This window comes from Lissotriton helveticus, chromosome 4_1 (assembly GCF_964261635.1).
Source record: "Lissotriton helveticus chromosome 4_1, aLisHel1.1, whole genome shotgun sequence".
Classification (NCBI taxonomy): domain Eukaryota; kingdom Metazoa; phylum Chordata; class Amphibia; order Caudata; family Salamandridae; genus Lissotriton; species Lissotriton helveticus.
In genome coordinates this window covers 1,360,165,090-1,360,219,075 of record NC_136063.1, presented here as the reverse complement: position 1 = coordinate 1,360,219,075, position 53,986 = coordinate 1,360,165,090, and the positions used below count along the sequence as shown (strand labels likewise).

Sequence of the window (53,986 nt, the reverse complement as noted above, 5' to 3'; positions counted from 1 at the left end):
TTGTTGTCTGCTTTTCTTGCCACTACAATGGGTACTAATAATTCAGTTGCTTCCACAGGTTCTATTACATCCAGCTTGCACTTTTGTTCTAACTATTCTCTCACTATGTTCTGTACACTCAAGGGAGGACTATGAAGACTACGTACTTTAGCTGACACTGGATCCGCTTTCTCTTTCAATTTTATCTTGTGCACGTTTGTTTAAGGCATCCTAACTTTTCTGTGTATACTTCAAAATATTATTTCTCAAAATCAGATCTCACCTCTACATCATTGTTAATATTTTGAGTCTGTATTTGAGGTTCAGCATTGGGATGCAGATAAACTCCTATGTCTTTTTGTGCTGGGCATCCTAAAATGTAATCGCCTTTACATGAAACATAAACTTTTCATACTGTAAATCTGTTTTTGTACTCAATCTTTCCTACAAAGTATCATATCATCTTTATTGCCTGACCACCATACCTTCCCCAGTGTGTCCATTTTGTGTAGCTTTTTCTGTTTCTTGACCGTTTAGTAAATACCTCCTCTGAAATTATTGTTAGCCTAGAGCATGCATGAATCAAACATGACCTTAACTCGAGGTCTTCTGTTCATACACATCTTGGCGTTGCTAGACTCTCCATCGGTTATATGCAGTACAATTTCTTCACACACCTCATATGCACCTTGTTTCTCATGGTTCTTGCTACCAGAGCTACTTCTACAGGACACCATAAAATGTCCTCTCCTTCTACACCTATTTCATATGGCTGTCATTGCTAGACATTCCTTATTGTTCATCATGTGGCCAACCTTCCCACATCTGTAGCATTGCCCTTTGAAGGAGTTGCCACTCCTCCTGTCCTTTGTCATAGGAGTACACTCATCTATTTGTTCTTTTTTAATATCTCCAACTATTTGTACATTTTCCTTACTATTGGTTTCTTGTTTGATTTCTTTCACACATCTCATCATGTGCTTTACTTGTTTTGCAACAATGAACACATCTCCCAAGTAGCCAAGGTTCCTCCCATATCCTTCAATTTTACAATTCAATAGAATTTGGTTCCTGATGCATTCATCATTTGTTGCTTCAAACGTACATGAGGCTGCCAATTTACGCAACTCAAACACAAATTCGTCTACTGTTTCTCCTTCCTTTTTGTGAGCACTTCTCAAAATTATGACACTCCATGATTGTACTGATACTAGGAAGGAAATGATTATCTAATTTCTTTCAGCTTATTTTGTATGCATTTAACCCCCTGGATTCCTCCGATCAGGCAGATCCTCTAAGATTTCATTGTCCCTCTACTCCTAAAAAATATTGTAGAATTGCTATCGTCTTCTCTAAATCTAAATATGGCCCACAATATCTGGATTCATTTTGAAAGACTTTTTTCCATTTGTTCCACTTCAATGGTGGTTTCCCAGAGGGCGTTAAAAAGAACGGGGGAGGAGTAACACATTGAATAGTCATTTCTTCTATCTGATGTCACATAAAATATCCCCCACCCCACTTTCTCCAACTCTCTACCCTCACAACCAAAGTAGGGCCTAGGTCTCGTAGTATATGGCAAGGCAAAATGTATTCACACACTGAGCTCCTGTCCTCTTTTTATCACTGCCAACATCAGTGTGGTTTTCCTCAACTGCCTCCAGGTGGCTTTGGCTCTGTTTAGACAGGAAAAGACTACGAATTCCGGAATCAATGAGATGAGTACACCTTGCAGGCCTAGGACATTACACGGCATCCGCCGGGCAGCAGGTGGCGCATTACAGAAAATCTTCCCACAACTCCTTGCAGATACTCCTCCCACAGAGCTCCTGCAGAACCCCACAAAACAAGGATGCTGCTTGCAACCAGAAAGGCAGACTTAAGGAAGGTGAGCGATCCTACTGGAGTGAGACACTAATTCAATTTCTAGGGTGGTAAATTATCCTTATTGTGCTGTGAGTGAGGTGAGTTATTGGTGGTGAGCATGCATCCCTCACAACGGTTCATGGCTGCTTGTGCATGGTGTAAATCTTGCTCACATCAGTTTGTTGCCACTTATGTGGCAAATTCTCATGCTCAGCGTGACATAAAATAGCCATCTCTCTTTCTAATTGTTTCTGCACTAAACAGAGGTTGAAATCACCATGCCCCTCTGGCGCACTGTTTCGTTCCAAAGTCAATAACCAAAGCGGTCAACAGGAGTCATGTAAGGATGACAGTTAAGTCACCTCAGTGATTGCCACCAGTAGCCAGTTATTTGCTGCTCAGGCTCACAGCCTGCGACCATCTACAAAAGTACTCACTGTATTCCAGAGTCAGCTTGACACAATGATCCTGGACTCAGTTGTGTAATCAAATGTAGCATGGTGGAAATATGAGGTATGGCTGGCAAGCCTTACCATGTAATATTAACACAATACCCAAAAATGAACCTCGGATTCGCACTAGTAATCCTTAACTCAGTCCTGGTAGATAGACAAAAAGCAGTAAGGCTTACTTAGAAGAACAATTGTTAAACATTTCAGAGCACCAACATGGACGATAAGGAATTGACACAACTCAATAGAAATCTGACACCAGTTTATAAAAATAGAGCTTATTTATATGTAAGTATAGACAGCAAAATGAAACCAATACAAGGCGTATAACCGGAGTTATTGATTTTAAAGTGTTCGAAAAATCTGTGCTTTGCAGAGCTGTCAAACTTTACTATTGCGGACAATGGAGAATACACTAAGGGCCTGATTATGAATTTGGCAGTGCGGTGTTGGGTCCGCCGATCAGATATGAGTTACTTTCTGTCTGGTGACTTTTTTGGGCTTTCCCACAGTGGTGTCTCTAAAAATGGTCTCCGCAATGGGAACACCCAAAACAGTTCCTGCAGGCATGGACTGAAAAGTCCATGCCGTGCAGGAACTGGGGTGCATGGACACAAGAGGGCACATGTTGTGCCCCCCTGTATGCACCCCAGGGTGCAGAGGCATAAGGGGGCCCTTTGCTTCCTCTTCACCAGGGTTTTCATGGAGTAGGAACCGCCATGAAAACCATGGCAGAGAGGAAAATCTTAATATGCTTGTCCGGGCTGCTGTGGTCCCGCCAAGCTTATTGATGCCTCCTGACCGCCGCAACACCGCCAGAGAAGGCAGTTCCCTTGCGGCTGCGCTGGAGTAATGGGGGTCCGACCACCATAAACACAATAGAGAGACAGCCATCGTCTCGCCCCCAGACCGCCATACTCGTAATTGAGCTCTGAGTGAGTCGGTCACTTGCAGGATGAGTTCAATGGAACCCCCTTGGAGTTAAAGTCTTCGAGATTCCCCAGCCCAAGTCTCAATAGACAGAACAATTTTACTGTGAGTTGGCTGTCCTTGGTGCTGATCGTGGAGCCACAGTAGCTGTTAAAAACACACTTGTGACACTTGGTCACTTGCAGGTTGAGTTCAGGTGAGCCCCTTGGAGGTTAAACTTGGCGGGCCCCATGACCAGGAAACACCAGGCAGAACGTGTCTACCCACCAGGGGTGTCTGGGGTGCAGAGGTGTACATGGCTGTCCATGGTTCTGAACGGGAGCTGGAGGGGCTGACTTTGCCAGGCATGCCAACGCAGACAGGTTTGGGAGGCAAATACTCAACAACTGTACCACAGAAGTTGAGGATCGACAATGCAGGATGCTTCCCTACTCTTGCAGGGTTGAGTAAAGCAATCAGAAATCAGCCAGACAACTAACAAATCTTGGCCACGGCAAATGTAGTGATGAAGCAAATCTTCCAGAAATCCTGGAAACGATGTACAGTGCTGAGACTTGGTGAAGTTCAGAACTATGCTTCCCAGAAGGCATCTGGCCATTCACTTTCAGGCTGGTCCTTGAAGGAGCCTGGTGGACCGTCCTTCTCAGTCTTTGGGAGTGTGGTTTGTGCCTGCTAACTGCAGGGGACTAGTACCACTTGTACTAGGGTGTCCTGGTGAAGTCTTTTGGTTGTAGAGGGGTTGTCCTTCCTTTTGGAACTGGTCTCTGGTCCGGGTCGAGTCGCAGTCCAGCAGGTGCAGGAGAGTGCCACAGGTGCAGAGCTACATGCTCTCTCTTTGTGGGGGCTTGCCTTGTGCAGACACAGGTCTCTTTGTCTTTCTTCTTTCTGGAATTCTAGTGCCATGGTTGCCCCTTAAATCCTAGATTTAGAGGTTTGAGGGTCAGTAGTCAATGAGCTACTGATCCTGCGGCTAATCTGCCCCTGAGGTGACCACATCCAGGGGGGTGTATGTCACCAAACTACCCAGAACCAACTATTTTCTGGACTTTTCAAGATGGCACGAGCCATCCTTGGCTGTCCAGACCAGCTAACCCACCCTTGAGGTGTGGCTAGCCTTTGGAGGACGTACACCTCCTGAATATCTAATTTCCCACCTGCTAGCAAACACGAGTGCCTGGGCGAAGGGGTGGGGGTCTTTGTCTCCACTGGGTGACAAGTCACTTGCATATCAGAGGCGGTGGGGCCTGAAGAACAGGGTTTTCTTAGAACCCAGCGGTGCCAGGGACACACCCGAAGTCTTCGAGTCCACCTGTCTTGGAATACAGAGACACGGAATACTTCTAGGTGGCGTCAGAGATCAAATTTATTAGCTGCAGCTAGTAACAGTAATCCCAGCAATACAACACGGTGTACAACTCAGGAAACTGCTCAATTTTCGTAGAGCAAGACATCACCTTTTATCCTTCTTTTGCTCATTACAAATGCACACCCACTGCGACAAATACTGACAAATGAAATACATTTTCCCACACATTATTACATCATAAAAAGCTCACTTTACATTGTACCAACCCACAAGTTAATTATTAGGAATGTCCCAAATTCGATTTCCACAAGCCGGACAAACCCATAATTGAAAGCACTACCCATGTAATGAAAAGACATAAGGAAAGAAACCAATTCAGATGCTGAATAGGATAAGATATGTGCAAGCGAACTAAAAGTTAACGATATGAACAACGAAGCCCATGCAACTTTGTTCGTTCGGTTACCTCCACGGGCCTACGTGACGGCAACACAAAATGGCATCACGAACAACGCAAACAAAATGTAGTCTGGTTCGCAAATCACGGAACCTCAGACCCTCCTTTTGCCATTACTTGGCAATAACCTAAACTCACGTCAATCTGAATCCAGGTCTATATCTATTCTCAGCAGGTCATCAAGGTGTTGCTGTAGCATCATCTTATTATCCTTCACTTCTCTCGGGACGGGTCTTCTCACACAGTTCGTAGCACAAAGACTACAAATGGTGGGACCACACTGGATGCACAAACAACACGAGAAAAGGATAGCTAAAACCATACCAAGGAACATCAGAATCTTCCATCCCCATCTAGACAACAGTCTTCAAATCCATCCAGTCAATGACCAGTTCCCTTCGTCTACATGTATAGACTCTGCGGACTTATGTAACTTCAAGATGGCTTGGTACACTGTCGGGGCATTATCTGGTATGAAAACACAGCAACTAGACCCGATCAATTTACATACCCCACCTCTATCTGCAAGTATGATATCTAAAACCATACGGTTTTGTAACGTCATAAGACGATCCGCCTGAAGCTCAGCTGTAATGTTGCTAAGAGCACCTGCAGTTTAATTTATAGTGGCCTCAACCACTCTCGTGAGCTGACGAATATTCCTACTATTGGTCGTAGGACCCCAAAAGGGCACGAAACCCTTGAAGAAGTCTCGAGCTTCTTGTGCGACAGTATCTTTCGCATCGATAACACCTCTACCATATCTTGTCTTGTGGTAATTGAAAATAGCAGTGTATGTAAGGGGAAGCAAAAATGCCACATAACATATACCTGAAAAGTCAGATGGCAACCATGTATATGCTCTGTCGTGACAAACAAAATACGTGCCTTTAGCTGGCACGAACAGTGGAGATTTCTGGGACGCATAGACATAGGTGTGAACACACACATTCTTACCAAGCTGAGCTCTCGGATTCTGACCATTACCTTGCAGACAAAAATGACCTCGGTGGGGTACAATCCAAATAGGGGAAGACCTTTTTCGTCTCTCCTTCTCTGTCAGACTAATGCTATATTCAGTCTTGTTCCAACCAATATATGCTCGTACCTCATCCTTAGGGATAGCATTATACGCATCAATATCTCTGATCATATCTACTATTCCCTGTATCAAGGCATTATTATTTGCATTATATTTGACGGAACGTACAGGAGATGTTTCATTCACATAAATAAACATCGTTTGGAGCGCCCACACTGACCCGTTAGGCGAAAAAGGCAAAACCAAATATGGCATTCCCTTATCTGTCGTATGCGGCATAAGACCACATACCCAGCAATTCGTTGTATTTACTACTAGCTGATGCTGATGCAACAACTGTATAAACGAATTGTTAACAAATTCTAATCTTCGTGTCTGTTCATGTTCAGGCAAGGTATGAAACTCATGTGGAGAAACAGTAGAAAAAGAAAGAGTAGGTTGGGATGTAGATGCATACGTCTGTTGTGTAACATAGACAATCCAACCCACACAAGCCACTGTAATATTCAAAAGCATCAAGAAACACAATATCAAAAAACATTTGCTACGAAGTAATGTACACATTTTCTTTTTAGCATCAATTCTCTCAACACTCTTATCAGATCCAAAAGACTCCATCCTCTAACGTGCTGCTCACGGATATTACCTTCTTCACTTAAGAGTGCGTCAAGATCGTACTAACGAGCATGAACCACAGGCCTTTCGTCAATTCGCGGCTCACCCCTTAAGGCTGTACCGCAACCCTGCAGCTGAGTCTGGATGGTGACTCGAAAAAGAAAAAGAAAAATAGTCTCTTTATCTGAAAAGGTGTAACTCACAACAAAAAAATTCAAGTTTTATTTGTCCATTTATTTGTCCTTTCTCGGTCTTAGATTGTAACGCTCTTTGCCAGGCACAGTTTGCTCTTGAAAAGGTGTTTCCGGATCCGTTGTATCAAGTCTTAGATGAGGTGGCACAGCAGCTTGCAGGATTTCATCATCCGCACGTTCTGACTGAGTCCATTCCAAATGTGCATCACTAAAAGATACGAATCTAGGAATTATTTCACATTCAGAATTAGCTATACCTCCCTTTACCCACTTATCATACAGTAAGGGCAACGGAATCTTCTTACAATGGGTGGCATGCACCCAGTTCTTTTTACCAACTACTCTAACTGCAGTCCGAGTCACTAGCAAGACTAAATGCGGTCCAGTCCACCTTGGCTCCAAGTTCCTAGTTCATTGGAAGTTCCTTGTGAGGATGTATTCTCCAGGTTGAATTGTGTGGCCTGGATCCGCAGTTGCTGTCGGTAAACTGTCATAGACCTGTTGGTGGAGAACACGTAATTTAGCAGTCAAGTCATGTAAGTAATCCACCAACATAGGGTACTCGATATCGTTGTACTTTTTAGGCCTTGGGACACCCCAAACATTGGCCGGACGACCAAACACAATTTCATATGGGCTAAGTCCCACACGAGAATGTACTGTCGTCCTCGTTGACAAAAGGGCCAATGGCAAGGCATCTGGCCATGTAAGACCAGAGCTCGCTTGTATATTAGCTAACTTCAACTTCAAAGTGCCATTGTAGCACTCGACAAGTACAGCTGACTGGGGGTGATTCGCAGCATGGAATTTCTGATTGATACCCAAACCCGTACACACTTTCTTCATGATCTGGCCCACAAATTCACTCCCATTGTCGCTCCATACAATTCTCGGCAAACCGTACCTGGGGAAGTACTCTTTGAGCAAAACCTTGGCTGTAGACAAGGCAGTATTATCCTTTAGGGGGTAAGCCTCTATCCATCTGGAAAATGCGCAAACAACCACAAGGACATACTTCAAATTATTGCATCTCTCCATGTGAATGTAATCTAGCTGTATCACTTCAAACGGATACTTTGGAGGAGCAAAATGACCAGCTGGAGTTGGAGTTCCCTTTCCAGGATTATACATCAGACAAATTATACAATGCTTCACCACATTCTCAGCACATTTAGGAATTCCATCATTCTGCCATACTGGAGCCAACAACTTACATATCCCTTTCGAACGTATGTGAGCCATTCCATGAGCCATAGTAACCACTGGGAGCACATACGCATCAGGCAACAACCATCGCTGGTGCTCCGAGAACTCAACCCAACAACCTGTCGAATCCAACATACCCATACTTTCTCTCCACGTACTCACTTCTTTCTCAGTAGCTGCAGCCTGAATCAACGTCACACTTTCTATTGTGTCTTCACACATTCCACTTGCCATAACCCATCTTGCAGGGCCCGCAACATACATTCGACTCGCCATGTCTCTCGCAGTTTCTTTCACAACTTCATCTGCAAACGCATTTCCTCGACCCACATCATCCACAAACTTTCTATGCGCACTACACTTCACAATTGCAATCTGCTTTGGCAAAGTAAGTGATTCAAGAAGTTCATTCACCAATTGCCCATGCTGAATTTTCGTACCATGGGAAGTAAGAAATCCTCTCTCTCTCCACAAGCGTCCAAAACTATGGGCAACACCAAACGCATACTGGCTATCAGTATAAACATTCACTTGCTTTCCTTCTGACAACACACACGCTCGAGTCAATACTATTAGCTCTGCTGCTTGCGCTGAATTCTGTGCAATACGTGCTGTTTCAACAACTGTATGTAAAGTTGTGACGGCATATGCTGCAGTCGTTTCTCCATTCGAAAGCTTAAATCATGAACCATCTACCCATAGGATACCATCAACATTCGAAAGAGGAGTGTCTTTTAAATCAACTCTAGCCTTTGTTTCTTCCTCTGTCCGAAGAAAACAATCATGCTGTTCCTGAACATCTGTCTCTATAGAAATCGGCAACAACGTAGCTGGATTCAACACATTGCATCTTTTGATGTGCACATGGCTAGCCAAAAGCGTTAACTCATAATAACCTGACAAACGTGCACTAGTAAAGTGCTGTGTCTTAGTCCTATTCAATAAGGTATCCACTGCATGTAGGACCATCACAATCAACGTATTATCCAATACCAAACCAGCAGACTGTCGGATAGAAACAGCCACTGCCGCTGTAGCTCACAAACAACTCGGCAACGCTCTAGCTACCGGATCTAACGTCGCTGAAAAATACGCACATGGACGCTGCTTGTCTCCAAATTTTTGTGTCAACACTGACAACGCACAACCTTCCCTCTCGTGTACGTACAGTGTAAAAGGTTTACTGTAGTCCGGGGTACCCAATACTGGAGCAGAACACAATTCATCACGTAATTCAGAAAAACTTTTCTGACATTCATCAGACCAAGGGAGAGGATGCGGAGTATCTTTAAGAGTCAATGCCAACAGAGGTTTTGCTAGCAGAGAAAAATTCGGGATCCATTGTCTACAATACAAAGTAATACCTAAAAAGGCACGCACTTCTCTCTGCGTGGATGGCACATTCATTTGGGCAGTCGCTTGAATTCGTTCTGGGGTCAATCGTCGTCCCTCCTTCGACAAGAGATGACCTAAGTAGGTCACTTCTTGGTGGCAATACTGTAACTTTGAAGGCGACACTTTATGATGAAGGTCAGACAAATGTCGTAACAAAGAAAGAGTAGCTTCTTTACAAATCTCTTCATCATCAGCAGCAACCAGCAGATCATCAACATATTAGATAAGAGTAGCACCAGAAGGCAACACAAAATTATCAAGCTGAGTTTTCAATGCCTGACTATAGATTGAGGGACTTTCACAATAACCTTGAGGAGCACGCTTAAACCGGAAGCTTCGGCCTCCTAAAGAGAAGCCAAAAATATCTCTACTTTCCTCAGCAATTGGAATACTAAAGAAAGCGCTCTTCAAGTCGATAACCGAAAACCAGGCAGCTGAAGCAGGGATCAGAGTCAACAAAGCAGTAATGTCCGGGACAACAGGAAACTGTGGCACAACAATCTTATTCACTTCTCGAAGATCGATCACGAACCGATACACAGGTGGCTGAGAAGCATCAGTACGCTTAAGGACAGGCAAAACAGGACTGTTACACACATTACCTCTCGTTTCTTCAACTACACCCTTCTCAACCAAATCATAGATAATCGCCAAAAGAGCTCTCTCGCCATCACTCGAGATTTTATATTGCGGAATACGAGGTAGCCTAGCATTCGACTTGAGAGTAACAACGTAGGGTGGAATCTGCAAGAGACCAACATCATTGGGACCTGTAGCCCAAAGTGTATGAGGAAGAGAACGCAATTCCAGTGGAAGACAATCTTTGGACAAATACATCGGAGAAATCACTTTGTTACCCATCGTAAGATGTACTCCCGAAGGAGAGCAATGTAATGTCGCATGCAATCTTTTCAGCAAGTCCAAACCCAACAGATTCTCATCACAACCAGTCGTTAAAATAAGAGGAGCTTCCAATTCACAAGGACCAATAGAAAGCGGCAAAGGACTAGAAACCGGATTACGAACTGGGGCGCCAGAAAATCATACTGAAACATTGGTCAAGCCAGACAAAGGTGCGCCAGGAAGTTTAGAGTGCATAATAGAACTCTTTGTCGCACCAGTATCCAAAAGAAAAGGTTTTGTCACACCTAATGTAACCACTTCAACATAAGGTCCACTCTGGTCTACTGGAACTGACACTACTCCCTCTCTTTGCCCATGGCTGTCCTAACTATCATTATAACCAGCACTCTCACTCTCGACACAATAGTCACCAACGTAGTACTGAGCAGACTGAACATTCAGAACATTCTGTCTGTCAAAACAATTTGCAGAATTCTGAGGGGGAAAGGAACGCTCATTCCGGGGAAACACACCACGTCCCCTACCCCTAGGAGCTTGTTGGAAACCTCCACGACCTCTCTGATCAGATACACCATTCGCACGCTGTAACAAAACCGGACAACTATGCTTAAAGTGACCTTCTTCTCTGCAATAAGCACACTGATTAGGTCCTGGCAAAAATCGCGGAGCAAAATACTCAGGCTTCTGTAGCAATCTCTGAAACTGTGGAGGTTGCTGAAACTGAGGCTGATTCGTACAAGGCGGATACGCTTGCTGCAAAAGAACTTTCGTCTTTAGGTCTCTAGTCTTCCTCTCTACCTTATCCTTCTCATCTTTATCCCTATTCTCATAATATTGTGCAGTAGCCAATATCTTAGCCGACGAAGAAACAGCCCATGAACTCTCAGAATCCTTTAATTTATTACAAAGTTCGGGAAGCAAATTAAAGACAAATTTGTCCACGAACAACCTTTGACCACCTTCAGTGCTCATATCCTGACCACTATGATCGAAAAACGTTTCTTCAAACCTAATGAAGAAATCAGACACACTTTCGTCTTTCTTTTGTTTGCATGCTGCTAACTTATCCCAATTCACTCGTAAAGGAGGCATCATAGTTTTCATCAAATTAATAATTCTACCAGGTAATTCTGCAACTAAAGGTTCAGGTTTGGCACCTCCTACCTGCCGACAATCTGCAGCAACAATATTAGCCCACGTATCTCCTAATTCTTGCGCATGATTCTCATGACGAATCTTCGCCCACAAAGGTTGAGGGACTACATTATCCATCAACATATCTATGTCAGCTAAATTCATAATACACGCATCTACTGTCTGAGACAACTCTTTGTAATAACCAGTAGGATTTTTATGGGGGTCAGGTAAGGTCTGCTTAAGAGCCAAGACCTCTGCTCTTTTCCAAGGGACATGTACCCATACTTGCTGAAAATGACCCGGTACACCCTGAATACCCTGATTAACATTAGCAACAACTTCCTCTCTCCATACAGGGGGAACTTCTCTCATAGGATACTGCTTCACTTTCCTCCTAACAAAGGAATCAGGTTCGTACAATGTCTGAGGCGGTAGCCTAGACCTGTAAACAAGTATCGTCTCTACGGCATCTGTAACATCGGACTCCACTATCGTCCCTTTAGCAAATTCTGACTGGACATCAAGCACTTCCTGCGGAATCGGACCCAACTCATTATTTTCCCATTCCTGCGAATAAAAGTACACATCACATCAAACACATACCTTTGCTTCGGCGGTTCCCACTGAAAGAAAACATCCATAATCGCTTGTAAATTATACCTCAAAGCATTTAAAACCCGTCTACGAGCCAAAAGATCCAACACTGCCCGTTCTTCGGGACTAGGAAACTGACTACGACTCTGTCTACATTCCGAAACAGGGGTCATATTCAATGACCCAAAGAGTGGAGACAAAAGATTAGCAACAGTCTCAGTCATTCATTTTCGAACAGAAGGAGAAGAAGTAGCCATAAGAACAGGAGAAAGAGTATTTTGCTGCAAAAGAGGCGTAGGGACAAGAGTAGCAGGAGTCAGAGATACAGAAGTAGAAGACAAAGTAGTTTGAGGCAAAGCTGATGACAAAGATGGCGGCCCTAGGGAAGGCTGCACCATAGGAGGGAGAACCATCTGTGAAGCAACGGGTGGCTGAACAATAGCAGGAGGCTGAGCAACAAGGGGTGCAACAACCGGGGGTAATGGAGGTGCAGTAGCACCCTGTACATAAGGAGGTGGTAATCTCAGTAAATGAGAGATCAAAGGATCTTTTTCAGGGTCCTCATTCACTTTTGAAAGGGAAGGCGGCAAGGCCGGATAACATTTATCGATAGCCATGCAATGCTGTCTATCTAAGACTTCACTCGCACGCTCTTCTCCATCTTCCTTAAACTGCCTAGCAGCTTGTAGTACTGACATATTCTTATCTTTCCTATCTCTCTTTGCTTGCTTAATTTCTCGCTGTTTGGCTTCCTTACACCAAAGGCGGAAAGAGTCAAACATCGCCGTCCGGTCTTTCTTCCTAAATAGCGCAACTTCCAGATTATCTAAAATACTTAATTCGAAACTACCATGTTGGGGCCATCGTAAAACACCATCTTTCTTTGTATAGCAAACCCACACTTCATTATAAGTGATAGGACCCACTCCGTGTTTTGAATAGAGCTCATAAGTCGGAGTTCCAACCGGAGGTATCGGACACGAATCCTCCAATTGGGAATCCTTGTTGCAACCACAACTAAACAATTTTCCAAATCTGCTAAGACCAGGGATCTTATAGCTCACTAATCTAGCTACAAACGTATCAACTATCGATACACTCGTAAATATACGAGCCCCTCGGCTTCGACTATTGCAATAACCGAATCAAAACCAAGGACCAAAACAAAGATCGTGGGAGCTACCCACTTATACTTAACCAAAGTATCTGTCACGCCACCAGAAGACCGTCTATCGTCTCGCTTTACAAAGGATCAATCAAGGGTCCAAGACAGGGCGACAGTCAGGGCAGCAGTCCTTCGTAGCCGTCGGAAAGCGGGAAGCCTCGCAGCAAAATCTTTCAGTCCACGTCGACATACAGGGGTCGATGAAGTGGTTGGCCTTCCTCCAGAATTTCCTCATGGGGCTCCTCACGATCCTTGGGCTTGGACCGGTACCGCTGAAGTCGCCCCACCGTTGGGCGCCAACTGAAGAACCGGGTTTTCTTAGAACACAGCAGTGCCAGGGACACACCCGAAGTCTTCGAGTTCACCTGTCTTGAAATACAGAGACACGGAATACTTCTAGTTGGCGTCAGAGATCAAGTTTATTAGCTGCAGCTAGTAACAGTAATCCCAGCAATACAACACGGTGTACAACTCAGGAAACTGCTCAATTTTCGTAGAGCAAGACATCACCTTTTATCCTTCTCTTGCTCATTACAAATGCACACCCACTGCGACAAATACTGACGAATGAAATACATTTTCCCACACATTATTACATCATAAAAAGCTCACTTTACATTGTACCAACCCACAAGTTAATTATTAGGAATGTCCCAAATTCGATTTCCACAAGCCGGACAAACCCATAATTGAAAGCACTACCCATGTAATGAAAAGACATAAGGAAAGAAACCAATTCAGATGCTGAATAGGATAAGATATGTGCAAGCAAACTAAAAGTTAACGATATCCTGAACATTGATTGGCCATCTCAGACAACGATCAGCCAGGGAAATTGGCCTCGCAAAGGGTCAGTTTTAGGTGACGGGGTCAGCGTCTTTGCAGTTCACTCACAAGTCAGAAAAGGCCTAGTTAATACATACATGAACAACGAAGCCCAGGCAACTTTGTTCGTTTGGTTACCTCCACGGGCCTACGTGAGGGCAACACAAAACGCCATCACGAACAACGCAAACAAAATGGAGTCTGGTTCGCAAATCACGGAACCTCAGGCCTTTGAGGCTCATCCTCTTTATGTGTCATTTACTAGCCATCCTGGGAGGGTGGAGGTGAGACCTCCTTCCTGCCCATGCCCTTTGTCTCCATCCTCTGAGAGTTATAGCACTTCCCAGCAGGAGGGAAGACTTGGCCACAACCAACTCAGAAAGCCCGCCAAAGTACAGGGAGACTGAGACAACTTGGAGGCAAGCTATAAGGATGCCACCCAGGTAAATGCCAGCTCAGCCTCGGCACTAGGATCGAGTCAGGGCTGAAAAATCACAGCGTTTGATATCAAACACGACCAAATTAGGTTGTACCTTAATGGAGCTGGCTAACTGTGTGTCATCCTGTAGCCAGTCCATGTTAACCTACGGACCACCGTTCACATACAGTGATCTCTAATGGATGGATCACTATAGGATATATATGCTTGCACACACATGTCCACACCATTAATGGGCTATAGGAGGCCTACCTTAGGGGTGGTTGACTTACATTAAGGCAGTAAGGTGACCCTGTCACACATGGTATGTATCTCGAGCAGGAGAGCTGCTCATGCAGGCTGCATTGGCAGGCAGGCTGACTTCTTTTACTCAGGTCACTGAGGGTGGCACAAATAGTGCTGCAGTCCTGGTGACCCCTTTAACACCCTTTAACCTGGACCTATTCCATCCTCCTTACTAGTGTCCAATGCAAAACATATCCTGTTCTTGACGCCAGTGTCCAATGCAAGATAAAAGGATTACGCAACAAGCAGACCAGAGAGTGAAGAGTAGCATTAGGTTTATTCCCTACACCTCAGCAACAGCATACCAACTGCCAGTTAAGGCTCACATAGGCACTTCACTCTACTATCTAAACCTTTGTGACAACAAGGTTCCACTGTTCTAGTCTCTTCCACAATGTTCAGGAATCTTCTACAGTGCACGTGACATAGGTGACAGACATGTACCAAAATGGATTGTCACATTAACCTCATACACAAAAGTATTCAAATTGATGTTAGTGATTGCTCCATTGTCAATTGTATGGGGGTGAACAACAAAGTCATTTACATAGATAAAAACATGCAGATCTTTATACATGTTGCCTTGCGTCAAAAAATAGTAAATCTGGGCCAATGTTCACAGCAGTCACAGTACTGGAAGTTGCTTCATGCCCTGATCAGCTGTTGGTCAAATATCAAGTCATGCATTATGAGAGAAAGCATTGGGAGAAATGAACAAATACATGGTGAGAATTTAAGTTGAAAATAAAATCCTCAGCACCAGCCAATCTGAATCATCGTCTATTTTCTAGTGTGGTGTGTTTAAGGTCACTCAGTATTTCTTATGCCTTGGTGGTTTTAAATACAGTTTATCCTATTAGATCTATGATTAGGTTAAAGACCAGATAGAAACAGGTCAAACTAAAATTATATTAGGACTTATACCCAGAAAACAAAGTGTAGAATGGAGGCAAATCCGATGTGGGGCTCTGCCAGTTGTTTTGAGTTGTGCTGTAATTTAAATAATGTTTCCCCCAATCGAGGATTTTTGAATTGCGTTTAGAGCATCTCCCTTTTTACTGTTGACTGCTGGGGCGTACCTTTGGACCCAGAGCAGGTCAATAACAATGACACCAAAGATGTATGACCTGTGCCGGAACACATTCCTTTTACCACTCTTTATGCTGAAAATGTCTGGCATATACACATTTATTGTTATGTTATCTACTCCTCCCTTTAGAGTAGAAGTGTCTAGGAAATCGGTACTAACAGGGTGCTGAACAGGGAAGAGCCAGGAAGTTGATCTGAAGGCCCATATTGCCAACTCAGAACTCACCTGTCACTCCATAAGCAGCTCAATGGCTTTGGGCCTTATTATGAGTGCAGTGTTTCTGGGACTGCCGTAGTTGCGGTGGCTGTCCGACCACCACCACCCATCCGCTGTATACCGAGTGTGGATGTGGGACCACCACAGGTTCGCGCCCTCCACTGGGATCAAGGATCCCACTGCGGCAGGTGTCTGCAAAAGGTCAGAATATGCTTGTGGGGCTGAATCTGGCACACCCGAGCACATTACGACCTGCACATCCACTGCTGTTTTCATGTTGGGGACCCTGCCATGAAAAGATGTCAGACATGCCAGTAGGGGGCCCTAACAGCGCTCTCAGGTGAATCCGGGCCTGGGGATGCATGCGGGGGCACATGTTGTGCCCACCTGGAATTCCACCTTTGTTCCAGCACGGTTTGGCATGCACAACATGGTGCAAGGCACACCATGCAGGAACATTCTGCAGGCACTCTCACAGTGGCGGTACGCTGTTGAGGCTCTCCTATGATCCTAACACACCCGCCGCTGTGAGACCGCCGCCACACCGCCTGCTCTGGATTAAAGTCATAATCCAGCGGGCTGGCTAATCATGGGTTTGGCAATCTTCTTGGGAACGCCGCAGTGGCTGTCCCATTGAAAGATCGCCAAGCCTGTAATAAGGCCCTAAGTCTACATTTGAGTCAACCCTGACAAGTCTGCTCTGTAGATAAAGTCCAGCACAGACATCATCTGCCTTCTATTTGTGATGCATTAGTCGGAACTTCCCGTCCGATTTCGTAAGAACGATACCCCCTGATGAATAAAACATCAATTTCTTGAAATGAACCTCCACAAATTGTCCTTCCAACTTATCTTCTTCAGTCAGCTTCATACTCACTACTATTCTTTATTGTGCACAGCTTCCAAATTAATTGCCTACTTTGAGACCCATTTTCTAAATTCATATACAGATTGAAAAATATTCCAACCCTCTTTAACTATCTATGTTTGGCATATGGGGCAGCCGGTGCTTCCTGCATGATGATGTAAGTTAATATGGAAAATCCATTTCACATTTTTTCACCATACTGTTTTGTCCCTCCTCACTCCCTTGTCTGACTCTTAACCATTCTTCTCTTGGCCTTGAAACCTAGTTTTGCTCCTACCTTTCCCTTCTTCAATCAATCAAATATAGCTTTATTCGATTGTTAAAAGCAATCATAAAAGCATACATGGTTAAACAGTTATTACATTTCAATTCATTAAAATTCATTTTACAATATCACAGTGTCATGACAAAAACATAAATGAGCATATAGATCATAATTCATTAGTATCAAAATTCCATTAGAAGCATCCATTCTCTAGTTAAGATACTCTATGCAATCATGGTTTTTCTACAATATATCACTCTTTTCAAAAACACTGTAATTATTGCACCACATTGTTGATTGTCCAGGTATTGAGTAGTTAACATAGCCAGACGACATTGACGCAGGCCCATTTCTCTCAATAAGGGTAGTAAAATACTGCACCTAAGAAATCTGTAAAATTGACAAAATAAAAGAACGTGCATGGTACTTTGGGGCGACAAATCGTCACAGGGACAGGGCTGTAAATCATGCGACCAGTCATTTACAGTTGGGAAATTTACCAGTCTATGAAAAATTCCAAATCTAAATCGAGATAATAAAAATCTGTCGTAATTGCCAGGAACATATACCAGGTAGGGTTGAATATTAAAAGTTGTTAATAACAATTGATGTTGCAGGACAGTAGGTTTTACAACCTCAGATGTTATTCTTAAGGAGTTGAGAAAAGACAAACCCTCCCTCCTTAGGTCCTTTCTTGAAATGGCTGAGATAGTGAGAGGATTTAGGAAGAAGTCCGGTTTTCCAATATCCGTAAAAAAACTTGCACACATAGCTCAGCCATGGTATCCGCATTGCTCCTTCCAATTTCAGAATATCTGACAAGATATCTCTATTCAGCTTGGGTTCTTCTTTGGTCCACAGCCTGTGCCATAAAAGCACAGGCTCAATCAAATCAGATATAAAAGGGAGTCCTAGTTCTGCATGACAGTTATAGTTAGAAGTGCTCTTAGGTACTGCGAGGATAAATTTCAGAAAGGAGTTTTCAACTACCTGGATGGGGGTAGGGTCTACGAAACCCCATACCCCGCTCCCATAGGTGGCACCAGATACACATTTGGCTTTATAGATCTTAATTAGCTCAACAGGCGGTCTAGTACCTAATTTTTTAGCAAAAGTCTTCAGGGCAGCAGTTGAACGAACCATCGCAAGTTTTTTAGCTGCTACTGCCTGACCCCAAGACTGATTCTGGGAGAACAATATACCTCAGTAGAATTGTTTAGCAGCCTCAAGCTTCTGTCCTGCAATAAAAATGGCCCTTTTGGTCTTACAATCCGTGCCACAGCGCATGATGAATGTTTTCGATGTGTTTACCCTTTGGCCCAGGTCTTTCATAAAAAGAGCAAAACTATCCACCACGCGCTGAAGTCCCAATTGAGTACAAGACATTAACACAGCATCGTCTGCGTACAAAAGTGCCGGGATTGGTCGGCCAGCTACATATGGGGGGTGTAAAGTGTTTCTGCACAGTGCTCCCTCCAGACCGTTTATATACAAATGAAAAAGAAATGGAGCCAGGACACAACCCTGCCTGACACCACTTCTAATTGGGATTTTGTCCGTGCGTTCCCCCTTCAGGCCATAACGGACGTGGGCTGATGCGTCACTATATCAGCGTTTAAGAAAATAAATAATGTTTTCATCAATCCCTAGTTGTCCTAGCAAAAACCACAATTTAGAATGAACCACACAGTTAAATGCGGCCGAGAGGTCAACAAAGGCCAGGAACAAATTCCCCCGTTTTGCCTTTGTGTACTTCCCGACCAACATTAGAAGGCTTAAGCCCTGTTCCACTGTTCCTAAGCCAGAACGAAAACCATATTGCAGATCAGTTAAAATAGAGTTGTCATCATCCCAGACCAGGAGACGGTCCAAAATTATCCGTCCAGCTATTTTCGTAAAAGAATCCAGGAGCGAAATGGGTCTGTAACAACCTGGATCATGTCTATCCCCCTTCTTGAAGATGGGCACGATTATGGACTACACCCAGGAGGGCAAAAAATCTGTGATGCAACTTGCATTAATCACCTGGACCAGAAGGGGACCCCACAGAGGAATAATTGCTTTAAAAATATCTATGGGGACGCCGTCCGGACCAGGAGCCTTACCACCCTGGATGGCGTGCAGTGGTTTTTTCAACCTCTTCTAGGGTAAACATCAAGTTTCTTGAAGCAGAATAAAAGATAGGAGTACAAGTGGGAGATGAAAATACCTCTCCCTCATATTCGTTGGCAAAATGCCCAATACAATCTGCTTCTGGGATTGCTATCTCTAGTTTAGGGCCAACCTCTTCCCTTAAGAAGGGTGTTCTAATAATCTTCCAGAAGCCTGCACTGTCGTTCTTCTCAGAAGCTAAATGCAAGGCTTCCCAAGCTTCTACTTTCAACGTATTCTTTCTAACTTTTAAAGTAAGTTTATATTCTTTCTTGAGTCTCCTAACCTCCGTAACGCTCCTTGGTTTCTTACGCAGTTCTTCCTTTAGGAGCGCATAGGCTCTAGTACAGTTAGTGCTAAACCAACCTCCCTTTTCTCTATTATTTTTATACTGTCTCGTGAGGGAGGTCCTAATTTCGTTGGAGATGGTTAAGAAGGATGCAAGGAGGATTTCAGGCGTAGAATCTTCCCCCAAACAAATCGCTAACTCAGACGTGCATTTACCAATTACTATGTTGAGTATTTTAGTTTGATCAACCATAGCCCATCGTAGCGAATAGCCATTTATGCTACCGATAGACAAATTTTCACCCACTCTATCGCTTTCGGAATTATGTCGTGAAAGGGACTTCGTTGGAATCAGGATAGCCATACAGAGCGGGAAATGGTCACTTAATGCAATGTCTGAGACCTTAAAAGAGTGAATTCTACCAGCGTGCTTATTGGTTACGAAAGAGTAGTCAATAGTAGAAGTACAACCCCTCCCATTAAATGTTGAAGGTAGGAGGGATAATAGCATACAAACTTCATTTACAAATCCCAAGTCGAGTTTCCCAAGTAGTTCATTAAACTGTTCACCCAAGGGTGTGTGATTAAAATGTGATTGACACAAGCCCTCTTCCCATGTTATTCCACATCTATTATCTTCGGCCATACCACATAGAGTGCAATTAAAATCTCCCACAAGAAGAATCATCAAATTAGACCTGAAGCTTTTACCCTGTAAGGACAGAGCTTTAAACAGATTATTAAGGACGTTTGAAACTTCGCCCAGAGGAATATTATTATATAAATTGACCAGGGCAATTGGTGTATCAGAATCCAGTACAAGTATCAGAAACTGAAAATAAATATCTTTAACAGGCTCTATTAACCTTAATATATTCAACTTATTTGACAGATAAACGCTCAACCCCCCTTAGCTCTCCCATGCGTAATCTCGACAGCCGGAGTGTGGAAAGTCTTATACCCATTAAGGTGGACCGGTTCCCTGCTCCAGGTTTCCTGGAGACAAATCAGATTTTGCGTCTGGATGAAGTCCTGCCAAAGTGGGTTACCAATTTTAGATTTAATACCAGCAATATTCCAGGAGGTAACATTGCATAAAGCGGGTACAGGTGTGGGTGGAACAGGAACAGCGGGCCTATTACCTATTATTAATATCTCAAGCCCATTTGGGCTTACTACCTCTAGCCCACCTTCCAGAACCTCCATCCCACCATTATTATCCTCAATCCCTATCGTAAGAACCTCCGTCCCACCATCATTATCCTCAATCCCTATCATAATTATTATTGTGCACAGCTCCCAAATTAATTGCCTACTTTGAGACCCGTTTTCTAAATTCAGATACAAATTGAAAAATATTCCAACCCTCTTTAACTATCTATGTTTGGCACATGGGGCAGCCGGTGCTTCCTGCACGATGATGTAAGTTAATATGGAAAATCCATTTCAAATGTTTTCACCATACTGTTTTGTCCCTCCTCACTCCCTTGTCTGCCTCTCAACCATTCTTCTCTTGGCCTTGAAACCTAGTTTTGCTCCTACCTTTTTCCTTCTTATCTGTTCCAGTCCTGCCATGTCTGTCACCTGTACCTCATTTCAGGGTATCTCCACGCCTCTGGATGTCATACACCATTCATGTCCGCAGTAGGAAGGGGTAGTCGTCATTCCTCCGTGTATGGCTTTTTCATCCTTCCCCGCTACAAGATATTGCCACAAATGTCCTAGTCAAGGAATGCCCTCTAATCATGCTCTCTCTCTGATTTTCTATAATTACCCCATCCGTAGCCCCTCTTGCATGAGGCAGTGAGTCCTATGTGCTACTGAATTTCTGTTACCCTTCTCTGGTTTTCCATACAAGGTCGTCCTCCCAGCACCCCTTCTTTCCTGTCCCCTTATACAGTCTTCCTCTTTTTCGTCCCCTTGCCATGTTCCCCTCTCTTTCTCCCCCCACTGTTAGATCACAGATGTTCTATTTCCTCCCATGTGCCATTTGGCCAGTATTAAACAATGCTCTTCCTCCAAAACCAAGGCCTTTCTTCCCCTTTCATGAAGCTTTCCTCACTCCCACTTTAGTGCTGAATTTGTAAAAGAATAAGTGCTGATGCCCAAAGTGCTGGCCAAAGCTACAAAATGTCAGAAGTGCCGAACACCAAGGCTGCATAGCCTTAATGCCACCTCATGCTTCTTTAATCCACCACCAGACATCCCCTTCAGCTCACTCTTGTAGCTTCTCTTTCACTTTTGCTATCTTTGTTTGTAACCGTTTCTTCCGTCCTTCTCTTCCCCCTTCTTTCCTCCTTTTCTGTTTTTCTTTCTCTTGCCTTGCATCAAATTGTGATGAGTTAAAACAAGTGCTGGTCCCCCAAAATAAGTGGTGGTTGGCTTCACCTGCAACCACTGGCACAAATTAAGTACTGGTACATTAACCCTCCAAGTCATGCGTATCATAAAAAGAAACTGAGGGCCAACAGTCTATGAGTTTCCAGAGTGTTCTTTCTCTATGTCCACCAAATACCACAGAGAGAATGGGGTTCAAAGGGAGGAAGCAAGAGAGAGAGAGAGATTAGAAGACCAGAGGCTGCTGATGAGAACCCTACACTGCCTGCCGAGACATTCCTCCTAAGGCCTACACTTAATTTGCCCTTGGTGCAGGGGTGGTGGTGCAATAAAAGTAGCAAAAACATATCTGTGCTGTATTGTGCAATAACAAAATCCAATGACATTGGAATATTGACTGCGGTATTATGGTTGAAAAACAATTTTTCCTCGTGGTGCATTCGTCTCCCTTAGGCCCAGGCGATTGTGTCGGGGCTCGATTAGTCCTGCACAGAGAGGTTAACTGCTGCAGAAGAATTTGTGCTCTCACATAACATGGCATGTCCTGCTTTTCAGAAGCCCCTCAGGCTGGTAACCTAGGACTGCCCTAGAATCCAGCAGACAGAGATGGAGCACAAGTCTAGCTACAGCAGCACGTTGAATTCTAGAACTTGTAGTGACTTTCCTTTAGAGATGCAGGCCTACAAGTCTCAGGATGCAAAGTGCTGTTGGTTACTAAGCCTGGGATATTTGAGGTGCTACACATGACACGGGACCTTGGGAAGCTGTGCAGACACACTGTGTAACACTCTCCAGGCCGCTGGACAAGGAAGCACCTTACTTGTTTGACTGCAGCAGCGAGACACCTACCATTAAATCCATGGCATTTATTCTCCCATTACTCTGATCTGCCTTCAGTGAAACATACTCTCTTTACACCACTGTGTCTAGGAATTTGTACAGAAAAATTGATCTCGATCGAGCCTCTAGCCTGAAAGTATAACTTACAACTCTTGCTAATTACATCTGTGCATCTTCTCAAATTACACGTCTGAGGCATTTGCTAAACTTTCCTTACCTTGCACTGCCAGGATCACGGCTGGACTGACTACCGGGCAGTTTGGAATGCTGCCGAGCTGGGGGCTGATTTCACTGCGGTGGGGGCTAATTTCGTTGATGGAGACCTGCGAGTGCTTTGAAATAAACAAAGCAAAACGAATTTCGTTCAGCACACGCAGGTCCCCATCAGGCCCGGACTGGCCGTTGTGGGCACCGGGCAATCCCCCGGTCGGCCGCTAGGGTGGGGGCCGGTTTTGGGCCCTGGGGGCCGTTTTTGTTGCAGAGCCGTTTTTTGGGCCCTGTAACAAAATCGGCTGAAAAGCCGACCTGGCAAAGCGCTCGCCCCCCTCCCGCCCGGGGGGCGGGGGGGCCGGCCGAGCACTTTGCCAGGGCCTGTTTTGGTTCGCAGTCCGGACCTGGTCCCCATCAACAAAATCAGCCCCCAGCTGAGCAGCATTCCAAAATACCCGGTACCCAGTCCGGCCCTGGCCAGGATACACCATGCTGGAGCAGCTGACAGTTTTTGTACAGTGCTGCCAGGGCAGAGAAGCATGTGCACTGCACACCAATGTCAGACAGGACCTGCAGTTGGTGGTGGGTGCAGGCCAGGATGTGTAAAAGGAAGAAAACATTATGTGTGGCTTGCTTCAGCTGATTTAACTTTCAGGTCACTGCATGCGAGCAAGTAAAGTATACTATGCACTGTAGTCATCATTCCTGGACCTGGGTAGTCGAAAGTCTGGAGAGATACAAGGCAGACATCCGAGATCAGGACACAGGCACATTTATTTTTGTGTCGAGCCTAGACAGCGCGCATGCGCTGTGTGCAAGATCTGCTGTAATCAATAAAACAACTCTTTTCCCGCCCACTGCTTACCATTGGTTCACTCCAGCGTGGCTCCTCTTTGCTACTTCCTGTCTTGTTCCGGCAGCCGATACCTCACTTCCTTTAAAGGCTGAAGAGCACTGGTAAAGTACAGTTTACTTACGCTTGCCTTTGTATCTTCTGCTTTTAAGAACTTTTTTTTAATTGATGTTTTCGGCCTGTCGCTGCTTGTTATAAATGTTGCTTTCTGCCCATTTTTCTTCACCCTTCCGCTTTACATTATGAGCCCTCATCACACCCTCCGAGTCCAATGGAAGGCCACCTCCATCTGCAACTAGGTTTCCCGTTCAAGAAACCCCCTCTCCGAGCACAATGGAAGGCTGTCTTCATCTGCAATTATGTTTCCCGTTCAAGAATGCGCTTCAACTGTATTTGAAACCCTGCATGGCTCTGTTACCCAGGCTTTGATTTCGGTCTGAAAATGTAGCGGTTATATTTTGCTTGCAGCGCTTCCTCACCTGGGCCCCAAACTGAAGAAACGTCCATGCTCCATTCGAAACACCACATGGCTCTGTAACTCATGCATTGATTTCAGTCCGAAACTCTAGGGTGTATGTTTTGCTTGAAGCTCCTCCCCACCTGGTTCCAAAACCGAAGAGATGTCTGTGCACCTTTGACATTTTCATAGCCACAATTTTGTTTATTTGTAATTACTTTTCAACTTTGGTCTCTTTATCTTATGAAGTTAGTGTGTGTCTGTTTATGTGCTTAAGTATGAATGTTACTTGCATTTGCACACGTAGTATATTTCATAGTGTTTGTGTTTTCATGCTTGTATCTTGTACATGTATGTTTGCTTCCAATATTGTTTAGGGGCACTTGTGTGTGTATTTCTGTGTTTTTATCATTGGCTCATGAGTTACCAGGGAACAGTAGTTAATTTGTAAAGAAAGGGGAGTGGACTTGGATGTGGCACTACGGCCAGAGCTGCCCACTTTACAACTGGACAACCCAGTGGTGTAGCATAGGACCCCGCAGTGCGGGGGGCCCAAGCTTCAGGGGCCCCCGCAGCACAGTACCCTGACCTGAGAGCTCCTGATTAAGACTGCAGAAAAGCCCCTCCATGTACCTTGCAGGGGGGCCCCCTCAACTTTCATTATGCCACCGGGGCAACCCATCATCATGGGATTCTGGACAAATCACATATTCCCCATGCATCTAAAACATGCATATGACTTTATGTAATGTAGCTTATTAGTCCAAGATGGTGGCCATGTGAAATAGTCTTGTTTTACTCCTTTACCTCTGTCTATGGCAGCAGCCATCGCTCTCATCTCACAGCCTGCTGTGCTTCTCTTCCTTCTTTGTTCCTCCATCTTGGAGACCAGTTACGGTAAAGTGTGAGCATTGGTGGTCATTATTTTTTTTTGTTTATGTGGGTATGGGTTGAACATTTCAAGTGACTTTATGGCTTCATCAGGGATCTGGAAATTCTGCAGCCGGTTTCAGGGAGTACATGTTGGCGGGGATACTGGGTGGATAAGAAGTGGGACCCTGCAGAGGATGTGCAAAGCCTCCTGTATTATATGCACAGTGGTTTGCATAGCACTGGATTGCCACGCGAAGGGCTTCCGGCAAGTCGTTGCGATGTCGGAAGTTTGTGCATGTAGCATCTGTTATACAGCCTTTAGTGTTGGCAGTCTGTTATGACCTGTCCTCCAAAGATAATTCCTACAGTAGTCACTGAGTTGCCCCATGGCAGTGATGTAATTTAGTAGGCCAAAATATAAGAAGGTTTCTCAGACCCTTTTGAACTGGTCATGTAAGACCATTTATGGACCATACAAGTGGGCTTTGAGTAAAAATAAGGTAACATAGGCAGTCTTGATGGGTGAGCTGGTGCTTATGTGCCATTGCTTCTCTAATATTAACTGTGTTCTTATTAGGTGTTGCATGTAATCAAAACTTTTCTGGCAGCCACCTTTCCATAGGAACTACAAATGGATAAACTGAGCACTGTAAAATCCGAAGGGGCAGCTGGCGCATAGTGCCCACACCGCCATTCACTCCCACCCGCCTGTACATATACACACTTCCTTCCCAATGAAACTCTGGAGACATGATTATGGGAAAGAACCGCTGCAGGTTTATTTCATACAACACACGTATGACGTTTTAGGTGGGTCATCTTACGGGCGATCCAAAGCAGGCAGCCCCTCGCTGTCCCGCATGCCTAAGGAGCCATCTTGCACGGCGAGTCGATGCTCAGATGGTGCAGCACATTAGCAACTTCGTTATATTCCTGCCCCCCCCCCCTGTTGGGGCGGAGCGGTCTGGCACACCCCCGGTCGGTTCAGGCCCCCCGACCGCCCGAAGGTCTAACGGGGCGCCGTCGCGGTTTCCAGGAACCTCCTTCGGCTCCTGGTCCTTGGCTCAGGCACCCTTACTGTGCCAGGCAGAGGTACCCTTACTGTACCCTTCTGCCGCAGAGGTACCCTTACTGTACCCGTCTGCTTCCAGATCGCCCTGTAACTCCGCCTGCAACACAAAGAAGAACATTACAACATTCCATTACTTTGCGCCGCCGCTCAAGCTGCTGGGTCAGGGTTCAGGGTGGGAACAGCGCTTGAGCCGCGGGACGAGAGGCCGAGCCTTGGCCACCTTGGTGGATATAGTGAGTTCGCCCCTCCCACCTGAAGGCCCTCCCCTGGCCTGTGATTGGTGAACACGGGGCGCCCTATCAGTGTCGGCTGGAGTTTCTGCGGGTGGGATGAAAGCGCTGTCCCGCCCATGTTCCCCTGCGGGTCACGCGGTCCGCGGGCATAGTGCCCACACCGCCATTCACTCCCGCCCGCCTGTACATATACACACTTCCTCCCCAATGAAACTCTGGAGACATGATTATGGGAAAGAACCGCTGCAGGTTTATTCCATACAACACACATATGACGTTTTAGGTGGGTCATCTTACGGGCGATCCAAAGCAGGCAGCCCCTCGCTGTCCCGCATGCCTAAGGAGCCATCTTGCACGGCGAGTCGATGCTCAGACGGTGCAGCACATTACCAACTTCGTTATATTCCCGCCCGCCCCCCCCCTGTCGGGGCGGAGCGGTGTGGTACACCCCCGGTCGGTTCAGGCCCCCCAACCGCCCGAAGGACTAACGGGGCGCCGTCGCGGTTTCCAGGAACCTCCTTCGGCTCCTGGTCCTTGGCTCAGGCACCCTTACTGTGCCAGGCAGAGGTACCCTTACTGTACCCTTCTGCCGCAGAGGTACCCTTACTGTACCCGTCTGCTTCCAGATCGCCCTGTAACTCCGCCACAGCTCTGGAGGAGGCCCCCGTCGATGACAGAGCCCCCCACCCACCTAGCCACTTCCAGTCGCTTTTCCGTGCCTCTTGTACTTCCGGGAGGAAATGTCAACTCCCAAACTGGCCAAGTGTTCCCTGTCTTGGACATAGCACCCTTCGATTTTCCTCTCGTATTGGTACTTGCCTAAAGAAACCCAATTCCCTCTCCCCAAGAATCATCATGGGTCTGTTGACCTCCTTTAGGGAATGGTCTACTGCTACAGTGTCCCATTAGCTTAGTCTATTACCTAATGGATCCAAAGCTCATTGCATTGGTGGTGACCCCTTCCAAACGCTGCATGCCCTTGGATATGTGACATGGGCAGGTCTCAATTCTAGCAGGGCTATTTACCATCACCATTCCTTCCGCTTACATCAGTCGGCTCGGTGACCTTGCATAGGGATTGCTGCTGCCGGAGTTAACTGTACTGCACCGCAGGTGCTCAGTATCGTACATTACCCTCAGTCTAAACAGGACCACCTTGCACCTTTGCGTGTTCGGGTGGATTTCGACCAGTCATTCCTTAAACCTACCCCAACGATTGGGGCCCATTAATCCCAGGGATTGTCGTAATCCGGTTTCGAAACTCGCCTTCCTGGTTAATATCCAGAAATAATATCCCTGAGTTATTTCTTCCACACACTGGAATCCTTCGAATGTCGCATTGTGGACTGTGAAGGAATGGGACTCAAGAACCTTGTGACCTCCGCTGTCCCATGTAACACAACCTGCATCACATGCATACTGCTTTGATTACCCACTTCCACCATGTCTTGTCCCTGTGTAATGTGCATGTTACCTGACAGCGTCCTGCCATCCTGCCTTGGGATGCGTGGCGTCGCAAACCGATGTTATCCCTATGAAATAGCAGTGGGCAACCTGAACTGAAGTACTTTCCATTGAGAGGGTGACCTGGCATGTGCTTGGCATGTTTAGCATTTTAACATGTACATATTGGGGAAATTATTATTGGCCTAACAGATCGCAAACCGTTGTTATCACTATGACATAGCAGTGTTGGAATAGAGCACCGTATGTTTGCTTTTGTAGGAGCTAAGGAGTTACCTATCTCCGAAATATACATCGATATTTTCATTGCATATGTGGAGAGATTATTTGCACAGGGTTTCAGCTCGCTGTCGAATTCTGGGCACCTTCCCTGCACATCAGTTTACTATTTCGCATTACTACATAATGTGCGCAACCCTTGAATTTAATTTATGAAACACGTGGAGGTAAAGCTACTTCTGTAGTTTGTCGAGGGGCCAAAGTCACACAGATTTTTTTGTAATTTACTCTTGTTTAAGGAGCGTTACAAAAGTTACCCATACTACTCCTACAAAACCTTGTTAAACCTACCTATTGTTTATTTGTTATACTCTGTTTTCTTATCACTGGCCATTTTGCAATTTTTCTTCCAGGGATAAAATCTCTATAACATATCAAACAAATCAATAAAGCCCTCATGTGGCTGTAATGTGCCAGTAAACAGAATTGTTAGTAGTCCCCTGGATGTCACGCAATGGAGAGCTCATGACAGACACCTTGTGAGTCTAACACAGCAACAATCGGACCTCGCTTCGCCAGCCTAAATTGGAGGCGCCACACCATGCCACGTGCACCTCTTACCTCTTTTTCACAGCGGGAGCTGAGGGTAAGAAGCGCCAGTGGGCTGTTCGATGGGCTGCTTCCGAGCCCAGGTTGCATCATTCATACGGGCTGGTTAGGGCATGGCAAGCTCAGCACTTGGTTGCCATGTTTACTTCCCGAAGTAGTAGAGAGGTACTTCTTTACCTGCTGCCGCTGGGCTTGCTAAATGTGGTACTTGGTCGGATTATCAAGGTGGGTCTGCACCTGGTAATGATTGTAGTCCAACATGGTGATAGTCTGGAACTTGTGTGGTTTGCTACGCAGGCTGGCAGGCGACTATCTTACTCCGCTGTTCCTCACTGGAGATCAGTGCATTAAACTCTAACAACAAGTAAACTTTGTCGCCACAGCACATCGTATAATGCCTAGGCTAATTAGTTACGCGTGTGTAATGAAACGGATCATACAACAGCCTCCTGTCCTTGTTACCGTAGTCTCTCAACCCCTGTAAAGCGAAGATTTAAAGTTTCAAACGCGTGGCTGCGCGCCATCGGCAGCCACCTCAAGAAAACGAGTTTTAAAGCGCAAGCATGCCACCTCAAAATGTCTGCCCTCCTGTGCCGGCGCATAAAGGTCCTGGCACCAGCTTTAGCCGCAGCGGTGGTTTGCAATTTACATAAGACAAACACAGAAGAGGGCGCGTGATCTAGGACCGACACCACGGCGTAACTTTTAATCTTAGAGACCAAGGCTATTACCCGATTGGCGTCAAACACGTTGACGCACACAACGGGCACAGAGCGGCCATGCCAATGTCAAAGACTCATTCATTGGCGGGGGCGGCACCGTAGAGCCCCAACTCCCCGCTCTGTGGACCAGGTAACTGCGCCATCCGTTTGCTAACGATATGAATTTGACACGGTGACCATCTCAGCAAATGACCACAGCAAGCAATCAAGCCAGCAACTCCAGGGATGTGTTTCTTAAACCACCCTTCAACTCCAAAAACCGTTGTGCGTGCCTCTTGGTCGGACTGCAGCTCAGCTAATGAGTGAAGTTTGAAAAGAACGTTGGCTTTAGTTCTTCCGTAGCCCACTCTGATCGTGGCCCTGGCATAATAAAACCGACAAAGTTCACAGAGATGAACGGCACTGTCGTGAACGGAAGCCGCGAAAAGTCCGGCCCTGCGATCTTTTCCCTTTGAATAAAACGCGTTTTGTGATGAGCATTATTATTTACCACACCGTGATCATAAACAAATAATCCTCTTGGTTTGCTTCTTGCTGTAATGAATTAAGTTAGACGCCATTAGCCTCACTGGCTGCGTGTACACTTGTTTCCGCCCCAGCTGTATTTGAAGTATCCTGTGGTAAGTTCATTACGCGTATTTTGTCCGGAATTAGTGAAGCTTGCTAAAAATTGCTAATGACAGATTTTTCTCCACTGTCACACTTCGAAAGCAACCTACGGTGTTCTGCTCTATGAGTATGTCACAGACTGTCTGCAAACAGCTGGTCATAACTCAGTTCACTGAAAACCAGTACTTTCAATGAAGTGCTGGACACCCTCCAAATTATATTCTGGCCTGGCCAGGCGACCTAATGCACAAAGTTCTTCTGTTCCGAGGTTACCTAAGGAGGGATTTTTTCACTCCATTTGTTTATTGTGTTTTAGAAAATAAAGCACTCGCTAAGTAGCGGATGTGGGCTTCTTGCATTATAAATAGATGTTTTGTCCTTTTTTCAAGCGCTCATCACGCAGGCTGACTGGTCACCAACAGAGCCTCTAAACTCGTCGTTTCTATCTGTGCCCCTACGTTCAAAGATGTGCTTTTCAAGGCAATCAAACCGGTGCTAAATTACGCTCTTTTTGTTATTCGTGCTACTCTTGCTGTAAGGCATATTAATAATTATTGCATGTATATACTGTCGTTTCAGCGACTATCTGTTTACGAACAGGCACCCGCGGCCTCTGACAAGGCCACTCTGTAATTGGCGCCAAACGGGACACCGTTGCCACCGACATACCAAGATTTGTCACTGAACGCATATGCAAGCATAATGGCATTGTTAAGGGGTCAGACTATTTTGCGCATGCATCGCGCTGCAAGATGAAATCATTTACTCTAAATCATGGGTTCATGAGATCTCCTACACATATGCAGCGCTTGAGCCGCGGGAGACTGGGAGAACGAGAGGCCGAGCCTTGGCCACCTTGGTGGATATAGTGAGTTCGCCCCTCCCACCTGAAGGCCCTCCCCTGACCTGTGATTGGTGAACACGGGGCGCCCTATCAGTGTCGGCTGGAGTTTCTGCCGGGTGGGACTAAAGCGCTGTCCCGCCCATGTTCCCCTGCGGGTCACGCGGTCCGCGGGCAAATCCGGGGGTGCCTCACGCGATCCGTACTTCATAAAAAAACTTTTTGGAGTGTGTTAATTTAGTGTAAATTAGGTGATGTTCATATAATCATAGTGTATTTACATACCTTTTAAGATGTACTAAATGTCTATTTTTGATTAACTAGATTATTTATCAAGATTTTGCATTCTCGCTCTAAAGATGGCATGTTACCTGAAATCCCGACGACTTTCAGAACCACACCCGTGTATGAGCGCAAGATACAAACAATTGTTCTTCAGATGTGTCCTTTTTGTAACGCTGTGCCTGACATAGCCACTGAATATTCGAACACACATCTTAAAAACTGTTCACTGCATTCTTTACAAATTCAATTTCATAAAATAGGAGGTGGAAATTATGAAGCCTGATACCTAAAGGCATCCGGTGCAAAAGGACCTACATGAGACGCATGCTCTATTAAACAATTTTTCAGGGACCTTTGTGATATGTGATAAATATCAAATCGAGGTCGTCAATCATGCAAGTAATGATTCACAGCCATGTACTCGGAGCGTTTGAATAAAAAAAAAACCTTTAAATATTGCTGGGGTTTAGGATAAGCCTTCTTTGTTTCCAATACTATCAGAACAATAGCCATTTTGTACAGATCCTGCCATGGTGGTTGTTCTGCAAAAGATGCGCATAAAATCCAGTGGCACAGGCGAGTGTATCAACAAGCATTGGCAAATTCTCAGTAGCACATAAAAACACCCCGCATAAAACCAATCTATATATATCACATAACACAATCCACATACATACACTACACAGCATGTCACATAATTACAATCAGGATAATTTTACTCAATGCCACACACTTCCACACCACACCAATCAAACCAGCATGTTTCTATTACACACCATATAATTCAACAAGAAACCACATAATGCAAATCAACAACACAATTACATAACACACTACATGCATATAATCCACACCACATAAATGCACATCACACCACAAAATTAAACTCCACTGCATAACACTCCACAACACAAAATACCATACCACATAATTACTCTCCATTACATTAAGGAACTGTTGTTAAAGAGGGCCCTTGGGTGGCCTTTAAGTAAATATGCAAAACATGTTTCAATAATTCCCACAGAACCACGTCCAACTATATGTGGCCAGGATTCCAGGGCCTCATCAGAGGGCAGAGCTGAAACCTCATGGGTACACCATATTTGACCGTATACTACATGGGTTTCACCGCAGGGCATGAGCCAAACCTCTCCTGAGGTAAACCATTTCTGTACAGGGGTTGCCCGGCATCTTGCGTAGCCAATCCCACTACATCAGGGCTTAAGCGATTTGCAGCGGGGCTTGCCCACAGGTCCTGACCCATGGCCCTGTACCTATCCCAACCTATCTCCAGTCTCCACTGCCACTGCCACAGCTTTAGAATGCGCAGAGTGAGGATTTGCAGCAGGAAATATCCTGAAATCAGACCCTGCACTCAAACCACTGTGAGGTCAACCCTCGCTGCGCATGACCTTTGCTATTGGCCGATGCCCTCTCTGCAGTGATGAGCAATTTAATCCTCCAGTTCTGCAAACTGAAATGTAAGCACATACAAATTATGAGATGCAAGCAAAGAAGCAGTTCTGGAGGGTGTGGCGGGAACACCTTCTCAATATGGCTACAGCGGTGAAACCGCCTATTGGCATTGGTCCATTCTTGAGTGATGACACTGCATGTTCAAGCTTCCCCAAGGGTGGCACGCCAAACTTTGAGAACACAATTTCAGTATGAGATAGTCACACCTCAGATGTGAAACACCAAAGAGGCTCGTTACGCTGCATATCAGATTTTTCTTTTCTCCACGTCCGCACACGTGCTGTTTATAATAGTGCTTACAGTGCACTGTTTGTCTCTGGACCCAGACCAAGCCTTCTTCTGCTTCAAACAAAGCACACAGAGAAGGATTGTTCTGGTGGATTGCTAAGTGTGTATGCCGAGGAGAGACTAAGCGCAAGCGATGCATAGGACATATTGACTGCCTGGCCTTCTAGATCAATAGGACCTCATTTAAAGGGGGATCCTAATTATCACTTGAGTAATGAGGAATTACAGGCAAAATCAGTAATTCCCAGATGAAAATAAAGTCTCCATTTACTTTCTCACTTGATTTTAGGAGTCAAAACCTCCAAGTGAAACGTGAGTGGTGCACCATACCTCCATGGGCATCATATTGCCTCATGGGCTAATATTAGGGTCACCGGCCTCATCCAGAATTAGAGAACTCTTTGGGGGCATATTTACAAAAGAAGTGAGCTTGGCGTTAGCCTTGTTGGCTTAATGCCACACTATCAGAAGATTATGCAGCACACATAGAAACAGCAAAAACAAGGAGAAATAAACCATTTCTCCTTGTTTCGCCACAGTAAGAGGTGGTTTTCCCTGGTCTTAATCTTGGTGTTACCCCATATTTACGCCACCCTTGTAAATATGGGGCCGTGTTGAAATCAATGGGTGTGGCGGTGGAAAGCCCACCACAACACTTATTGCCCACCCCTCATAAAATGAAACAGGATTTAAAGAGCGAATTGTATCCCAAAGGCATCCCCGTGCTATAGCCTGATTACACACTGTCTGTGGCCCATTCATTTAGGGAAAAGTAAGGTCTTAATCTGTCTCCGGAAGGTGAGGTAGTGAGGTTGGGCACGGATCTGCAAGGGCATACTGTTCTAGATTTTACCATCATTATAAGAAAAGAGGCGGCCGCCACTTCGTGCTCCCTTTATTCATGGTGTTGACAATAAGTATTTAGTTTCCGACCTTAGGGCTCTCTTTGGGCGGTACGGATGGATAAGGGACTGAATAGCCAAGGATCCCTTGCCTGCAAGTGCTCTATGGGCTATGCATAAAGCCTTAAATTGAATGCGCTCACGGATGGGGAGCCAGTGTATAGATGCCAAAGCAGGTTCAGCTGAGGAACGATTTGGGATGTTCATAAGCATACTCGCCGCACAGTTTTGAACAACTTGTAACTTTCGTATCAAGGAGCAGGGGGCTCCAAGATACAGCACATTTGCATAGTCAAGACGTGACAAGACGAGAGCCTGGACTAAGACTCTTCTTGCTGAAAAAGGTAGTGTTGGGAGCACTTTGCGGACCATTCGTAGGATCCCGAAACAGCTTGCAGTCAAGGACTCCTAGTGGCAGATGGACTACTGTCACTGGTTTCAAGTGTGTAACTTGGTGTTGGAGTCAGAGCTGCAAGAGTTTCGCTAGAGGGAGCTAGTGAGCAGAATTGTGAGTTCACCAGAACGCCAGAACGCCTTTGCCTCGCAGCGAGGCGAGTGCTGCTGCCACAGAGGGAAGCGGAAAGCCATTGTAGTGAGAGGCAGCGCCACGGATTTCTGACCCTTCCCGGTCTCTCCGGCCTCTTCGCCTCCCCCCCCCCCCGGTGCAAGCGGCTCACAGGCTGGTGGCTTGGCTGCTCCCTGCCCCTCTCCCCCGTGCTGTGCAGAGCAGAGCAGAGCGCAGGAGCATGACCGTAGGTGGCCGCCAGAACCCACAGCCTTTACAGCAGCGGCCGCGGGCAAAATTCGGGAGCGGCCCGGTCGCGGCGGGAGCCCTCGGCAGGCAGCCGGCCGGGGCCACATGAGCTCTTGGTCAGCGCAGGGCTAGTCTGGAAAGCGGAGGAGGATTGCAGCAAGGTCCCCTACAGCGGCAGGAGTATTCCAGAAGCCGCGGGAACACTCAGCAGGAACACTCAGCTGCCCAGGTAACAGTAGCAGCCAGGGCCACCCCTGAGGCAGCGGGAGTCGCCAGGGACACTGAGACCAGCCTGTGCATCTGTGCATCTGACGACGCGGGAGACAAGAGGTAAGAGGTGGAGGCAAGCGCGGCAGCCGTTAGAGGTCGCCGCCAAGTAAGAGCCAGAGGGCGTGGTCTGAGGGGTTGGTAGACTAGGTCTCCAGCTTGCAGTCCCCCTCGTGTGCACCGCTTGCTGACCCCTCCGTCACCCTCCACACCTCCGTCCCCTCAAAACAAAAAACACAGCGCAACACAGGGGCCCACACCAGTACTAGTTCTGGTATTCCCTCCCCACCAGCACAATCAGGCACAAACAAGCCTAGCCCCAGCAAACGGCGCAAAAAGAGATGACGCTGAGGAAGACTAAATCCTGCACGGAGGATGAGAGGGAAGTGAACCCTGAGAGTCTAGCACAAAGAAGGGTAACCAGAAGCATAAGTACCCAAAAATCCCAGGACCCGGTCACTGGCAACTCCCTCCCCCCCCAAGGCCTTATCACTCAATTCTTTCAGGCCTCAAACTGCCCCTCACCTTTGGATGAAACGTCACAAGATCCCGCGACCGATGCCATACCGGGGATCCCAAAGATCCACCTGGCCCCAGGGGACTCTTAATCCTGCGAGTCTGCTAACTTCGAGTCACCTGGGAGCCTTGAAGCTCGTTTTCCGTCTGAGGCCAGGACAAAGACCCCGATTAGGGTCACTGCCGACATTCACGATAGGCCAACGCTGGGGGCGAACGTGGATATAGATACTGGGAGGACAAGCGAGGTTGTCACATCCTCCTCCCCAAAGAGCACAGGCACAGGCAAGGGCCCGAATGCAATTGTGACACCTAGGGAAATACAGAGGCCAATCCCCCAGGGTACGGAGGTTCCAACAACTTCGTTCTTACTAAAACTGGAACAGACTATTGAACGAACACTTGAAACTACCCCCATTAATTTAGGAAGAGCTAAGGCCCCGAGAACTGCACAAACGGAGGGTTGGAGTCCGCTGAGTTTAACTCATCACCAAGACTTAACCGACCCAATCGTTGAACCCACTTTTAAAGACCTTAACTTGTCAGCTATAAGAGAAGTCCAGGACATAATGGCTAGGGCACTGTTATGGCAGTCCGCAAAGATGGAACTCCAAATCGATCTTTTGCAGTCGATAGTCCAACATTTGGTGTGCCAAGATGATAAGCTGGCAAAGCTGGAAGTCCAACTTAACGTCCAACAAGCTTATGCCGCCAGCACCAATTCCTGTGACGTCTTAATTGATAAATGGGCAAGTCTACCCGAAGTCTTAAAAGAGATGCTTGCATTAGCAAGGGGTCAGGGCGAGATAACCACGCAAGAACAAGCCGCACAAAAGCTACCACCACAGACGACAGAGCATGCCGAAACAGCAACCCTTAGCACAACAGGCAATAGCGCCACAAAGGCTCCCCTAGTAGGGCCCCGCATTAACTTTATTTAGGCTAATAAAGGGAATGGTGACCCCGAGGCCTCGGATCTCGAGACCGTTAGTGATGACCTGTCTGTTACTACCTCTGAAGTGGAGAGGGTCGAAGGAGCATTAGCAAGTGCCAAAGCTCCGTTATCAAGGAGAGCCAAAAAAAGACTTAAAAAACAACTTAAGAAGTCCAAAGTTAGAAGCAGAAACACACCCTCGGTGGTATCAACCCTGGGCGACACTGAAACTAAACGTATCCCCAAACCATTCTTCCCCATTTTCATACCCAAGCAGGTGTCTAAAATGGGCAAGCCATGTGACGCACCTCTTGTTCGCGGTGAGGCCCAAAGTCAACAAATCCCTCTCATGGAGGGTCAAACTAATGAGGCTCTCCAACAAAGGCCTTCACAGGTGGCCGTCGCCACACCATTAAGTGCCCCCAGCCCTTCCGGTTGGGTTCTGAAACATGAGTCTGTAACAAATCCCAAACTACAACAGCGCGCACAGCTAGTACAGTCTAGAGTGGTAGGTCTACCAACTGAGGGGCAAGGGAATCAGCAACCAGGAGCCGCACTCAAAAATTACCTAAATTTAACATCAGACCAGGGGGAGTGGCAAGGATGTCCGAGTGTGGTAGGTCAATCAAGCACGGGGCCCAATGGGCAGCAGCCAGATTCCACTCACATAAACCCTTTAAATTTCAATAACCAGAGGTTTAAGCTCCAGGGAGAAGGGGTGAGTTTGTGCTACATCACACAAAAAAACAAACAATCCACCTATGAGCTGCAGTTAACCCCAAGGTACACAGCAAAAGGCCCATTTGACATCTTGAACAGGTCCAACATTGTCCGCCTTTTTGGCCATATTGCCTCGCTGGCCCAAATCACCTCAGAAAATATTGAGTGGGTGATATTCAAGAGATTGGAGATAGACACTCATGACGATTCCACCATAATTGGACTTGCGAGTCAGCAAGTCCAACAGGCTGTCCTCAAGGAAGCAACACTGTTTGCTGAATGGGGCATTGACGTCGCTGCTCCAAGAACACTGAAATATCCACACGTCCTGTTGCCGCAACAGGACGCACACGAACCGTCATCTATTCTTAAAGGCATAAGGCACACCCGCCCAGAAATAGGGGCGAAATCAGGGCGGGCAAAAACCCCGCTAAAAATTAAAATCCAGCAAAACGACAGACAACGGAGCGTGCAGCGGCATTTCCAGACATCGGATCATCTGGAGGCCACATGGAGACAGTGTCCCTAACCTAATAAACAGCCATGTAAAAAACGCCTGCTCAAATCCACTCAGGGGCCTAGTCCGCGAGTTATCCATTATTTCATGGAATATTGCGGGGGTGAGTAACATCTTTAGGGACATAACTACACCTGAATACCTCGCACAAGGGGACATACTGTGTATTCAGGAAACCTGGGCAAGGGCAACGACCGCCATTGGTGGCTTTTACGAACATTTTAAACCAGCGACCAAAAGGACAATCTTTGGACGCCCGTCAGGGGGTCTCTCTATCTACGTAAGTCATGCGTGCAAAATGAACACAACTGAATTAAAGTTGGAGTCTCCTGATCTTCAAGCCATCCTAATCAGTGGGTTGTCATCGGGTCAAAAATCTCGCCCCCTCCTATTAATTAATTGCTATTTCAACCCAATTAAGTATCAATCCTCCCAGGCCATGGAATCCCTTATTTCAATTTTGGAAGATCTTTTAATAAATTGGAAGGACCAAGACGTAATAATCGTGGGCGACTTCAATCACAGAGGCCTGGGTTTAATTCCGGAGGCTCCATCAAGCAAGAAGTCAGCCTTACTGACTGAATTTCTCGCAAACTTTAAGCTGCAATCCATCCATGGAATACAAAAAAAGACCCAACCTGAATGGACCACCATCCCGACTTTTAGAAATGTCTCTACTATAGACTACATCTTTATCAACGAAGGGCTTGCCCACAATCTTTGCAACTTCATCGTGGACGACAGAGAGGAAAGCGACCATAGGCCCCTCCGCGCCACATTCAATCTGGCGCGGGTACAAGCAGAATTACAAGTAGTTATTGGAACTACCACGGGGGAGGAACATCACAAAGTGCTTAAAAGAATAAAATGGTCAACCAATCTCTGTCATAGCCTGCTTGACTATGTAGCTAGAAGGGAGGAAGAACCTAACCCAGTTCAAACTAAGAACATCATTCACCTCTGGGAAACTCTGACCTCCGACTTATTGGAACGCCTGGGCAATAATCATCATTCAAGAAGTCGCCAATTCCACTCTGCTCCTTGCCGTGCAACATCGTGGTGCCTGTCACAGTGTAAGCGTGCTCTAAATAAGGCAATCAGGGCACAAAAGAAAGGCACTCATTTGTCAGGGAGATACTCCATTGCTGCTCTGCGAACAGACTATAAAAAGAAAGTCTGGGCCCACAAAAAACGGCAGACTGAACAGAATTGGTTGACCGTGTTCTCGTTAATTAAAGGAAATGACAATAGCAAGCTTTGGCGTTTCATTAACAGTCTGACCCCCAGAGGAGAGCAAAAGGAAAACAGTGTTGCAGGGAAAGCGTGGGAACAGTATGCCAAAGGGTTGTATACATGCGAGTCAAATCAGGCCACTGCAGGAAGCCGTGCATGGTCCAAGGTGGCGGCGGAAATTATCGAACCCGAAAGAGCTACGTCAGAAGGCGTAAATTCGACCTGCACCAGATTGTTCACAGAAATGGAGGTACTAAAGTGCATCAAGGCCATTAGAACTGATGGCGCTCCAGGCCCAAATGGGATTCCGGCCCAGGTTCTGAAAACTGCCTCAGCCTTTTTTGCATCCAGACTCACCCCTTTATTTAACCATTCTTTTGCCACGGCAATGTTGCCATCCTCTTGGAAAGGTTCTATTCTATTCCCCATCCATAAAAAGGGGGACCACACGAACCCGACCAATTATAGGCTTATAGCTCTCCTCGACGTAGAAGCAAAGATATATGCCCGCCTTCTTCTCAGGGATCTGGAGGACTGGGTAGACAAGAATGGCATTCTTCCGCCCACACAGACTGGCTTTAGGGCTCATAGTTCCACTCTTGACAACATCTTAGCCCTTTCCTACCTTGCGAAGAAGGCCAATACGAGGAACAAACCGCCCCTGTTCTGCTGTTTCATAGACTACTCCACAGCCTTTGACCGAGTGAACAGGGGTCGGCTCTGGGCAAAACTTGACTCGTGGGGGCTACCACAGGCTCTGCTAAAAGCTATAAAAGCGCTCTATGAGGGCACCTGGGTTAAGGTGAAGCTAAGCCCCACAATAACAACTGCAAGAATTGAAACCAACTCGGGCCTCAAGCAGGGATGCGTCTTGGCCCCCATGCTTTTCAACTTGTATACTGCGGACATGGGGACAGCTCTGAAAGATGCCAACTTAGCACCTCCAAAACTGGGGGGGCTCGTCTTGGGAACACTCCAGTATGCAGACGACACGGTGATCATGGACCACACTAGGGTGGGGCTCCAAAGAGCCTTAAGCAGTTTGGCATTATACAATAAGTCAAATGACTTAAGGATCAACGTGGGCAAGACCAAAATCGTCATTTTTGGCAAATTCCCCCACAAAAAAGAAGCTTCATGGTCTCTGGGAGAGCACCGTATCGTCACTGCCCCATCCTACAACTATTTGGGCACCTGGGTATCTGAGAGTGCCTCTGCAGCCAAACATCTGACGGAGCTTAAACCTAAAATTGACAAAACCATTCTGTCGCTAAGACGCTTATGCCACCGCTTGGACAGTCCCTCAGCAGAACCAATGTTGACAGTGCTCCGGGCAAAACTGATCCCTGCCATTGCATATGGGCACATAGCCTACCCTGGTGCATTTGACAAAATGGTCAACGCGGCCCAGGCGAAAGCCTATAAGATGGTGCTACAGACCCCTAGATACGCAAGGAACACTAGATTAAGGCTGGAAATAGGCCTTAAGCGACCTGAGCTGGTATTACTGGGGGACCTTTTAAAACTCTACATTAGAGTATTGAAAGCACCAGACCATTCGCTAAAGTACTCCCTAAAATCAATCTTTGATGAGGTGGGCTCCCCCTGGTACTCAAAGGTAGGACAAGCTATTGCAGCATTGAAAATCGAAAGAAGGAGTTTGCACCTGCACGAAATTCCTTTCTCAGCTTGGGCCCAAGCAGTTAAGCGACAAGTCTGGATCATCTCCTTTGGTCTTGACCTAGCATCTCTTCGGCAAAATCCACTAACTCAGGCCCTGGACAAATCATATATTCCAGGTAAACCCCAACCTTACCTGCAAGATCCAGTATCCACCTACGCGAGAAAGAAAATTTTGTACTTTCGACTTTTGGCCCTCAGGATCATGGACTTCAACCCCAAATGGGCCCGTACGGATGGCACCTTGGCCTGTCGTCTATGCAATTACCGTAGAGAATCCTGGCTACACTTGCTGTGCTGCTGCACAAAGCTGGCCAATGACCGCCATCGCTTGCTGCTCCCGATTTTACGGAACACGGATTATAGAACTTGCAGAGAGGCTTCGGACTGGTGCCTCTCAGTCTCCACGACCTGTTTGATAGCCAGAGTTGGGAAATTTATATACCAGGTAAAAATGGCACTCGACTCCCACTTAACGGCATTGTCGGCAAAGTAACCGGAAGCCTTCCGCCCCAGTTATCCAACCTGGGCTGGTTTAAAGATCTACGAAGAATCCATCTTTCGTTAACAGCCCCTGGTACATGAATTGACTCTACCGAACTTTCATGTGCCTCCCCTTATCAGCTGGGAAACACTTGTACAACCTATACATTCCTCCTTTTAAAAAGAACTCTGTTTTGGACAGCTTATCAGGATTAATATGTTAGTTTTTTAACTTAAAGTGATTTTCATTTTTATGTTTGGATGGAACTTGGGTGAGGGGTGAGTTGGGACGTTCATAAAGCTTTTTATTTTTTATACTGTAAAGATTTTAAGTAATCATGCAGTTTATTAATAAATAATAATAATAAGCTTGCAGCTACTTTTTGCCCTTGCTCTTTAAAATCAAGGTTGCGGTCGAGCCAAACACCCAGACTTTTAATTTGGTCTTTAGGGGAGGGGGCAGGACCAAAAGAGCCAGACCAGAGTAGCCCAAGATTTGTCTTTTCTCTATTACCTAGGAGCATTAGTTCAGATTTTGATCCATTAGGTTTCAAAAATGAATCTTCCATCCACCTTGATACTTTGTCCAGACAAAGGGCAAGACCAGAGCTGAAGGGGTCCAGTTGGTTAAAAGAAACAACCAACTGAGTATCATCAGCATAAGTGCAGATCTGGATCCCGAAAGGTAGCACCAACTCCGCCAGAGGCCTCATATAAACATTAAAAAGTGTGAGGCTCAGGGAAATGTAAAATGTAAATGTAAATTTACATCCCTGGGGGGACCCCACAGTTAAGAGCTTTGGGCTTAGAAAAAATGCCTCTTCAAGAACTTTAAAGGATCGGTCTTCTAGAAACGACTGCAGCCAATTGAGCATGGTCCCAGAAATTCCCACCTCACTTAGCCTTTTTATCAACAGCTGGTGGTTGACCGTATCGAAGGCTGCGTTTAAATCTAAAAGAATGATGGCCGTGCAGCCTCCAGCGTCTAGGATTTTTCTAGACTCTTCCACTACCACTAGAAGAGCCATCTCAGTACCCTGTTGAGGTCTGAAACCTATCTGGGAGGGGTGGAGAATACTGAGTTCACATATTTCTCAGCGATCTTGCTGATTGCTGGCAACAGGGAGATGGGGCGGTAATTGCTCCAAACTTCCGAGTCCAGAGTTGTTTTTTCAGAAAGGCTTTAACCATAGCCCGTTTCCACAGTAAAGGGACCGTCCCTGTGGAAAAAGAGGCATCGATCAGGTCAAGGATTACTGAAGAAAGAGTTTTAGAGGCCAGACTCAAGATGTTAGGAGGAGCAGGATCAGTAGGGGACCGGGATTTCAATTTACTCATGATGTCTAGCAACATGAACGGGTTAAGTGGGGGGATTCCCTCAATTAGGCCGACTCTCCTTTTGTCCACGTTCTCCTGCTCTCCAATATGTAGTTGGGATGTTATTTGAGGGAAGGAGGAATGGATGGTTTGGATATTACTGGAGAAGAAATCTGCTATGGCATTACATCGCGCCAAAGTATCTTCCGATACAGTAGGGGGGAGGGGATGGTCACTAGATAGCGTGAAAGGCTGCCTTATTTACAAGGCTGTAAAGAAGAATGGACAAAGCCAATGTACCCTTGGAGGCTTTGGCAGTAACGTTCTCCGATTTTTGATATTTATTTAAAACAAACGTTTAAACTTAGTTTTCCAGTAGATATTCTTTTAATCCTATGGAGAACGCCTGCATTCACTTTGACTCCTTTGAGCTCAATACTTTTTAAAGAAATCCTAGAAGTAAGAGATTCTAATTTGAAACATTTAGTCGTTAACAACTGAAAAATAATTATTTTGTCTTTTTCTTTATAAACAATGACTTCTTTTTAAGTGATGGATTTTGTCCTTTCCTTTCCCATAGACTGGGGTTAAGGTGTAAAATAACACACTTTAGGCCTCCTTTATCAGATGTCCTTTTCTTCTTCTTTTTTTCATGGGTGCATCTTTTTCTTTCTTTTTAAATTTCGAAGGAATTTCGTAGATGGCAATGTCTTAAATTTCATATATTGTGTACACAGGGATATGTTCTGGTTTTGCAATCAACTTTCGTCCTGAAGATGGTCTGACGGTCTTATTGCCAACGAAGACCAAAACGTCGACAGCACATCTATTTCCTCAAACATTTGTTGATTTCAAGGAACCGTTTTCTCGACTATCAGATCGTTTACCTTGATTACTCCGTGGAATAGATGTTTACATACTTGTTTCGCAGGTTAATTTGTAATACCTCGAGCATTATCTTTGGTTGATTCTGAATGTAATTCCCTTGTTTTCATTTTTGCATATATTAAATATATGTTCTTTGAAGAAAAGATTGCCCCGTGTTATACAATTGAAGTCTTTATGAAAATTGTTTACTTAAAAGCAAAGAATTTCTTCTTTTGTTTGTTTAATCACAAGTTCATCACTAATAAGGTTAAACAAAAATGATTGAATTGCAAATAACTACTGAACTAAGATTGTGACCAAAATCCCTTGTAGGCACTCTTCAACTTATTTCTAGTTTTATTTACAAGGCAACGTTAGGCCACGTTAAGTGGCTTAACGCTGCCTTCTAAATAAGGCAAAGCCCATATCGCACTCAAAGAGACTTTTCTGTGGTGATAGGGGCTTGTAAATACGCCCCTTTGTTTGTGAATAATGTTAGGTCAATTGATCTAAATCATAGAACCAGTTGACCAAAATAACACGATAAGATCTGTTGGCTCCTCAAAAGTAACTTCTCAGTGTCCCTGCTCTGCTGGTAAAGATACATCAAATTCATGCCCTTCTTAATAAGGGCACGACTCCATCTTTCCTGAACATTTGGCTCCTATGCTGTACCTTGTATCCCAGCTCTGCCTTCCTATGAAAAACGCCATCCATGCTCTCAGAATTGCAGCCATTTCGACCGGTGAATCTTGGACGGCATATGAAAGTTTCATCTCCCTGGCATTCAGTGAGAGAGGTAGCGTTCATGTCATGCTTTCTGTGCAGGCCTTGAAGTTAGTACACAGGGCTGGGTGGAAATCACAAAAATCCTAACTGGACCAAGGTGCAGGTCAGTGAAAGCCTGCAGTAAAACTCATAAAAAAAATAAGTGAAGGGCACAAAACACAAAACGTGTAATTGTTCTGAACAAGGCAGGCACAAAACAAAACTCCTTTTTCATCTGTGTCAGTGAAACAAAACACACAGGGCAAGTGGAGGAGGTGCAGTCCAAAAGAGATTGAATGGGGAGGTATTAGCACTGGGGGTCTCTAGTTGGCAGAGGTAGGTACCACTGTCCAAATTGGGACCCTTGCTTCTAATCAGGGTAAGGAGGAAACCCTTTAAGATAACCCCTGCTCACCCTCTAGGTAGCTTGGCACGAGCAGTCTAGGCTAACCAGAGGCAATGTGTAAAGTATTTGTACCAACACTCACAGTAACACAGTGAAAACACCACAAACTAACTCCACAACAGTTTAGAAAAATAAAGGTATTTATTCTAAACTACAGAAGACCAAAACGACGAAAAATCCAACATACACAGTTCAAGAATATGGTTTCAAAAAGAGTTCTTAAGGTTTGCGATAAAATTCTTCAGGTTGCGATAAAATAATCCATAGTTGAGTATAAAGTTCACAGTTGCGTCACGTTAACTCACAGTACCTTTTAGTTGCGACAAAGTTCCAAAAGCAGAAGCTGGTGCGGTGGAAAACAAGCGATGCGTTGCTCCTGAGACACTGGGGAGGCGATGCGACAACCCTGCTGCAGCAGCGGGCGTGTTGAGATAAATCCGGTCTGTATGGGGAGGAAGGCCACTTGTATGGATTCCGGTGCGGAGGTTCCGCAGGAAGTTTGTTCTCGCAAAGGCACGATGCGACGATCTTTGGAGTTGCGACGATCTCCGGGGCAACGATGCGCGGACCAGCGGTGATCTTTTCCCTCGCAGCTCCTCGACGCGGTGGTTTCTGCAACAACACTCGCAGCGACGTGATGCGGTCCGCAAGCAAGCAGTGCGGCGATCTCACCCAGCGACGACAGGCTCTGCGACGACACTCGCAGCGATGTTAGACTTTCCCGCACCGGTCTGGTGCGTCCCGCAAACGAAGGACGCAACGGCTCTGGCAGGGGCAACAGGCGCTGCGACGATCTCGGCCTTCGTAGCGGCGGGAATTTCCTTGCACTGTCGGGGATGCGCTCCGCAGCGAGCGATGCGATAACTTTTCACTGGCAAAAGTCTCTCAAGCTTAGTTTCAAGCTTCCCAGCACAGGTACAACTTCCAGAGGCCCCACAAGTGGATCAATCACTCTAGGAAAGACAGAACTCTCTCAGCAGAGTTCTGGGAAGTTGTGGGTGAAGTCCTTTTGGTCCTGGGACTTCAGAACAGGGAGCCAGCTCTTATCAGGCCCCTGGAGATTCCTTCAAGACAGGGGACCCATCACAACAGCAAAGTCCTTCCCCTCTCCTTGGCAGCAAAGCAACAGGTCAGTCCAGCAGAGCAACAGCAGGACAGTCTTCCTTCTTCAGATTCAGCTTTCTCCTTGGCAGAGGTTCCTTCTTGATTCCAGGATGATCTGATTTTCTGTTGTCAGGGGTCCTGTACTTATACCCCAAAAAGTCTTTGTTCTCTTTGTGCAAGTGGGCCCTGAGCCCGGTCGGAAACAGTTCTGGGTGTTGCTGGAGCACTTTGTTTTCCTGGCTTCTCCTTTCCTTTCAGAGTGAGGGGCAGGGTCGTCAGCCACCCAGAAGGAGGTGGAGCCAGCATTGTGGAAGGCAGGCACAGCCCTATTCAGGCCCAGGTGCTATCTCCTCCAACCACTCAAGTTGCAAATGCAGTCATTCAGCCTAGGGCTGACTCAACCAGCCTACTGGGGAATCCCCAGCCCCTGTCACTCTCACACCAGATAGTCAATACACAAACAGGCCCAGGCACACAGAAGGGTCAGACAAGAGAACAGCAACTTTCTAAAAGTGCTATTCTCAAACACAGGATTTAAAAACAACCTTTCCTAAAAGATGTGTTATTAAATTCTGAGTTCAGGGATACTAGACTCTTATGTCCTATCTTGTTCCTATGGGAAGAAATGCTGGTAGCCACTGTAGCCAGCATCCCCCATGATAGCCTATGAAGCAAGATAGCCTTGCAGCAGTGAAACACGAAAATGGCTGTAATTCACTACCAGAGCATGTCACCTGCACAAGTACATGCTCTACCTTTCACATACACTGCACCCTGCCCAGGGGGGTACCTTAGGCCTTCCATAGGGGTGACTAACGTGCACGAAAAGGGAAGGGTTAGGCCTGGTCAGTGGGGACACTGACCAGGAGGACATGGCAGTTCGCAGACTGCACACAGGCACTGCGGTGGCGGCCTGAGACACCATTTTTGGGCTACTCATGTGGGTGGCACAATCAGTGCTGCAGGCCCACTAGTAGCATTTGTCATCACCAGCCCTGGCACACCCAGTGCGCTTTACTAGGGACTTCAGGGTGATACAAATATGCCAATCAGGTATGTCCAATCACCATATCAATTTACATAGGGAGCACTTACACTCTGTCACTGATCAGCAGTGGCAAAGTGTCCAAAGCATCTAAACCAGCAAAAACGAAATCCAGCACAGCATAAAAAATACAGGAGGTAGAGGCAAAAAGATAGGGGCAAACCACACCAAAGATGCCAGGTCTAACTGGAGGCCAGAGAGATTCTAGGTTAGAAAATAATGCTCTGTTCACCTGACCCAAAAGTCAAGACCACGCGGTAACTGTAAGTTATCCTAACCCTTTTTCTTAGCCCGCACATGGATCGTTTGACCACACGCGAGCCCCGTTATAATACGATCTTTCTTTCCTCAACAGAATACGTTATTTCACGTGGCTTTTTACCTTCCCTCTACCCCGTGAAGCCCAAAAGACCCATAGTTGGAGTAAGCCCTATTCACAATGTGGTCTCAATTTGTGTGGTTGATGTATGTTTGTCGGATGTGAATGTATGTTTAAGTGAGTAATGTTTCACGCCGTTATTGACTCACGCTAAATTTGCATTGAGGAGCCGAGCCACGCACAACTAAAACGAGGGGTGCTGTCGACTGTTGAAATAACGGCTTATTGATCACAGAGCACCCCGATATTGATACAGTATGGGTGTTCTAGCCTCAGGCAGGCTTTTTATATTTCACAATAAATGTGGGCACCATCATTAGGAATCAAATGATGTGCAGTCTTACACACCACTACCGTTTGTAATATCTTCTGAATGGGATGTACAGTAAGCAAGCAGACACGTGAGAATCAGCACGGCACGACGTTACAGGCTTGTAACATGTATATTTGTGACCCCCTTTCTTTTCCTCCACAGGTCTTTTTGCTTTTCTCACCCCCACCTGGGTGTGAAGATTTTGACTACGACAGATTTTTGTCAGTAGCCTCAAGGAACTTAGGACTGGCAGGTCGTTAGTGTGTCCTGACCACCCACCTTCCTTCTTTTTGGTCCTGATGAAAACCCGGTACTCCCATACTACGGGTTGAAACAGGTAGACCCTACACATAGTGATACACATGGTCATAATATAACTTTTTTGTATCCACACACTTGATTTTAATATTGTCCAGTAACTTGCAAATAAAAATTATTTTCACACAAGTATACCAGGACAATTTTTAACACTTTTTTCACTTCTCACACACGAATACCCGCTTCACTGTAGTTCAGGTGTCGCAGCACACCCTGATGGCATTCGGCTATCAGGGTGGACCCCGATGATGAAGCATGTCACCAACTAGGTTGGTGAGTGAGGGGTTTTTAAACAAAAGAAGGACTCTCTTCTTTCTGTAGTCATCCCACTCAGACTGTTTTCTTTAAACATTTTCTGATGGTACTCCTCTTATGTTTATGTAAGAAATGCTGGTAGCCACTGTAGCCAGCATCCCCCATGATAGCCTATGAAGCAAGATAGCTTTGCAGCAGTGAAAAACGAAAATGGCTGTAATTCACTACCAGAGCATGTCACCTGCACAAGTACATGCTCTACCTTTCACATACACTGCACCCTGCCCAGGGGGGTACCTTAGGCCTTCCATAGGGGTGACTAATGTGCACGAAAAGGGAAGGGTTAGGCCTGGTCAGTGGGGACACTGACCAGGAGGACATGGCAGTTCGCAGACTGCACACAGGCACTGCGGTGGCGGCCTGAGACACCATTTTTGGGCTACTCATGTGGGTGGCACAATCAGTGCTGCAGGCCCACTAGTAGCATTTGTCATCACCAGCCCTGGCACACCCAGTGCACTTTACTAGGGACTTCAGGGTGATACAAATATGCCAATCAGGTATGTCCAATCACCATATCAATTTACATAGGGAGCACTTACACTCTGTCACTGATCAGCAGTGGCAGAGTGTCCAAAGCATCTAAACCAGCAAAAACGAAATCCAGCACAGCATCAAAAATACAGGAGGTAGAGGCAAAAAGATAGGGGGAAACCACACCAAAGATGCCAGGTCTAACAGGAGGCCAGAGAGATTCTAGGTTAGAAAATAATGCTCTGTTCACCTGACCCAAAAGTCAAGACCCTCTGAAAGGAAGTACCGCCAAAGCCCCTTCCAACCCAAGACTGAGAACAAAGATGCTTTAACAAAGGTAACAATACTGGACTTGGTAGGAAACTCCTAGAGAGCTAACCATATCTAATTGAAATGGGGGACAATTACTTTATCCCCCATTTGAATTTTTATGTTTTTATTTGATCATTACAGTTTTATAAATGGTGGACCGGGCATAGAAGGACATAAAAAAGGCGAATAGGAAATACAGGTACAATGCTATACAGAGTGACTACAACACACATCTAAATTTTCCATTAAAATACAAAAGAAGTTCAAGTAACTCTCAAGCACTCATGGCGACGTTTTAAGCAAGTAATTTATAAAGAAGGTTGGATCACTACTTATTGTTCAAGAATAGTGAGACGTATGTGATTAAATGGAATGCAGCCAGAGTAATCAACTGTGGTTCATATTAATTTAAGCATTTTCGTCCATTGCGTTTATTCTGCCTTATGGAACATTTAGCAAGGCAAGCGGGAACTGGTCCCGCACATTGGAAGTGGTAAGTATATCACTGAGGAAGACAGGGTGGCATTGTACATCAGTTTGTGTGGCAGCAAGACTCTGCACAATATGCTGTTGCTCTCAGTGCAAAGGACTCTTGAATGACTATTTCTGGGTTGTATTCCTCAAGGGTGAGTAAAGGCCTGAAATAATTTCCAAAAAGTTGACAATGGACACCCCTTCTTCTAGTCCTCGAGGAAAGAATCTGGGGTCTGTTTCTCCTCCAACTTATAATGCAATTGAACTTGCATTCTGTACAGCCTCGGGAGTAACTTCTTGGACACCGGAGCCCAGAAAAAGAGTCCCCCATCCTTGAGGAATTACACCTACGCTCCCTCTATAACACCGCTGTGTAGGACAAGATATACCACTAACTCCTTGTGAATATTTTAAGAGAAGCCACCATTGTGGACAGAGCTTCCTACAGTAGGAAGGTCATATAGTGAGATGACTATTGTAATGAGGCACCCAGAGCACTTGGCTGACATGCATCAGTGTGAGCCTCAAGAGTAGCGGTGATCACTTTTTGCATGGCAACGGGATCCATTCTACTCAGAAAGCATGGCTGGTCTCTAGCATATGCAATGTCATTGATAGTTGCCCACCTGAGGTATGGGACCTAAAAGGAGTTCATATCAAGCATGCGCACTGTTGGCAAAATGTGCCCTCAGCTGGTCTCAAAATTCTGATGGAAAGGGGCCTCAGAGTTATATCACCCTCTCCTTCCCCTGGTTTTCTCTTTGGACAAGAAGGAAGCCACCTTTTGAGATAGAAATGGATATTGTGATGTAAACCAAAGGATATTTGGTTCCGGGTAGATTTTCCTAAACCCTCAGACCTATGAAAAGGGCCAGTGGACTTGCAGAGTGGGATATTACACGCTAACCTACAATATAAATGCAATGACAGCGATGGTAATATGTAGCACCATAGCACATTTTATAAAAGGGCTTACAGAATTCTGTATTGTATTTGTTGATAACCTTTAAAAATGAACCAAAATCCCTGAATGCTTATTCTTTAGCAAGTATGGCATGGCATATCTATATACTTCATAGTGCTCCCCATACAATGATGTATATATTTGTAAATTAACCTATACTATTGAATTCTGTGTGCATAATAAAGTACTTTCTCTTTTTATATGTAAACAGCACTGACTGGACACTGATTTAGTGAGTATTTTATTACATGCCTGTGGACAGGAGTGCTAATCCATACTACCTCTAGTGAGTATGCCTTAAATTACTCTGCCTTGCCTTCTAATCTGAGAAAGTCAAGTGCTACAACCGGGTTCTTGGTTTCACGCAGTAGGAAGGGTGTGGACTTATTAATTGAGGAGGAACCACATCCATCCAAGAATAACCTACCTTCTTAATCATTGCATATTTTGTTTCATCCCACTCTTTAAAATGAGGGCAATTGTCAAATACAAAAAAACTGTTGTTGAATAATAAAGATTTTAAACTTTATTTAAAGTTACAGTAGAGTTAATAACAGTGGCATCATACTTTACATATCTTGCAAAAGTTTGTTATTGCAAATAATTGGTCCGAGTACATCCATTTTAGTATTATATGAGCGCACAGACATTCTTCTAGTGATCGATGTTACTCTAAACAAATCAATTTCAATTTACTGTCACTAGAAAATTCACAACAGTGAAAACAAAGTGCAGGACAGAACCCAGCAAAGGACTTATGTAAAGTCAGTATCTTAAAGTAAATCTCAATTACCCCCTCACCATGTATCCATCTCTCTTTGCAAGATAATTATGTAAAGGGAACCAGATGTCTTTGAGTCGTAATGTTTGTGGTAACAAGAATCCATCACAGTAATCCAAATAGTGCAGCCATTCCCTTGTTGTTGGCAAATGTCGTGGCCTTCATCTCAGAACCATTCTCCATTTTGCCAACACCGCATATCTGCAGGTTGAGTCTGTTAAGCCTTTAACATTAACCAGGAGACATATTCATTGAGAGGGAGTCACTTCCTGGGCTATCATTTTAGATGTCATTCTGAAAATCTTAAGTCAATATTTTAGTGGCATGGGACAGATCCATGCAAGGTGCATGAATTCTACCTCTAGGTAGTAGCAGCATGCACATTTTGTATCTATGAAAAATCAAGGGATTTGAGATTCACCAACATGTCGTAACACCTGTATAGAAATATATAGTGAAGGATTATGTGCTTACTATTATAGCACAAATCCATTTTTTTCAAACAGCAGTAACACCATTGTTCATCAGTTACTGGGGTCTCTTGATCAATGTCCAGTCACGTATAGTCATCAGTGTTTCTGTCCCCTTCTCATTCACAACTCCCTCATTTATTTATGATACTGAATGCTGTGCTACTGGCTTCAATCAACTGTGTGAGAAGTTCATAACTGCTGGCCCTGTCATGTGCTGGGGTGGTTGTAAAGTAGCTTGAAGTCTAACGTAAAGGAAGATGGCAATAGTGTGGTGGTGTGTTGCTTATTATATTGCATTGTGAAAGCCACATAAAGACCCCCCCCCCCCCCGCCGATATATATCTTTAATGGAAATGAGCTGATGTTTTGACTGTGTTCTGATGTAACTGGTAGTCTAGGGTTTTCTATCAATGGGTACTCAGTCAAATACACTAGACGAGAGCTACATATAACAACCACCTGATGTCATGCCCAGTTCATACAGTCCTCGGCATTCACAAAAATCAATGGATGAATATATTAAAGATAACAGGAGCTTCTCCTCAAAGATCAGGCTACGTAGATGTACAAGAGCACTGTAAATTATCCCCTCATACCAATTTTTTGATACAATCTCATACCCTTCAAACTTTAACAAATCATTGGCTCAACCTGGCTAGCCTACTGCTTAACATGATAGTGTCTCTCCCATAAAAGGCCAAATTGCTCAAGTTTGTCAAATTGGTGTCTGGTTTTAAAACTATTTATGACCAATCCAGTGGCACTAACGTCTCTCTAACAGTTGTAAAACCAAATACGTTGGAGTAAATACTGCACCCACATTCTCAGCCCTAATAGTATTGCCCTGCACCACTTTGTACAAGGACTTATACAGATTGGGTAATATACTATTCTCCTAGTGTGGAAGCTTTGGGAAGATCAAGATGAATTTAGTTACCAGACTATTTTGAACCACCAAATACCCTCATTTACATTCAGCTACAGACTATTAAATAGATGCAAGCAATCTCTTTCACTTTATTGGAGCCATAGAAAATCGAAGGATACTACAGTATATTCTCGCAGCTATTTCATTGGTATTGGTGATGCTAGATATATATATGGCATAGCATACCCCTGCTGTATATTCTAAGTTTCCAAGGAGTTAGTGATCATATAAACAAATGAGGCTGAAGGCCGAGTTAATTTATAAGTTCATAACTCTGAAGTTAAGGTTAAGTTGGCGAGTGTGAGTGAAAAAATCGAGCGCTCGGACGAGAAAGCTATGTCTGTAGTGGAAAATCTACTGAAGCAGCAGGAAGAAGCAGCGCCCTCTGGCGTGCCCCGTGGTGCCATTTGTGCTGATTTTGCAGTGCAGGACAGACAAGCTACTGGCGCTAAAGATCAGTGCGAGAAGTGCAACTTACCAAAATTCTGCTGCTTGGGGAACTTCGCGGACTCTAGCAGAGTTTTTAGGTCATTCCGCGAGTTCTGCCCACTTGTAGTGTCTTGTTATTTCATATGCAAGAGACTGTAAGGCTACACACATGAAGAATATAAACAGAATCTGTTGTGTGAAACTGAACACACCAAAAATATATTCAGTAGTTTGTTGGAAAAACATAGTAGGACCAGTTTCAATGCAAGTCAGATAAAAAATGTAGTAAGTCAGAATCATATGTAGAAAAATTAAAGAGATAATATCTTACCTGTAAGGACACATTTTATGCATATATAAGCATAGTGCCATAAATATCTTCATTCTACTGATAACTGTTCATTTTCTAGAAACAAAACAGAAAAATGAAATGCCTGTTTTCATTGATTAAACTGCAGTTTTAATTTTGCTTTGTGATCCGCCTTTCAGTCTTTGCTGCTGGCATTGTTGGATCTGGCAGCAGGCATTATGACATCAAAATTCAACTGAATAATTTATTACAGTTGATTAGCTACTCTTTTTGTTATTACAGCTACTAGAGGCGTCACAACTCGACTTTAAGAAAAAAACTAGAGACAGACGTTTATAAAAAGGTTTCAGGCTCCATTGTATTATAGATTAATGTATTCTAGTGTCCAGGCTAAACATTTTGTCGGATTGTGTGATGCCTCTAGGTGTGAAATCATAGAGGAGTATGGCATAGCTCCATTCCCTGACTTCTCGCTCCATCATGACCTAGTAACTCCAAAGCATTACTTAGATGAAGGATGGCAGGCACGAAATTATAACTCATCTCACACCTGTGTTCGCTTATCTTTGACAACCCAGACGTTGCCTGGGACTACAGAATATTATATTTTTAATCTTGGCAAATAGACCAGGCTACATAATTCTGTCATGTGTGCACTTAGGGGGTCATTATGATGGCGGAAGGACCGCCACTGCTGGGCCGGCAGTGGCGGTCCTTCCGCCATCACATAGCGATTTACCCACTGCCAAATTAGGATGGCGGTGGGTACCCCAGTGGACGCAAAGTCCATCCACCGCTTCAACACCAAAGGCAATAGCACCGATTGCCTGGTGGGCAGAGTAGGGCCACTAATATGGTGGAGGTGCCTAGCAGGCACCGTCCATCACATTAGGATGTTTGTCCAAACAGGCATTTCCATGGCGGCGATGCCGCAATGGAAAGGCTGGCGGGGATTGGGGGCCCATTGTGGGCCCCCCCTTGGGGGG

General features: G+C 45.4%; 1 protein-coding gene and 1 pseudogene across 1 annotated transcript; both read right to left on the bottom strand.

Annotated features, from left to right (window-relative positions):
* Positions 1–10,580: 10,580 nt before the first annotated feature.
* On the bottom strand, positions 10,581–15,518 carry LOC144829105 (uncharacterized). The gene is made up of 2 exons (XM_078687909.1): positions 14,739–15,518; positions 10,581–14,147 (listed from the first exon to the last, which is right to left on the bottom strand). Exon 2 carries the CDS (start codon positions 11,813–11,815, stop codon positions 10,670–10,672), a length of 1,146 nt encoding a protein of 381 aa, XP_078544035.1. The 5' UTR covers positions 11,816–14,147; positions 14,739–15,518; the 3' UTR covers positions 10,581–10,669.
* A 13,176-nt stretch (positions 15,519–28,694) lies between these two features.
* On the bottom strand, positions 28,695–29,057 carry LOC144828151 (microphthalmia-associated transcription factor pseudogene; annotated as a pseudogene).
* Positions 29,058–53,986: the final 24,929 nt, after the last annotated feature.

Coding starts and splice junctions, on each gene's coding strand:
- LOC144829105 (XM_078687909.1), bottom strand. CDS start 11,815: ATGAGAGAAGTTCCCCCTGTATGGAGAGAGGAAGTTGTTGCTAATGTT.